The sequence below is a fragment of the Dipodomys spectabilis genome, unplaced genomic scaffold (assembly GCF_019054845.1).
Source record: "Dipodomys spectabilis isolate Male_0828 unplaced genomic scaffold, ASM1905484v1 ptg000343l, whole genome shotgun sequence".
NCBI classification, from domain to species: domain Eukaryota; kingdom Metazoa; phylum Chordata; class Mammalia; order Rodentia; family Heteromyidae; genus Dipodomys; species Dipodomys spectabilis.
In genome coordinates, this window is record NW_024871020.1 from 218,914 (window position 1) to 291,002 (window position 72,089).

The window sequence follows — 72,089 nt, forward strand, 5'->3', positions numbered from 1 at the left end:
ACCCCTATTTAAATGATTTGTTTTTCCCCTTCCCCTTCACAAAATATACCAACATCAAATACAGTGAAAGCAGGGGTTATACTGTGGGGGAGGGACATACATAGCAACAAAGAAATAATCTTATAAATGTGTTAGAAACAATCGCATGAAAGAAAAAAAAAACATCTAAATACATATCTTAGGGTTCTTTTCCCTAACATCACCTTATCTGACCTTTTCTGCTTGGCTCAGACATATAATAGATATTGCAAATAAGGGAAACCATGGGACCTATGTTTCTTTGGGCCTGGCTTACTTCACTTAATATAATTTTTTCCAAGTTTTTCCATTTCCTAACAAATGGGGCAATGTCATTCTTTCTGATGGAGGCATAGAATTCTATTGTGTATATATACCACATTTTCTTGATCCATTCATCTACTGAGGGGCATCTGGGTTGGTTCCATATCTTACCTATAGTAAATATTGCTGCAATAAACATAGTCGTGCTGGTAGCTTTACTGTGGTCTTGTTTGTAAACATTTGGATAAATGCCCAAAAGTGGAATTGCTGGGTGATAGAGGGGCTCTATGTGGAACCTTTTTTTTTTTGGGGGTCCGGTGGTGGGTCCTGAACTCTGGGCCTGGGCACTGTCCCTCAGCTCTTCAGCTCAAGGCTAGCACTCTACTGCTTGAGCCACAGCACCACTTTCGGCTTTTTTCTTTTTGGTTATGTGGTTCTGAGGAATCGAACCCAGGGGCTCATGCATGCAAGGCAAGCGCTACATCACTGAGCCACCTTCCCAGCCCTATATGGAGTCTTTTGAAGAACCTCCATACTGCTTTCCAAAGTGGTTGAACAAGTTTACACTCCCACCAACAATCCCACCACATCCCCTCCAGCATCTGTTGTTATTAGAGTTCTTGATTTTAGCCATTCTAACTAGAGTGAGGTGGTAACTCAATGTTGTTTTGATTTGCATTTCTTTTATGGCTAGGGAGGTTGAGCATTTCTTCATGTGTCTATTGGCCATCCTTCTTTCCTCTTCAGAGAAGTTTCTCTTTAAGTCTTCAGCCCACTTATTTTTTGGACAGTTGTTTCATTGAAGATTTGTTGTTGGGGGATTTAATTTTTTGAGTTCAAGGTATATTTTAGATATGAGACCCTTTTCCATTGTATGGCTAGTGAAGATCTTTTCCCAATCTGTGGGCTTTCTATTGATCTTACTAGCTATGTACTTTGCCATGCAGAAGTTCTGCAATTTCATGCAATCCCATTTGTCCAACCTTTCTTTGATTTGTTGTTTCTGGGTCTCTATTAAGAAAATTTCGGCCTGTGCCAAGGAGACCTAGGGTTTCTCCTATCCATCCTGTAATGTTTTCAGAGTGTCTGCTTTGACTCCGAGGTCTTTGATCCATTTGGAGTTGATTCTGGTGCAGGGTGATATATAAGGATCTAGCTTTAGTTTTCTACAAGTAGTTAACCAATTTTGCCAGCACCATTTACTGAAGAGGCTGTCTTTCTACCATTCTATTTTTTTTAGAGGGAGCTGATATTTGCATGTCCTTCTGCTATAGAATAAGCTCTGTAGTGCAAGTCTCAGGTAGGACAGTGCTCAGAGCAGATGAGTGTGCTAAGGGAGTCAAAAATAAATCAGTAAACGCAGGGATTTGGGGCATTTCACTATATTTACAAGCAGTGACTTTTGGGAAGGTTTAGCCCACTGTGAAAGCCTCAACAGTAGGATCAAGGGACCTATTATCATCACAGAGAAATCTGATGTTGGTTATAATTCCTACCTTACAATGCAAACATTGTGTTTAGCTTTATTCCATCATTCCCACAATTCTGGGTTGGTTCCCAAAACATGTTCATCTATGTGTCTTTCTGTTTGTGCTATCTTCATATATCTGTATATTTTAAACCATCTTACTGAGAAATCATTGGTATATAATGATAATTGGATAAATATTGAGATATGTATGTGAACACAAGTGAAATAACCAAGAAAATATTCCACAACCTGTGGAATCATTGCTCCTTGAGACCCAGGTCCTCTCAGGCATCACAGATTGGATGCAGGCTGCCATAGAAGTCAATGCAAATGGATCATTGGAAAATCTGATCTCTCCTCTAGAGAAGGCTATCTGCTTGTTCTTTTGAAATGTCATCCAGCAATGACGTTTCTCTTATGGGACAATATAATGTTTCTAACTGATGAACCGGATTCAAGACTTGTGTATATCCAAGTCTGTTGGCAATCTGCCACATGAACAGTGGCTAGATCTCACAGAATTTTCTAATCACCAAAATGTTCCTTAATGCTGCTTCCCCCCCCCCCCCCACTTTGGGTGCAAACAACTCCGCTTCCTGTTTTTCCATGGATAATTGGAGATAAGAGTATCAAAGATTTTCCTGCTATGCTGGTTTTGAACCTAAATCTTCAGATCTAATTTTCCTGAATAATTAAGATTACAAGTACAAGCCACTGGTGCCCAGCAGACCAGGGAAAGGAACATTCACCTTTCCCAGTCTGGCAGAGGAGTATGCACTCAGTAAGCATTAGTTTTACTTTTAATTTCTTAATTATTTCATAATTAATGGATTAGGTGGAGTTTACGTTTGATATCTTCCTTTAACTTACTTTTCATGTTTTCCTTTCATATATTCTGAACATTTCTCTTAGGTGCCTGTTCTCAGCCAATTTTTGGTTATTGATGCCTGTATGATGTAGGACAGGGGTTAGCAAACATTCTCTGTACAAGGTTAGAGTTTGTGGGGCATTGTCGTTGTAGCTATTACTCAGCTTTGCCCTAATAACACATAGGATGTACAGAAAGTATGTGAATGGATGAACGAATGTAATTGTCTGTGTTCCAATTAAATTTATTTACAAACAACAAGGTTGGAGTTGGCTTATAGTCCCATAATGTCTGTCTCTGATTTCATTTATTTCTATCTATTTATGTATGTATATATGTATGTATGTATGTATTTGGTGGTCCTGGGGCTTGAACTCAGGGCTTGGGTGCTATCCCTGAGCTTCTTTGTACTCACAATTAATGTTCTAGCACTTGAGCCACAGTGCTACTTCTGGCTTTTTCTGAGTAGTTTATTGGAGATAAGAGTCTCACAAACTTTTCTGTCCAGGCTGGCTTTGAACAATGATCCTCAGATCTCAGCCTCCTGAGTAGCTAGGATTACAGACATGAGCTGTAAAGACCAGGTTAACTGTCCATCATTGTATGTTAAGTAATAAGAACTTACAGGTTAGTTTCCCATGTCACCATTTTCTTTCCCTTTGATGAGAAGGATAGGTAGGTGGGTGAAGATTTGCTCCATTAGCAAATTAATAATATATCCTTTTACTATAAATGTTTAATTTTACTATGCTGATAAGTTTCTCTTTTTAGGCAGGAAACAGCATAACTTCTGGTTTACATGAAGTTTGGAAGTTAATGAATATATTATAAACTTTCAGAGACTGACAAATTCATTTCCTTTCCTGTCATTGGATCTGCTGAGTCTTGTAGGAGATTCTACAATGAGGAAAAAGACATAATTTTAAAACTATATAATAATTTAAATCTTAAGTTATACCATGAGTTATTATTAATGTGTTTTGAAATGTTCCAAAGGTCCTGTGACCAGAGCTTTGTCCATTGCATAGCAATGTTGTGGGGCAGAATCTTTGGAGAGATGAGGCTTGTGCAGGGCATTTGTGGCTCATGCTTGTAATCCTAGCTACTCAGGAGGCTTTGATAGTTAAAAGTCAGACAGGGCAGAAAAAGACATGTGACTTACCTTCAATTGACAACTGAAACAAAAGCTGGATGTGGAGTTGAAGTGGTAGTGTGCAAGGCTTGTGTGAAAAAGCTAAGGGACAGCACCTAAACTCTGAGTTCAAGGCCTAGTCATGTGCCCCTCATTGAATTATTTTTTTCAGCTAGGCCCCATCTCTCCAAGTTTCTAGAATCCTTGAAAATAGCACTGCCATCTGGAGAGCAAATATTCAACACATGAGCCTGTGGAGGACATTTCTTATTCAAAACGTAATGGTAGTGAATGTTAATGAACTAGGCACAATACAAAAATAAAGTTATTTCTCTCAAAAGGAGTGAAGAGTGTATAGCTTAATGGGAATAATTAAAACACATAAGTTGCTAGTGATTTGTACTATAGAAATCAAAAAGAAGCTGGGATCCCTTCTTTAGTGGAAGTCTTGAGGCTGTAGAGCGGGTTAGGGGTTAGGGTAGTCCATATATACAGAAAACAGTCAAAAGGACAGCTGAGAAAGTCATTACTCAGAGGTCACAGAAATCCACAAACCTCGCTTCTTATACCGAGGATCTAAATGGTGACAGTTAAGGAGGTGGTTCTAGGATATTGAAGGTTTCAAAGTAGAACTTTGGAAACAGTTCTGCATTCACATAATAGCTGTGGAAGAGGTCAAGAAAAAAAGAATGCTTAGTTGTGTTCTGGTACAACTCATCTGTAGAGAGCTGGAGAAAAGGATGGTGGTGAGGAAAAAAGGACATCCACAGTTACTAGAGCTGTTTTGGAAGAAAAATGGATATAGGTGGAGTAAGGGATTTAAGGACAGCCCAATAACAAACTGTGAGATGTGTTGACATCACACCAGGCCCACTGCTCTCACGCCACGCCCCTCCCTCCTCAAGTGCTACTTTCCTCACAGCACTGGCCCTTCACAGCTCGGCTCTCTCCCTTAGCCCCGCCCATCCCATACCCCCATCCCCTGCACACATGCCCCCATGTTCTCTGTCCCTCCCCAGCCCCACTCCTCACCTTGTGGCTCTTGCTGCCTCCTGGCTGCCCAGTGCCACCTGCATGTACCGCTCCTCACAGTGCTCACACATGCCACCCTGCCCCTCGCAAGCGCTCCCCTATCCTTGGCCTCCACGTGCTCCCACCTAGTCCTGACCCTTGCCCTTGTCCTTGACCCTGGGTCTCAGCAGTGAGGGGGGCCCTCTCCCCGTGCCCTAGTGGTGTCAGGTGAGGGTGGCTCCCACTCCTGTACCGGTATGTGAGTATGGCCTGCGCCCTGCTCCCCGTTTTCGGGCCTCTGTGCAGGGAGGCAAGGATGGCCCACGTCCTCTCCCCACTTTGGCCTGCTGTGCCAGCAAGTGAGGGCTGCCTGTGCCCAGCTCCAAGTCCCTGTGTCAGCAGGAAAGGTGGCCTGCGCCTCTCCCTCCCTGCTCAGGGCCACTGTGCCAGAAAGTGGGGGCAGTCTGCTCCCTGCTTCCGCTCTCCGAGGCCCTGTGGTGGTAGGAGAGGGTGGCAGAGGCCTGCGAGGCCTGCAGTGCCTTATCGGACCAAGACACTATGGAGAGAGAAAGCCAGCACTCCCCCATGGAGAAGGACTTGCAGTTCCGGGACCTGAGGCATCTCCAACTCTCTGTGGCACCACGCCTCCCCGAGAACAACCTGACCTATGGGAGACTATTCCATTCAGGTTTATCCACATAAACCTGATATCACTCCTGCATCCCAGTAGCAGCCTCTCTTAGGGGTCGGGCTTCTAAAGGACATGGGGAAAGGAGGCCAGGCGCTGGACAACGTGGGTAGGGGCTGCCAAGGTAGGTGGCCAGGGAGAACTTAGAGAGGTTTACATGAAGCAGGATAACTTATGGAAACTGAGGCCTTTTGTTGACAACTCTGAAATATGGCACCTAAAATCTTAGAAATGCTATCTTTGCTTCAAAGAGAGGCAACTGAATGCATTCTTTCCTGAGGGATGCATTTCTCACCCAAGAATTCACAACTGCCTGACAGGATGCCCCAAAATGCAGACAGCAGGGTGTCTCCTTGTTTCAAGGATAAGGATCTGCTATATGGCAGGATGCATTCTTTCCTGGAAACTCCGAGTATAACACCAGGTGTAGTAAAAGCAAAGACAAAGCACCCAGCTTTGCATAACTCAAAGCCAGACCCCCTGCCTTTCCCCTATAAATACTCAACAGCTCAAGGACCTGTGTGTCTTTCTGGGTGTCTCCTTGTGTGTGTGTCTCTGTGCTTTGTATCCCTATGAGACCACTCACACTTTGCTAGAGTGTGCCCCTACCCTTCTGTTTGCTTTTTTGTCTGTCTGTTTCCTTGTTGTTTACTTAACAAAGCTCTGCCAAGATTTTTGACTTGTCCAGAAATTCTGTGATCGAAGTCAAGAACCCTAAGTGAAGAGTTACTATATTTAAAGGGGAGCTTCACTAAACCTTACCTCTGTCTGGTGACATACACAGGAGTGAATTTCCCAGATGGCATCCTGTGCTGACAGAAAATTACAGGGGTTCAGGTGTGGACATGCATGAAAAGAAATGGAAGCAGAGTGTGCGAGAACCTGTGTAGGAGGGGAGAGAGAGAGATTGAGGAGACTCTCCCACCGATATAAGGAAATTTGTCAGAGTTGGTGAGATGTTAATTTTGTGCCTCTGGAATGAGGGGTACCTGTGGCTAGGACTCAGTCGTCTCAGGCATACCGAATCCAATCATTTGTAGAGACTAGAGAGTCACCTGCCTCTTGTGCTAGGACCCCTAAGTGCTTGTCCCTAGGAACTGGTGAGGAAGGGGAAGAAGTTTCGATGGTTGGGAAGGCCTAGGGATGAAGCTCATGGAAGCATGGCTTTCAAGGCCTTAAGAGGACATGTAAGGGCTATAATCTTCTGAAGAGGTTCCTAAAGATCCCCTTATGAAACTGTTTTGCTAGGATTGAGTAATTAGCAACCTAAATTATCAAATACCCGGTCATGGCCAAGAATAAGAGAAGATGCTTCTTAATGTAAACAAAAGGAAGGCCTTATATAGCATACTTTAAATTGGCATGAATTTTGCAGGAAGAATGAGAGAGAAGTAAACCAAGGTAGGTGACTGAAGGAGATATTTGTTCTATCTATGACTATGGCATCTATGACTGTGAAGCTAGTCCTGAAGCCATGCATGAACCCAACAGAGTTTGGACTTGAAAGGCGTGTGTGTGTGTGTGTGTGTGTGTGTGTGTGTGTGTGTGTAGTGTTTTTGCAAGGAAGGGAATCATAATAACCAGGCTGAGATGAGCATCTAACACAGGAGCCTGACACATTAGGTATCCCTAGAAGTGCTCATAAGGAGGGAAAGCCCTATGCAACAAAGCTATTTTCATTTCAGGATAAGCTGAGAAAAGGTAGCTCATTGTTCTGAAGGTGGCTAATAGTGGGCTTTATCTTTCTCCTCTGGGAGGCACCTGCAACAATTTCTTTATAGAGTTCTTCATCTTCCAGGGACAGGAAGGATACTGGTTTGGACAGAGCATCCCAGAGTCCTGAATCTTGACTGGCCCAAGAAGAGACCACAAGACCTAGACAGGTTGAGCCCACCCCCCCTTCCATGGACTGGAGAGAAAGCAGAAGACATTAGACACTGAACATGCAGGGCACTGCAACAATACTGCCTGCACACCTGGATACAGCTGAGCCTGAAGCTGCACCTTAGCTTCTCATTCTCAGGTAGAAGTACATTACCTTTTCTTTTGCTCAGTTTTGTGTTTTCTGCCATTTACAGTTGATATTGTTCTAATCAACACAAAGTGATTACTAATTCTCTGGGTTAGGGATTCTGAGATTTTAATGTGATGACCTAAACCACACAGTGAAGAACAAGAATTACAGTTGATGGTTTGGTAGTAGCCTGGGAAACACAGGGATTCCTCTGCTGGTCCTGCAGCTTTAGGTTTGGCTCTGACAGTCATTGCAGTAGTGATTCAACATCTTACCTGGCAGTTCTGCAATTCCCGGGCCTTCACAGCAGTGCCACCTTGTACTTGTAGGTGGTACCCTTGGTATCCAGGCTGCCCATGAAGACAAATGTGTCTGGAGGGTAGTAATGAATTGTTCTGGCAGGTGATATCCCCATAGGGTACTCTGTATTCAGGCAGGTGATGCCCCTCTAGGATGCTCTGTGTTCAGGCAGGTGATACCCCAATAGGGTACTCCCTGCCCTTGGAGGGATCCCAGAAGAAAGAATATCTGGGGTGATTTCTAAGGTGTAAAGATGAATGTGCATAGTAGCAAAATTTCATAAATTCAGCAAACACGTACCCAGTGTTAAGAAAAAGAGTCCACCTTGGTCTTCTAGCATACCCAATGTAGACACAGCCAGAGGCAGGCAATCTCTGGTCCCATGCTTGTCGTTCCTGAGGAGCAGAGAAGCTTCTCAGAGGAGGGACCTTTTGAATTGGGCATTTGATGTCAGAGTAGAAGCTGGTCTCATTTCCTTTTTCTCAGAAAAACTGAGGCTCAAGAGATGTAGGTGTCCAGCTTGATACACACAGCTAATTCAGGGCTGGGCTAGGAAGGGGTTGCAGAGCCTGGGAATGTGAGGAGAGATTTTTGTTTTTGGAAGAGGTCATAGCAAGGATGAAAGTAGAAGAGCTTCAATACAAGTTACTTCTAAATTATTCCTCTAAATTATTAATTGCACATATCAAGCATATAGGTCTTATACACATATGCACATTTCATTAGTCCTACTAAGTGATTTCATTTTGTTTTTAGTGAATACAACCCTGTGCCGAGTCTGGCCCTCCCTGGAGTCCAAACCTCCTTAGAGTCCGAGCCCAGGCCTTTTGTAGTCTGGGCCTGCTCTCAAATCTGCACCAGTTCTGGTTACAGGCATATTTCTAGCCTGGGCCTCCTTTAAGTCTGCAGCACATAGTCCAAGTCAAAGTCCGTTTCTTGTGCTTACTCTGAGTCCAGGTGTCCTTTGAGTCTGAGTCCAAGCCTGTTCCTAGTCTAGGCTCCTCAGACTCTGTGCCCACTCTGAGTCTATACTGGTTCCAATTCCAGACCTGTTCCTGGGCCTCCTTGTAGTCCAGCCTATGCCCATATATTTTCTTTTTTTTTCTTTTTTTTTGGGGGGGGGTCCAGTTGTGGGGCCTGAACTCTGGGCCTAGGCCCTGTCCCTCAGCTCTTCAGCTCAAGGCTAGCACTCTACTACTTGAGCCACAGCACAACTTCCCACTTTTTTCTTTTTGCTTATTTGGTGCTGAGGAATTGAACCCAGGGCTTCATGCGTGCAAGGTAAGCACTCTACCACTGAGCCACCTTCCCAGCTAGTATGTCCACATCTTTTCTATGCCTGCTCTGAGTCTGAGCTGCTCTGAGTCCTGGCTGCTTGGAGACCTGGTTGCTTTGAGTCTGGGTCTGCACCTGGCCTGCTTCAACTCTGGACCTTCTCAGGTCTGGGCCATGTTCATTGTCCAGGCCTGCTTCATGTTCTGGCCAATTCCTAGTCTGATTAACTCAGAATCTGCATCTATTATCAGCCTGTTCAGAGTGTTCATGTCCTTAGCAAAGCCTAGCGGTTGGGGAAATTGTATAAGACATTCATTTTCCAGTGTCTAGGTTTTATTCCCATTGTACTAGGCATATGAAAGTATTTTGTCTAGAGTTAAGAACATGAAAATGATACTGTGTTCCATGGCCTCCTTCAAGCTAGGTAGGCACCTTTACACTGAGTCATGTCCCTTACCATCACTGTGTCAGGCCTGACCTGAGATTTGTCTCATTAGAAGCTGGGCGGTGTATCAGAAGGTGAGAGCAGAAAGTGTGCTCTAGATGGCTTTTTCTTTTTGTTCTCAGCCATACTCCAGATCACTCTCAGCATAAAAGAGGCTCCAGGATGCTGAACCCTTGTTCTACAGAGACTTCCTTTGACTTCAGGTGCTGGGTGTTGAGAAAATGCAAAGGGTTCAGAAGCCTGGAATTATGAGTGTAGGATCTGGGTATAAGGCCTAATGTAGTATGGTTTGGCTGGACCTCACAAATCTTGCTTTGGAGAAGATAGTGAGTGAGGGCATAAGGGGATCTGTGGAAAACATTTCTGCCAGGTGCTAGTGGTTCATGTCTGCTTTCCTAGCTACTCAAGAGGCTGCTTTCCTAGCTACTCAAGAGGCGAAGCTCTGAAGATTGCAGTTTGAACCCAGTCCAGGTAGAAAAGTCCTTTTTCTTCAATATTCACCAACCATCCCCTTCCTTCCCCCCCTCCCCCCAAAAGGGAAACAAAACTTCCAGAAAAGCACCTAGGCTGAGTTCAAGCCCCAGGACCAACACAAAAAGATTTTTTGTTTTCATCATATAGGTTTGATACACATTTTATTAGGCATTCAAAATTATTTCTATTTCTTTTTGGTAAATTCCAGTGGTATTGTGTCCCATGACCTCTCATAAGCTAGGCAAGCACCTCAGCTCTTAGCCTGGCCATCAAGATTTTGATGCACGTTGTCTTCTTCTGACTGTAGGATAAAATGTGGAGAGTATGGAAGCTTGGTATCTTTAACAGAGCTTCATGGTATATGGCCCAATGTGGGATGGTCTAGAAAGACCCCATCAGAACTTGCTCTCGCAAACTCATATCTTGCCCAGGTCATTCGCCTTTCTCCAAGTCTGCATCAAATTTTCATCTATACTTTCATGTTCATTCTGCGGCCTGGAGAAGGAGGTGAAGGTGTATGTGAGAAAGGACATCCAGTCCCTTCCTGCTTGGTACGTTGGTGCCAACCAGAACAACTTTGGTGACTCTAGGTTCCTACCCAGGCCTATGAGTCTTCACTGCACTTTAAGCTTGCATTTTGGTCATATTATGTTCAGTACTTGTGGGGTTGGGAGCTCAGGATATGTGTGGAAAAATGTTACTTAATTAATTTGTCAGTTCTGGGGTTGGAATTCAGGGCCTGGGTGCTGTCCCTGAGCTCTTCAGCTCAAGGCACACACTCTACCATCTGAGCCACAGTGCCACATCCAGTTTTCTGGTGGCTAATTGGAGATAAATGTCCCCTAGACTTTCCTTCCCAGGCTGTCTTTGAACCACAATCCTCAGATTTCAGCATCTTGAGTAGCTAGGATTATAGGCGTGAGGCACTGGCACACGGCAGTACCAAGTTTTTTTTTTATTATTATTATTGTTTTTTGTTTTGCCAACCCTGGGGCTTGAATTCAGGGCCTGGGCACTGTTCCTGAGCCTATTTTTGCTCAAGGTTAGCATTCTACTACTTGAGCCACAGTGCAATTTCTAGCTTTCTTTTGTTTGTTTTGTTTATATGGTACTGGGGAATCGAACCCAGACTTTCATGCATGCTAGGCAAGCATTCTATCACTAAGCCATATTCCCAGCTGCACAGCACGTTTTTAAGTGTGCTTTCAGACATGTTCATCCCATAGCCTGGAGAAGGCAATGAACACATGTGTGAGGAAGGACAGCCTATGCATTCTTGCTTGGTAACGGTACCTGTCAGAGCAACTCTGGCCACACTAGGCCCATCCCAGGCCTATATCCTTAGCACCAAGTCTTTACTGAGCTTTCAGCTCTGTCCTGCATAGGATATGGGGACTAGGGGGTGAGGGGATGTGTGACACATGTTTATATTTTCATTATTTCTTACAGACATTTTATCAGGCATTCCGAGTATTTCAATTTGCTTTGGTGAATTCCAGTGGTATTATGTTCAGGGCTCTCCACAAGTTAGGGCAGCACCTCGACATTACCACTGTAGCCACGCTTCCAGTCCTTTTGCTTTTTCCCATTTTCTTTCACATTGGTTTGGCTGTGGACTGCTATTCTCCTTCTGTCCATAAATAGGTAAACAGGCATGCACCCCTATACTAACCCCTATTCCCATTTGCAGATTAAAAAAACCCTGAGGATTGAAGTTATGCAACTTGTCCACCATTACATAGCTAGGTTTCCATGCAAATATCATTTCAACTTAGGCAGTTATGTGGTCATCTTAGACCTTTCTAGTTTGAAACACGAAACAATGGAAGGTGTAGAAAGAACAGTGGCAACTCAATCCCTTCAACACTGATGAGTTTGTCTTGGAATAACTTGTATAATAGCATAAGTTTTGGGGAGAGGCAGATGGCCAGAATGCTAAAGACTCTTTTGTGTGGTGGTGGTAGTGGTAATGGTGGTAAGGGTAGTGGTGGTGTGTGTATTGAGAAGCAAGCTTGACCCTGCTGAATTTCATCCTCACATAGAATCAGCTCTTCCTGTAGTGTCTGGAACTGCCTTCACCCTAGTATTGCACAGAGACATTGCTGTCCAGGGGCCTGAGGTTAGGAGCCCATCTGGTGTGTTTACATTGGAACAGACCAATAAGAACCTCCCTGCATTTTGTGCTAAGGACTTCGTTTCCACCAAAGGACTCTGAACACCATTTACCCTTTTCTGACCCTTTACATCAGGGAAAACCATCTGTTTCTTTCTTTTATTTTGTCGGTCATGGGGCTTGAACTCTGGGCCTGGGCACTGTCCCTCAGCTCTTCAGCTCAAGGCGAGCGCTCTACCACTTGAGCCACAGCGCCACTTCTAGTTTTCTGGTGGCTTTTATTGGAGATAGGAGCCTCACTGTCTCTCCTGCCCGGGCTGGCTTTGAACCGCGATCCTCAGATCTCAGCCTCCTGAGTAGCTAGGATTACAGGCGTGAGCCACCAGTGCCCGGCATCCATCATTTTCTTAAAATAACTAAACAGATGTGGAGGAGATGGGGACAAACAAGTCGTTTAAGGATTCAGGTGGACCTGTTGCAACAATGAGAAGTACAAAACGTCATGTCAAAAGCAGCTTTACAATGTCGGAGGGGGGGGAGGGGGGGTATGATTGGGTGGGGGGGAGGGGGGAGGCTGGGAAGGGAGGTGAAGGGTAAACAAAGGAGGAGGCTGCAATGCTTGGTAAGAAATGTATGCATTATCCTGACCATGTAATTGTAACCCCTCTGTACAGTATGTTCTCAAATAAAATAAAATAAAATTTAAAAAAAAAAAAAATAACTAAACAGGTTGTGATGTGGTGAACACCATAGTCCTGGACTTAAGGAGTAAAGAAGATAAGGCAGGGGTTCATGGGACTGATACTTTATTTATTCATGCGTTCATTTTTGATGTGTTTTACCTTAGGTCTTGGTGTGTCAACCACATTTGCGTCATACTCCAATCCTCCTGCCAAAACCTTCTGAGTGAAAGGATTACAGTTGTGTGTCCATCTGTTTATCTCAATGAGATCTTTTATGTTGTGGGTTTTAGAACCTTGAATTGGTTATTCGAAGAAATCACCACGAATGCAGAATAGATAAAAATAAAGTTTTCTTTGGATGCCTGTGTATTTGAGCCAAAGTTGGCAGCTATGTAAAAAAAGCCTTGGGTCCTGAGAAGTTGGCATAGTTTTTATACCTTTTAGGCTGTGTGTGTGTGTGTGTGTGTGTGTGTGTGTGTGTGTCCTGAGGCTTGAACCAAGGGCTAAGGTCTTTCCCTGAACTTTCTGCTCAAGACTAGTGTTCCACCACTATGATATTGCATTAGGACATTACTTTTTTTCAAAAAACATACCAACAATATTATTGACAAATATAATAAACAAACTAGACCTCATTGAAAGAAAGCCTTTTGCCTTCTACCATTCACCCATGCCTATAAGCCTAGCTGGTTTTCTACTGAGAACTGGAGAATAATTGTTTGAAGCCACTCCTATCCTAAAAACAAGTCCACAGACTCCATCTGTAATAAACTAACCAAAAGACAGAATGGAGGCCTGGCTCAGTTGTTTGCCAGCCATGAGCAATCAAGCTAATCCTAAGGAATGTGAGTTCATGCCCTGAATTCAAGAACTGGCAAAATAGAAGACACTCAGGCAGTCATATAGGTAGAAGATAGATAGATAGACAAATAGATACATAGATAAATAAATATATATAGAGAGAGATACATACATACATCACATTTTTGTTTTGTAAGTGGTATATACAATATAAAATAGAGCTCATAATACTGGATAAAAATTTAAATTATGAATTTGATGTGAACTTATATCCACTGAATACAGACAATTCTTATGACTTATAAAATGCCTCTTTTCCCCTTCAAGTACTGGTTTTTGACATCAGAGCCTTGCTCTTTCTTACCTTGCTTTCTCAGCTGATCCAGCTATGATAGAAACACATAAGCAAGCTAGATTTTGCCTATTATTTTAAAGACTGTGTTTCCAATAATATTTTCTGTCTGGATTTGAAACTTGTTTCTGCAGAACTTCAGCCTCCTAAGTAGCTAGAATTGAGCCATTGCTGCTAGATTAAATAATTCAATTTTTATTACCAAACATTAGCCACAAAAGGATTTCACTGTCAAATTTCCACACATACATAAAATATATCCCAATCAACATCAGCTCCTCTATAATTCTTCTCCCATGAGATTCAATTCCCTACCTTTCCCACTTGTGCCCACCTTCACATCTGAGCCTGTTTTTCTTTCCTGGCATTTCTGTGTATGTATGAACTGCACCAAGGAGTTTCACTACGTTTTTTTTTTGTTGTTGTTTGTTTGTTTTTGTTTTTGTTTGGTTGTAGGGCTTGAACTCTGGGCCTGGGCACTGTCTGTCCCTATGCTCTTCAGCTCATGGCAAGTGCTCTACTGCTTAAGTCACAGTGCCACTTCAGGTTTTCTAGTCATTTATTGGAGATAAGAATCTGACGGATGTTCCTGCCTGGAAAAAACTATTTGAAGAAGTATTTGGGCTGGCTTTGAACCGTGATCCTCAGATCTGAGCCTCCTGAGTAGCTAGGATTACAGGCGTGAGCCACCTGCACCCAGCAAGGAGTTTCACTATAGTGATTCAGAAATACATATATTTCGATAGAAAAATCCTCTCTGCTGTTTTCTTTTCCTCTAAAGAGCCACAATCTACTATTGGTCAACTCTGTCATTGAGGTTCTTTATGTCCTGCTTATACATAGTTGTCCTGTACTTTGAAATTATTTGCCTTTGATTTTTCTGCCTACCATTCTGTCTACCATTATCTGAGCCTCCTCTACAGTCCCACCTTTTTAATATATATACACATTTATGAGAATTTTTTGTGGAAATATCACTTAAGCCACAGCACCACTTCTTTCTTTGTCTGAGTAGTTTGTGGAGTCACAAGGAACTTTTTCCTGGGCTGGCCTGGGATTAAAATCCTCATACTCTCAGCCTCCCATGTACCTGAGATGACAGATGTGTGCCACCACACATAGCAGGTGAATGAGAAGGAGCTTTGTGTAGGTATAACTATACTGGTCTTGAACTAATGTCAACTTGCCAAGTAGATAGCTTTACAGGCATATGTCTTCAAAACCTTGATGTGTTCTGCTTAAATTTGAAGTAGTGATTGTACATACTTAGGGTGTATAGTGATAATACAGTCCTTGAGTATATAATAATCAGTTCAATATAATTAGCACCTTCAGGGCTGGGAAAGTGGCTCAGTGGTAGAGTGCTTGCCTTGCATGCATGAGGCCTCGGGTTCAATTCTTCAGCACCTCATAAGCAGAAAAAAAGTTGGAAGTGGAGCCATGGCTCAAGTGGTATAGTGCTAGCCTTGAACTGAAGAACTGAGGGACAGGCCCAGATCAAGAGTTCAGGCTCCGTGACCACTACAACCACCAACAAAAAATAGTACTGCAGGGATAGCACTTTCATCTCTTAAAACTTTGATTACCAATGTAATTTGGTAACACCATGACTCTACTTGTTATTTTGGAATATACCATAAACATCCATAAATTGATAATGTTCACTAAAGGATTGGAAGTGGATAGGGATAGAGACATGTTAGATTACAGGTAGTAGATATATCTTTATTTATTGCTGCTTTGTAAAGCATTACCATATATCCACCATGACAATACCAGAAAATAATTTTCCTGCAGTATACAATTTTCCTTTTCTTATTCTGCCATCCACTATCCCCTATAAATACGAATGTTTTTCCTTTTTAATTATTTTCAGAATTAAATTATTATAAGATGGATTTTTTTGAAATTACCTCATTTTGCTTGGTTTTGTGATGGTAGATATTGAGACCAGGGCATCATGTAAGTTATGCTAGTATACTATACCCCTAATTTATCCTCATTCCATCATATTCCATCATGTAGGGATTTAGAGTTGCTGGATATAGTGTTTTGTGAAGCTGGACTGAAACTTGCAACCTTCGTGATCTCTCAGCAGATTCTGGTGGCTCTTACCTATAATCCCAGCTACACAGGACATTGAAACTGAAGATTCAGTTCCAATCCAGACTGGGAAAGAAACTCTGTGAGTCTCTCATCTCCAATTAATTACAATAAGATGGAAGTGGAGTTGTGGCTCACGTAGTAGAGCACTAGTTTTGAGCAGAAGATACTCAAGGTAACCGTGAGCACAAGCCTAAAACATTCATGTGTGTGTGAGCATGCACACACACACACACACACACACACACACACACACACATGCTCTCTTTCTCTCTCTCTCTAAAGCAACACTGTATCTTACATTGACATCCAGAGATTGGACAACAACTCGGCAATTTGTGAAATTCATTTTTGTATTTCTTGAAGGAAAAGGATAGATCATGGCACACAGAAGCCAAGACTTCAGAGGCAAGTACTGTATAAACAAATAGCTTGTAAAAAAAACCAAATAGCAGTTTTCTATCTAGCTTTATATATAACATTCCTTAAATGCTGTAGTATTCTTAAAATAATAGTCATCATAACAATAAAAACAAATGCAGCACCTTTTCCCTTCTCCACTTCCCTTGACAACAGAATAAAAAAAGTCTTTTATCTTACAAGAATGGACACCTGTAAAAATATCTATGTGTGTAATGTTTGTTTGCCAATACTTCTTTGATCTTCCCACCTCTAGGTACTTGCATATTTTGCTGATGACTGCCCTTAAGGGCAAACAGAAGATTAGGATACAGAAACAAAATAATGTCCTAAGATATAGATGTAAAAAAACATGTGCAGGAAGCACATAGAAGGCTGAGAGTGCCCTGAGAAGTAAAATGATTTGTGCCGGGTGATAGGAATAGTGACTAATAAGGCATGGATCTGACCTAGGAATGGATCCTTGAAGCTGAGACCATGCCAGTACCTAGGGGATTCGACAAACAAGATATGCTGTTTACTATGTCCATATGTGTAAATTGTGATGTGGAAGTGGTGATTTCAGACTCGTTTATTTTGGGGAAGGTCTTACGTGAGCAAGCAGCTTAGATTATTGGAACCTGAGAGGTGACCTTGCCTTCCTCACAGTGGATTAGAACATGGAACTGTGATAGCAAACTGTGAAAGTTTGCTCAAGTGAGCTCACTTGGCCTGTGGCTCTGGAACAAGAAAGATGTTCTTATTCTGTGTTCAAAAGTCAGGAGACTTGGGGCTGGGAAGGTGGCTCAGTGGAAGAGTGCTTGCCTTGCATGCGTGAGGCCCTGGGTTCAATTCTTCAGCACCACATAAGCAAAAAGAAAAAAGCTGTAAGTGGTGCTGTGGCTCAAATGGTAGAGCACTAGCCTTGAGCTGAAGAGCTGAGGGACAGCGCCCAGGCCCAGAGTTCAGGCCCTACGACAGCCTGCCCCTCCCCCCCAAAAACATCAGGAGACTCGGGTCTCAGGCAAGAGAGGTGTGAGTGCGTCACTCAAAGCTGCAGACATTGGATCAGTGCCAAGAACCCAAATCTAGTTTCTCAGGCCTTTGTCCAAGTAGAAACCAAGAGAAATACAGAGCAACTCAGGCGAGGTGTAATCATGATAGGAAACCTACTTGATTTCCTCCTACTCAGACTAGAATCATCTTCCTGTGTGCTTTTAAGTGTCTATATTGAAATAATTCTTTCTATGTAGTTTTCAATCCAGTCTATTACAGTTACTCAATTTGGTTTTTTTTTTTTTTTTTGGGTCCGGTCGTGGGGCCTGAACTCTGGGCCTGGGTGCTGTCCCTCAGCTCTTCAGCTCAAGGCTAGCGCTCTACCACTTGAGCCACAGCTCCACTTCCGGCTTTTTTCTTTTTGCTTATGTGGTGCTGAGGAATTGAACCCAGGGCCTCGAGCATGCAAGGCAAGCGCTCTACCACTGAGCCACCTTCCCAGCCCCCAGTTACTCAATTTGAAGTGTGCTCCCAATTCCATGTTTGAAAGATCCATTCTTTTTACCACCATAGTGTGAAAAGGAGTCGGCTCCAACCTAGGATATACCCTGTAAAGTATGGAGCTTGGAGGCAGGCCTGGAGATGCTTGTGATGAACCTAATCCCTCTCCACCAGAAAGGAGATCTCTTCTTTATTCAAAACTTCCTATACAACTATAGACTGTGGGAAAATGGAGCAAGTGCTGACTATTATGTTTAAAAAGTGAGTGCTCCTCTTTCAATCCAGGGCTGCTCAGCCAGCCCTCATGGATGAGTCTTGGGAGTACTGGCTCCAATCTGAGACTGTTTGTTTCACTGGGGTCTTCTCACAAGAGCTTGGCATAAGACAAAGAAGAACACACCATGGCTAATTTCTTAGGACTGGCCAGCCAGGACATTTCATTTCCCTCAGAAGCTACTGGAGCTTTAGAAATCTGTTTACTGACAAACCAGGATTACAGGCATGAGCCAGTAGCTCTCACCTAGCTGAGGCTCCAGGAAATCACATTTACCATTTGTAAATAAGTTTTCAGTAGGAATCCTGGAGGCCTGTGAAATAATGTAATCAGAGAAAGGGCTAGGGTGTTCCTAGGGTGCCAAGACTTTGTGAGTAGTGATCGAAACTAGGCCCCTAGGGATGGGCTTTTCAGGATGGTGTTTGGCCAGGAGCCCTTAGTACAACCCAGCTAGACAAATGTCCTTTTTATGGATATTCTCTGCCAGGTAATGCCTGTTCTTTTTTGAAAATATTCAGGCATCGGCTCTGATTAGAAACACCCTACCTTCTCACCACTGTTCAGTCCAAATTCAAGTTCAATAGCTTTCTTCATTAAAACCTCATGGCAGTTTAATTACACCTGAACTTATAGACAAGGATCCTTTACCTATTTTCATTCTCAGGTTTCGATCACCATAGAGCAGCTTTCCCTGAATTCGAAATAAAGAACCCTCAGTGACATCACCAATGGTGATGATAGAGATCTGGAGTCATCACTGGACTCCAGAAAGAATGTGAATGTAGAGCAGATAAGGCTATTTGCAGAAAAGACCAAGCAGATTTCGAGTCCTGTGGATGTCTCACTTGTTCTGAACCCTACACATGACGCAGATGAACCTGCAGATACTCCAGTGGAAGAAGATCCAGAATTTATTCACTTGACTTTCACAGTCTGCCTAGATCAGCTCCAGGTGAGTCAAATCAGGACATGTCTTGGCATGCAAGATAAACCAGCACTTGTGGGGTTTGAGGAAAATTTCCCCAGTCTGTGTTCAGAAGCACCAATAAGTGATGTCTGAAAGCTTAATTCAGTTGAGGAAAGGGAGTCTGTCCTCACAGAATATCTGCTGCAGGAAAACCAATCTCCAATGGAGAAATTAGAATATGTCCCTCCCTCAACTCAGGAAGACTACCTGACCTAGCATTTCTGCTTATAGGCAACTTATAGGAAGATCTAGTGTTATAGGTTCCTTCTTCCCTCCCTGGGAAAATATCTATTTTACTTTTTGTCATGATTGATGTAAAATGTTTATTTTATTTACTCTTCTAACTCTATTAAAATGTCAATATTTATGTTGTACAATTCTTGAATCCTATATACTGTGGATTTTTTTCTTCCTATAATCTGATGACCCAGGCACATGGGTCCTGAGTGGGTTGAAACACCTGTAGCTGTACAAGAGAATCTACTGAATATAGAGGCAACTATTAAATGCATAGGCAGTGGCAAAAGTCCAGGCCATGTCTCTATATGGTGATAGGGTCCCTACACTAGCTCTAGGACATAGCAGACCAGACATCCTAGAAAGGTGTTCCTCCTTGATCCTCAAGCTCATAATCTGTCAATTGGGACAAATGCCAGAGTAAATGTAGTGGTACATGGGACTCTCTTCCAACAGTGAATTCAAGTATCAATACACATCCATTGTGCTTCATGCAAACATCTAAGAAAATTTCACCCTAAAGAACATCAAAAACCTAGTTTGGGGAGAAAATATTTAACAAGATACATAGGATCCCACAATTCAATGAAAATGAATACACATCAAGAAACCTGTGGGACACAGCAAAAGCATTCCTGAGGGAGCAAATTTATTCCCCTCAGTGTCCACATCAAGAAAATAGAGATGGACTAAGTAAATAATCCCATGTTGTAAACTACTAGAAAAATATGAAAAAAGTGGAACCTAAAGTTACTAGATGGAACCAGATTACCAAATTAAGAGCTGAAATTAACGAGATAGAGATTAAGAAAATTATAAATAAAATTAATAAAACAAAAAGCTGTTTTTTTTGAAAAAAATACATAAAATTGATGGACCTTTGGCAAGATTAATTAAGAGAGGAAACCCAAATTAACAAGATCAGGGATGCCACGGGAAAAATCACAACAAATACCCAAGACATCCAAGCAATTCTAAAGAACTATATCCAGAATCCATACTCTCTAAAGAAAGAAAACCTATCAGCAATGGATGCATTTTTATGTGATATAGATAGATAGATAGATAGCTATAGATATAGATGGAATTCTATGTCTCCATCAGAAAGAATGACATCACCCCATTTGTTAGGAAATGCAAAGACTTGGAAAAACTTATATTAATTGAATTAAGCCAGGCCAAAGAAACATAGGTCCTATATTTTCCCTTATTTGCAATAACTAGTATATGTCTGGGACAAGCAGAAAAGGTCAAAAGCTATGTACATATGACCAGATAAGATGATTTAAGCGAGGGGTCGGGGGGTGGGGGGAGGATGGGAAGGGATGGGAAGGGGAAACAAAGGAGGAGGCTACAATGCTTGATAAGAAATGTACTCATTATCTTGCCCATGTAATTGTAACCCCTCTGTACAGTATTTTCACAATAAAAAATTTAAAAAAAAAGAAATGGATGCATTTTTAGAGAAATACAAGTTACCCAAACTGAGCAAAGAACCAATCAATTAAAAAAGCCAATATCTTACAATGAGATAAAGGAAGCAATCAGAAGTTTTCCAACAAGGAAAAGCCCAGGACAAGATGCATTCACTACGGAATTCTGTAAGACTTTTAAAGAGGAACTAAAACCCATACTCCTCAGCCTCTTCCATGAAATAGAAAAAGAGGGAGCTATCCAAAACTCATTCTACGATGCCAATATCACACTCATCCCTAACCCAAGCAAAGACCCAACAACAACAGCAACAACAAAAAGCTACAGACCAATCTTCTTGATGAACACAGACACAAAGATCATTAACAAAATTCTATCCAACAGAATCCAGAAACATATAAAAAAACATACATCATGGCCAAGTAGGCTTCATCTCAGAGATGCATGGATGGTTTAACCTACATAATTTAATAAATGTAATCCATTATACCAACAGACCCAAGGTCAAGAGCCACATGATTATCTCCATTGATGCAGAATAAAAGCTTCTGATAAGAGACAATATTCATGTTAAAAGCTCTGGGAAAAATAGGAATAGAAGGAACATTCCTTAAAACAATAAAAGCCATATACGACAGACCAACAGCCAATATTATACTTAATGGGAAAAACAACCAATTTTCCTAAAATCAGGAACAAGGCAAGGATTCCCACTTTCTCCACTCTTCTTCAATATACTTCTGGAAACCTTAACCAGAGCAATAAGTCAAGAAAAAGACATTAAAGGGATCCACATAGGGAAGGAAGAAGTTAAATTATCTCTTTGGGCAGATGACAGGATATTATACCTCAATGATCCCAAAAACTTCACACTCAAGGTCTTACAACTTATAAACAAATTCAGCAAAGTAGCAGGATACAAAATCAACCCACAAAAATCAGTTGCCTTTCTGTACACAAACAATGTAGAAGCAGGAAGGGAAATCAAGGAAACGGCCTCATTCACAATACTCCCCCCCCAAATAAAATATTTAGGAATTAGTCTAACCAAAGATGCAAAAGAACTATTTAATGAAAACTGTAAAAACTTAAAGAAAGAAATTATAGAGGACACCAGAAAGTGGAAAGACCTTCCATGTTCTTGGACAGGCAGACTTAATGTTGTGAAAATGCCAAAATTAATATACAAATTTAATGCAATTCCTATTAAAATCCCAATGATGTACATTGCTGAAATACAGAAAACAGTCCAAAAATTCATATGGAACATCAAAAGAACTAGAATAGCCAAAATAATTCTAGGCAAAAAAGACAACATGCGAGGGATCTCAATGCCAGACTTCAAACTGTACTATAGAGCCATAATGACAAAGACAGCATGGTACTTTCACAAAAACAGACCCCTGAGGGGCTGGGAAGGTGGCTCAGTGGTAGAGCACTTGCCTTGAATGCCTGAGGCCCTCAGTTCGATTCCTCAGCACCACATAAGCAAAAAGAAAAAAGCCAGAAGTGGTGCTATGGCTCAAGTGGTAGAGCGCTATCCTTGAGCTGGAGAGCTGAGGGACAGCATCCAGGCCCAGAGTTCAGGCACCACGACCAGACCCCCCCCCAAAAAAAACCAGACCCCCGAAGACCAAGGGAATAGAATAGAAGATCCAGAAATAAAACTACATGCCTATAGTCAGCTGATATTTGACAAAGGAGCCAAAGACATACAGTGGAAGAAGCACAGCCTCTACAACTACTGGTGCTGGTGCTGGGAAAACTGGGCGGCCACATGCAGAAAACTAAAAGTGGACTCCAGCCTGTCACCATGCACTAACATCAACTCAAAATGGATTAACATAAAACCTGAATCCCTGAAACTACTGCAGGACAGAGTAGGAGAGACACTTGAACTTATAGGCACAGGCAGGAACTTCCTGAACAGAGTTCCAGGGTCACAACAAATTGGGAAAGACTCAACAAATGGGACTACCTTAAAATAAAAAAGCTTCTGCACAGCTAAAGCTATAGCAACCAAACTAGAAAGAAAACAAACTAACGGGAAAAAATATTTAGCAGCAATATAACAGACAAGGAGATAATATCCAGTATGTACAGGGAACTCAAGAAACTAATCCCTCCCAAACCCAACAAATAAATTACTAAATGTACAAGGGAACTAAAGAGAGACTTCTCAGAAGTAGAGATAAAAATGGCAAAGAAACACATGAGGAAATGTTCACCATTCCTGGTTATAAAGGATATGCAAATAAAGACAACCTTGAGATACCACCTTACCCCAGTCAGAATGGCCCACATCCTAAAGTCAGCCAACGACAAATGCTGGAGGGGATGCAGAGAAGGAGGAACCCTATTGCACTGCTGGTGGGAATGTACACTTATAGAAACCACTTTGGAAGGCAGTTTGGAGGGTCTCAGAAAGCTAAATATTGACCTCTCCTATGAGCCAGCCATACTACTCCTAGGCATCTATCCTGAACAACAGGAACCATGATACAAGGACACGTGCACCTCCATGTTTATTGCAGCACTGTTCAAAATAGCCAGGATATGGAAACAACCCAGATGCTCTCACTACAGATGAATGGATCAAAAAATTGTATTTATATACAATGGAAAATTATGCTGCCATTAGAAAGAACAAAATAATGGCATTCACAGGGAAATGGATAGAACTAGAAGAAATCATGTTGAGTGAGGTAAACCAAGAAGAAAGAGACAAATGGCACATGGTCTCCCTGATAAGTGGATGTTAAATCCAGAACATAAGGTAATACAACAAAGTAAACAAGACGAGAAACAAAAGACTCCCACTCATCTAGTCCAATCATTACTAAATGACCCCATGCCGCTGACCACATATGTTATATATGTGCACATCAGAGGGAAACTAGGAGGAGGACACAGAACTAGAGGGAAACGGGAAAACATACAACAGTGAGACCCATCAGCTGCATTGGACATTGATCAAAACAAACCAAGCAACTTAAAGGCAGCGTTGGGAGGGAGGAAATGAGTGGGAAAGAGAGAACAGCTGACACTCTGCAAAAAGAAAGGAATGTAAATATCACTCGATATGGAAGAAATAACTGTATAGTCAAAGCCCATAGAACTCATAAACTTTATGGACCATGATAGGCAATTTGCCCCATGAGTGTTAGAATGTGTTTGTAACTTTAACTAAGCATCACTATCCCCAAATACTTTGAAATTTGTGAAATTATGCAATCAATCACAATAAAAATTTTGGAAAAAGTACATAAGAAATATGAACACTGACATAAAATACATCATAATTAGGAGAAAGAAGACTTGCATAAATGGAAAATGACTTGCCAGGTGTCACGGACCATCTCACTAACTCTAGCTTCTAAAGTGGCATATTCTAAAGATGGAGGTTCAAAGCAGCTCCTGCAGACAAATCTTAAAGACCCTTATTCAATGAATCAGTAAAAGTCAGGAACTAGAGGTGTAGCTAAAGTTCTATGTACAAGCGTTGAACAAAAAAATAAGCAAGAGAGCAAGGTCCTGAGTTCAAATTCCATTGGTGGCATGAAAGATAAATATATCAGAGAAACAAAATTTTGACAATGGCGGAAGTGGCGCTGTAGCTCAAGTGGTAGAGCGCTCGCCTTGAGCTGAAGAGCTGAGGGACAAGCGCCCAGGCCCAGAGTTCAAGCCCCACGACCGACAAAAAAAATAAAAATTAAAAAAAAAAATTAAAAAAAAATAAAAAAGTACAACTTTAAAAAAAAAAAAATTTGACAATGGCAATTTTAAACTAAGGAAAAACATATACAGGAAAAAAGAAAAGTACATGTCAATACTGTCCTTGAACAGTTTTTTCTCATGTCCATAGCTCCAATTTTGGATATTTGTTGTTGTTTTTTTTTTTTGGAAATAATTTTTGGAAAGGTTTTTCTTCCTCAGGTTGGTTTTGAATTACCATCCTCAGATCTCTTCTTTCTGAGTAGCAAAGATCACAGATGTGAGTCATCCTCCCCTACTTAACTTCCTCTTGTTTTTGCAGTATCCAATTAGTTTGTTTAGGATTTCTTATAGTCCCGTACACATTTTAGAATGAATTTTGCAATTAATTTAAACCTAGGTCACAATCTTGTAAGGGGGCATTTTGAATGCAAAGGCAATTTGAAAAGTACTGCTCTTTAAGAATTTTTTTTTTTTGGGTCCAGTCTTGGGGCCCGAACTCTGGGCCTGGGCGCTGTCCCTCAGCTCTTCAGCTCAAGGCTAGTGCGCTACCACTTGAGCCATAGCGCCACTTCCGGCTTTTTTCTTTTTGCTTATGTGGTGCTGAGGAATCGAACCCAGGGCCACAGGCATGCAAGGCAAGCGCTCTACCACTGAGCCAACTTCCCAGCCCTCTTTTAGAAATATTAAGTCCTAGCTGGGCACTGGTGACTCATAATTGTTATCCTAGCTTCTAGGAGTCTGAGATCTGAGGATCATAGTTCAAAGCCAGCCTGAGCAAGAAAGTCTGTGATATTCTTACTCTAATTAACCACCCCCTAAACCAGATGTATAGCTGTTGCTTAAAGAAGTAGAGTGCTAGTCTTGAGCAAAAAAGTTCTGGGACGTTGCCCAGGCCATGACTAAAGCTCCACAACGGATAAAAAGTAAAATAAAGTACAATATTGAGTCCTTTAGTTATAGGACAGGGTTATTTTTTTCCATTTCAGTGGATCTACTTGACTATAAAGGCCTTTTTCCATTTCCAAATCACTCATCTTTTTATTGTTGATGTTCTGTGGTGGTCTTGGTGCTTGAATTCAGGATAGGAGCTATCCTTGAGCTTCATTTAGCATGAAGCTAGTACTGTACCACTTGAGATACAGGTCACTTCCAGGATTTTTGGTGATTAATTGGATCTAGGATGTGGTGCAGGAGGAAGGGGAGTAGAAGGAATGGATTGGGGGTGTCCCTCCTTACCCTGGTGCTTTAGTCATATGAGATGGAAAGTTTGCTCAAAATGGGCAGGTCTCCTGAATTGTCCAAGATGAGGGAATCTGACCCAGCATGGCTCCTGCTGCACTGCACAGGTAGCCTTGACCCAAGAGAGAATCCTGAGGGGTGGCATGAGAATCAAACATGTGAGAGAACTCAGACATGGATCAGAATAGGAAGGTGGTGGGGTAGACATGAAAGGCAGCCCCATGAAAGAGGTAAAGAACAAATACCTGGCTCTAGAAGGTGAAGGGGTTATTGGTGCCATCAGGAAGGTTGGGTGAGCCCAGGAGGTCATCGGCAATCAGGATGGGTGTTGGGATGATGGACGTGGGGCTATCTAGCAATCCAGTGGTGGCAGCAGTCTCATTGGCACTGGAAAATCCAGCAAAGCTAAAGCTATGCTGGAGATAGGGAAGGTCTGCAGAAAGGTCCTGGCCAGGGCTCTGCGTTCCTTGGTTTTGTGGATGAAGTGGCAGCAGGGCTCATAGAGGCAAAGGTTGGTGACATGGAAGGTGCAACCCAGCTAGATCTTGCACTTGGGATGGCAGGCTAGACTGTGGAGCTTGTGGATGCTGTGCATGAAGTGACACTTGTCTCTATAGGTGTTTTCTTCAAATTGGAGGAACAGCTAGGTCTTATAGCCACTGGAGTTGACCTGCCTCTTTTGGTCTGCTTCTGATTGGGCAGCAGCTGCTCAGCACCTGTGAGAAAGAGCAGTCTCTGAAGCTGCTGTCCCTAGAGTACAAGACTGGGACTGGCTCACCCTTCAGGTTGCTGATGACCTAGCTCTGGTGGAACTTGATGCTGGGCAGGGTGTTGGCCAAGTGCCTCCAAGGGAAACACCTCAGCTCAGCAGCAGGAGAGACCACTGCCTTCCTGTCCAGCAAGCAGCCCCTTCTCTGGGAGCTCTGTCATTGAGCATCTTGTCAACCAAACCTTGCATAAAGCTTCTCTCAAGTTGAAAATGGTGGCAGATACGAGTGGGGTAGTCATTGTGGACACTGACAGAGGCCCAAAGGTGCAGATTTGGTGTCATGAAGGTCCTGATGTGGGGAAGGTGCTTACTCTCCCACTTAGGTCAGGAGTTCCACATGTCTAATCCCAGGGCCCCTCACCTTTCTCACTCTGCCCTCATAGAACTTTAAGTGGAATTTTTTGTTTTCTTTTTAGATTATAAAATGTCAGTGCATCAAATACAAGGGATTGCTGCATATTAACTGGGTTGCATGTAGTCAGGTTTTTTGTTTGCTTTTTGTCAGTCGTGGGGCTTGAACTCTGGACTTGGGCACTATCCCGTGCTCTTCACCTCAAGGCGAACATTCTACTGCTTGAGCCACAGCACCACTTCCGGTTTTCTAGTGGTTAATTTGAGATAAGAGTCTCACTGACTTTTCTGCCGGGCTGGCTTTGAACTGTGATCCTTAGATCTCAGCCTCCTGAGTAGCTAGGATTAGAGGCGTGAGCCACTAGCACCCGGCAAGTAGTCAGTTTTTCATCAGAACAAATACCTGAGAAACGTATCTTCTGAAGTGAGATTATGTGTGTGGAAGGTAGGGAAAAAAATGAGAAAAACTGGAAATGTTGGCAGATGCTGTAATTTGGGCTCTTGGGGAACAGTGCAAGGATATTATACATTCAATGGCACTTTGAATCAAGGTAGTAAGACCCTCTCAAAAATATTAAATAAAAAAGGGATAGAGGCACAGTTCAAATGTTAGAGCATTGCCTATTGTGTGTCTGGCCTGGAGTTCACTCCCTAGCCCCAGAGATTTGACTTGGAAGGGGCTAATCTGAGTGTTACATGTAATCAATAGCAGGTTCTCTAGCACTGATCTTTTGATTAAATTGAATTAATGTGTGTGTGTGTGTGTGTGTGTGTGTGTGTGTGTGTGTGTAGGTGGTATGGCGTAAGAGATAGCAACTGAGTTTCAATCTTCTCAAGGTGAATATCTAGTTTTCCCAGCACCATTTTCAGAGCCATTTTTTTCTCTGGTAAAAATGAAACAGTATTGATTCAGTTCACTCTAGAAAGATAGAAGGTAGACAGGGACACAAAAGAAATGTTTTGGTCCAGTATTCTGTTTAAATACAGGGCTCAAGCTTTTGTTTTAGCTTTTAGTTTTGTGGCGGGCACTCTGCCACTTGAGCAACACTTTCACTCCCAGCTTTTTCCTGGTGAATTGATGAGAAGTGTCTCTTGAGTAAGTAGTATTATAGTCCTGAGCTTCTGGTACTGAGCTACAAAAGAAAACAAATTTAAATTTTCTAATAGGTTTATTTTTACAGCATAGTTATGGTATAATACAGGTATATCCATATATCTCATACATATTGTGGATTGTTTTCTTTTGCTTTTGTTTTGTTCCAAGGGCTTGAACTCAGGGTCTAGGTGCTCTCCCTGAGCTTTTTTGGTCAAGACTGTTGCTCTACCACACTTTGATCCACACTTTGGATCCACACTTTGTGTTCACACATGGATCAAAGAGAAGGGTTACAGAAATATCTTCTTGTCTTTCTGGCATCTTCTTGAAGGTTTTGGAGAAGAGAAGACCTTTCACAAATGGGGCTATTGGGTATTTGACTTATTGTGAGATGTCTGCTTATCAAATTAAGACATTGTTCAAAGAGCACATTTGAACCAGTCTGTGTTTACATATACAGCATCCAGAAATAATGAAAAACAAAACCAATCAAAAAAGAGAATAATCACTCATTTTCCTGAGTATGAAAACCCAGGAAAATGTTTCTATGCCCTATGAACTTTGACCCCACATGCTATAGCAGGATTATTTTGGTATAGAATTTCTGGCCCCCTTCATCACACATAGCAGGAGGAGTGCAGGAGGAGCAGCTTATCAGGAAAGCAGCTAGGCAGTGTTGAGATGCAATGCAGGCCCCTTATGGACCCTCTTGATCTAGGTTCTGAAGAGGATGTTTCAAGGTAGAGGCAGTGGGAGTCAACCCCAGAATGGTCAAGCTGAAATCCTGAAAGCCTGTGAACAGCTTTCTATGCCCTGGATTGAGTGAGTTTGCTTATTCTTACATTCATATTCTTCACCCAATAAACAAACATGGCACCTCAAAGAAGAGTCCTGGGCCTGCCCTAGTCCTTGTGAGTGAAAGGTGCTGGAAGCATAGGAAGCACAGTGATCTAGCAGGCAAATCTGGAAGCCTGAAACGCCATGGAAACGGCAGCCCTGGTTACTCAGAACCAACAGATATCCCTTGCATTGGCCCTGAATTCCAGGAGACTTGGCAGTTACCTCTCAATTCTGTGACAAGATGGCTAAAGGCTAAAGGCAATTCTGTCTGAGGAGTGGTGACAAGATGCCTAGAATTACCAACTCAGACCCTAGGAAAGGCTGGAGTTCCAACTCCAATCTCCACTAATCATAAACCAAGGCCAACCAGCTGTATCAATAAAGCCATGTGTCTCCTTGGATAGTAGTTGGAGCTGGCAACAAGTGTCTCACACCTATAATTCTAAATACTCAGAAGGCTCAGATCTAGGGTTTGCAGAAAAATCTGGGCAGAATAGTTCCAAGACTCATATTTCCAGTTAACTAACAAAAAAAAAAAAACAAGTCAGTGAAACTTTGGCCTAAGAAGTATAGCACCAAGTGCTATACTTGAGTGAAAAAGCCAAGTGAGAGTGTGAGACTCTGAGTTTAAATCCCAATACTGCTGTTCACACAGGTGTGTACTTCCACACACACATGCACATATCTCTGTGCATCACCTCCTTCTGGGATGCAATAATAGATGCTGAGAGTTAGCTCTAGTATCAATATTAACTCATTTCCAGTTTGATGACTGTATTCTACACACAGCAGTAGTGTGAAAGCTTCTCAGAAATGAGTCCCACCACGCTTACAGTGATTGAGGATGGGAATAGGTGCATGCCTTCTGCTAGCTTTTGAGGGACCTCACTGTGCATCTGTGGACATTGTCTGTTCAGAAAAAAAGCCTCTTCCCACAGTCACCAACAGCCACCAGAATGTGGGGAGAACTGGTCTGAGTAATGATCACAGGATCTTTATTTCATCTTTGTTAGATCTTTTTGCCTCATGTGGAGTCAGGATGTATGGCAAAGATGATTTTAATAGTTTGATGCACAAAGAGATCATTGAAAAATTACTGATATTTACCATGTAAGCACAGGGTACCAACAACAACAGTGATTGCATATTCTATTGATGATCTTTCATTTCTGTTGTTGTTGTTCATGGGAATTGAACTTGAGGCCTGGGTACTGTCCCTTGAGATTTTTTTCACTGAAGCCTGGTGTTCAATCACTTGAGCCACATTTGGCATTTTTGTGGTTATTTGGAGATAAGAGTCACTTGGAAGCCTGGAGCTGGAGGTTCACCCCTGTAACCTTAATTACTTAGAAGTCTGAGATCTGAGGGTCAAGATTCAAACGGCCTGGGCCAGAAAGTCCATGAGAGTTTTACCTCAAGTTAACATCCCCCAAAAGTCAATTGGGATCATCATGTCTCAGCTTCCTGACTATCTTGAATTGCAAGTGTGAGCCATCAGCAGTTTATTTGTAACAAATAAGCAAATAATAAAAATAAATAATAATTGTAAAATAAATAATAAATACTATCTCTTTAAATAGTTTTAAAGAGATTTTCATTTTATTTCATGTGGACAATGCATGTTGATCAGTGTTACCCTTTCCATTATTGTCTACCCTCCTTTTGTTTGAACACAGTGTCTCTGTATATTCCATGTGATCTTCTTGTTTCAGTTTCTTGAGTGCTGAGATTATAGGCATGCACCACAATATTTAGCTTTGTAAGTCTTATTCTCAAACCAAACCAGAATGCCAAGCAATATTTTCCTAGTTTCTGCTGCACTACATTACAGATATGCATTAAGAATGTCAGACATTTCACACCCTGCAAATGTGGTCCACTGACATCACACTGCATACAATATGCATGGTACATGGGGAAGTTAGCCAAGTGGTCTAGGCTCACTTGACACTGAGTCCCATGTAAACCCAGGTGTATTCTGATGCTGCTGAGTGAAATATTCGGTAGATGTCTGTTAAATCTGGTTGAGCTATGCAGTTGTTCAGATCTGCAGTTTCTCTATTGAGTTTTTGCGGAGTTGATCTATCTAGTGGAGAGAGTGGTGTGTTAAAGTCCCCAACAATTAATGTCTTTGGATCTATGTGGGATTTGAGTTAAAGTAGTGTTTCTTGGATAAATTTGTGTGCTCTGTTGTTTGGCTATGGAGATTTAGAATTGTAATATCCTCCTGAAGGAGAGATCCCTTAATTAGTATGTAGCGACCTTCTTTATTTCTTCTCACTAATTTTAATTTGCAGTCTATTTTATCTGATATTAGTATTGCAACTCCCGTCTGTTTATGGGGGCCATTTGCTTGGTAGATTTTGTTCCAGCCTTTCACATTGAAAATGTGTTTGCTTTTATGGGCAAGATGTGACTGCTGAAGGCAGCAGATAGAAGGATCTTGCTTTTTAATCCAACTAGACAGTCTATGTCGCTTAATTGGACAATTAAGTCCGTTAATGTTGAGAGACAGGACTGAGAGGTATTTGGGAGTTCCTGCCATTTTATCCACCTTCTTGGGGGCTGCAGCAACTAGGTTCTTCCTATGGTTCTTGGATTCTCAGTTTGGGTGAGGTTTCTTGGCCTTTATTGTGGTCTTCTATGTATAGGACATGTTTAAAAAACTTTTGTAGGGCTGGTTTGGTGGAGATGTATTGTTTCAGTTTTTCTTTGCTATGGAAGGTTTTTTTTTTGGGGGGGGGGTCCGGTCGTGGGGCCTGAACTCTGGGCCTGGGTGCTGTCCCTCAGCTCTTCAGCTCAAAGCTAGCACTCTACCACTTGAGCCACAGCACCACTTCCGGCTTTTTTTTTTTTGCTTATGTGGTGCTGAGGAATCGAACCCAGGGCCTCATGCATGCAAGCCAAGCGCTCTACCACTGAGCCACCTTCCCAGCCCGCTATGGAAGGTTTTTATTTGACCTGAGGTTATGAAGGAGAGTTTAGCTGGATACAGTATTCTTGGTTGATAGTTGTTTGTCTTTAGGGCATGACATACATCATTCCAGGATCTTGCTTTGATTGTCTCTGCTGAGAAATCTGAGGTGATTCTAATTAGTTTCCCTTTATAGGTGATTGATCTTTTCTCCTTGACAGCTTTAAGGATCTTTTCCTTGGTCTGAATTGATCCTGTGCAGATTATAACGTGATGGTGGGATGTCCTGTTTTGGTCTGGTCTATTTGGAGTTCTAAAAGCTTCTTGTGTCTGAATAGGCCTATCTTTTTGCATGTTTGGGAAGTTCTCTGCTAAGATTCTATTAAACAAATTTCTTAGACCATTAACTTCTGTCTCTAGGTGCTACTCTACAACCATTATCCTCAGATTAGGCCTTCTGATGGTGTCTTCAAAATGTTGAATAGATCTACCATATTTCTTGGATTTGTCTTGGATGGTTGAATGTTCTTTCTCTATAATATCTAGGCTGTTCTTTCTCTATAATATCTAGGCTGTCTTCAATCCACGAGATTCGATCTTCTGCATGGTCTTTCTACTTTGTTTTTCATTTCTTTTCCTTATAAGTGTTTGGCTTTGATGGCTTCAATTTCTTTGTTGGGGCTTTGTTTTAGATCTTGTATGAACTTCTTTACTTCCTTAATTTGTGTTCAGTGTTTATTCTCAAATCACTTAGTTGAGTGGTTACGGTTTCCCTGGACTCCCATTCCTGGAAGGTGATTTCTGAGGATTGCAGTTCAAAGCCAGGCCAGGCAGGAGCATCTGTGAGACTCTGATCTCCAATTAACCACCAGAAAACCTGAAAGTTGTGCTGTGGCTCAAGTGATAAAGTGCACACCTTGAGCTAAAGAACTCAGGGATCGTGCCCATGCCTAGAGCTCAGGGATCATGCCCAGGCCCAGAGATCAAGCCCCACGACCAACAAAAAGAAAAAAAAAGGAATGGGTTAAATGTTAAATAAATCTGAACTTATTTTAGGTTCTAGGAATTCAGGAAATGTTACAATAGTGGAAATACATTCTATTTCATAATATCAGGATTTGAGATCAAAAGGGTATTATGATTCCTGTTATGGAACAAGATAGATTCAGAGTTAAGAGTGAGAAATCTGTAGGGTTTAGGAAAACCTGCAATTTATTTCAAGAATTACAAGTCAATTTCAGTTAGGATGACACAAAATGAGGGATTTTCATAAATTTTATAATTGGGATACCATTAGGGTCAAGTTTATGGTTAGGATTACAGCCATGATTAGGGTTAGAGTGAAGGAGAAAAAGAATGAGGCTCAAATTGAAGGTAAATTTTAGAATAAGCCTGGTAAAAGTTAGAATGAATGTGAACTAGAGCATTGCTATATTAGAATCTACTTACAATTAGGCTTATAGTTATTCTCAATGTTCCAGTTAAGGTTAAGTTTAGGGTTAGAAAATGACTAAGATATTGGGAAAAAATTGTAACCTATGTTTGGAAGGCTTATTTGAATCAAGTCAGGATGAGTGAAAATTAGTTTACTTGTGTTAGTGTTAGTATTGACATATAATTTATATTAAGATTAGGGTCAGTATTTTGTTCTGATTATGATTAGTGTTATGAATAGGAATATTTTTAGTATGAAATTGAGATTTCACTAACAAGTGGAAGCAAAAAATGTGAGATTGAATAGTAACTAGAGCATTATCATTATATTTATTTCGCAGTGATCATTCTTGTAATGATTAATGAGAGTTTTCCAGCTAGGTTTCAGTTGAGAGTTAGTGTTAAGTAATGGACTAGATGATGAGTAAATCTGAAACTGTTTTAGGGTCCAGGGGTTCATGAACAGGTAAGATCAAGGGAAACTACCATATTTTTCCTGATGTGAGAATTTGAGGACACATAATATAATGATTCATGTTAGGGAACAAGATAACTTCAGATGTAGAGTCAGGAAATTTGTGGGAATTAGGGCAAATTGAAATTCATTTCCATAGTGCAAACTGGAGCATTCACTAGAGTGAATAAAAACTAGAATATTTTTCTTAAACATTAGAATTGGATGAAATTAGGGTGAAAGTTAGGTTTCTGTTCTCGATGGGCTTAATGTTAGCATTAGGGAAATGGAAAATTTAGGGTAAAATTGAAAGCAAATTTTTGAAAAACAAGTAAAGTTACAATTAGGATGAATGTGAAATAGGAAACTGTTCATAATAGAAGGATTAGGGTATGATTAGTGTGAGGGTTAGCCTGAATGTTCCAGTTAGGGTTTGGGTTAGAAAAATGGCAGGATATTTAAGTAAAACTAAAAACTATTTTGAGAAAGATGAGTTGAATCAAAGATAGGATAAGTAAAAACTAATATATTTGTGTGGCTTTTAGAATCCAAAGGCAATTGGTTCTAGGGTTATGGTTACTTTTCTAATTTGTGAACTAATGAATTAAAGGCACAATTCTTTCATTTTTACAAACCAAGACAGTCACAATTTGGGGAACAAACTCAATTTTCTACATAAAAATGTGTCTTAAAATATTTTCAAACCAGGAGTAAATAATAGTGAACAAGGTGTCATTTATTAAAATTAGGTAAGTTGATGATACAGCTTTCAAAAATATACAAACACATGGGACAGAAACTCAGACATCTCATCAGAAAAACAGATATTCTACTTGCTCTAGTTGGGAAAGTGTGTGTGTGTGTGTGTGTGTGTGTGTGTGTGTGTGTGTGTGTGTGTGTGTGTGTGCGTGCACCCACCACAGGTCTTCAACTCAGGCCTGGGTCCTGTCATCATCTTATTCAGTGCAAGGATGGCACTAAACCACTTAGCCACAGGTCTTCTTCTGGCTTTTTAGCAGTTAATTAGAGATACATATCACATGGATTTTCCTGTCTGGACTTAATCTTCTGATCCCCAGCAATCCTTGGATTAGTGTTACTGTGGGTGCTACCACAAAGTGACAGTTCATTAATCTGGGAACAATATAGAAGTACTTGTGCAAGATACAAAGTAACCATTTCATTAATTTGGGAGTAACATAGGATCACATTAGATTGCCTTCAAACACATTGTTTCTGATGAATTTATCTGAACCCCAAGGCATAATCAAAACCTATTAGCCACAATGTATTAAGTAGCACATATTTATGGCACAGAATATGTACAATAAATTAAATCCTGAATCAAAAGTCTTTGTTGGTTTGCTATTTAAAAACAAATCAGAAATAGATGGTCATTGAGATGAAGTCTAGACTGGAGGCCTGTAGTGAGCAGCAGAGCATCTGCATAGTGAGCACAAGGCACTGAGCCCAACCCCCAGGATCATAAAGAAGAAGTAGAAGAAAGTGAAAGTGTAGGAGAAAGAGGAAAGGAAAGGAGGAGAAAGGTGTAAGAGAGGAGGAAGGGCATAGCAGGAGGAAGAAGAGGATGGGACAGGGAGAAAGTTGAAAGGAAAAGGGATGTAAGAGGGAAACAGGACCCTGTGGAAAAGAAGCAGGAGAGGAGACAGAAGGAGAAAGATAAATGTAATATAACTACAAGAATTGTTGGAAAAAACTTTGCATAAGTGATCTGCATGTGCATGACAGGATTATTTTTAATCAGAGAGAGAGCTAGCACGGTGACAATATGGGTGATACCTGTTGTTCGGTCATCTTATTCTCTTTCTTCAGTGAGGCGTTCAGAAGAAATCATGAGTTTGGTGTTTGACAGATATACTTCAGGATTTCTTTTTCATGAATTAAACATGGGAAGGAACTAAATGCAACCTCCCTTAATTAAAAAAAGAATAAAAGCTATATTTATTAGTATTACTGTGCATGAGGAAATCCTGGAGATTTTTGGTTAATTCAGAGGGCTCCATGCAAAAATATACAAGAGGGAATTAAAACTGTTTTTAAAGTATAATACATTATCATTGATGAGAAGTTTTAGTGGATGTTTTTCTTTTTCTTTTTCTTTTTGCCAGTTGTTCAGTGCAGCAGCAAGGCTGTACCCTGGAGCCCTTTCCAAGTCACCACATGAACCTCAATTTCTGTAGTCCCTGTAGGTGTGGGTGCCTCCTCAGGTCACCCGTTGAGAAGTGGGGCCCCCTTCCTTGTGGTGGATGTGCAGTGAGAGGATGTGTGTGCATGCTCCCCAGCATTGCCAGATGAGCCCCGCCCATCCTTCCCACCTCCCTTCCCAGTCTCAGTCGCTCCATTTCACCCAGGAGCTGGCAGTTGTGAGGCTGGAGTTGAATCCACTGCTGCCTTCTCCTCCTCCAGCTGTGCTGGTACTGGTCTGCAGTGGTCTTAGGTGAGAGTGCCATCCCAGGGAGACTCCGTTCCGAGCTCACTTCCTGCCCTCATGGGTGTGGGGTGGGGGGACATCATGTTTGTACACTGTACAGTCCATGGGAGAAGGAAGGCTGGGCGGGCAGTCCAACCCTTTGAGGCCAAGCAGCCCAGCTGTGGTTCACCTTATCAGTCATTTATTTATTTATTTATTGTGAAAACACCATACAGAGGGGTTACAATTACATGGGCAATGAGTACATTTCTTATCAAGCCCTTTCCCATCCTCCTCCCCCCACCACCAAAGTTGTAAAGTTCATTTTTTGACATAACGACTTGTACTTCTCATTGTTGCAATTAGTCCACCTGTATCCTTATTTAAACGATTTGTTTTTGCCCTTCCCCTCCACAATTATACCAACAGCAAATACAGAGAGAGCAGGGGTATTCAAATGTTTTTCTTTCACTCGATTATTTCTAACATATTTATAAGATGATTTCTTTGTTGCTTTGTATGTCCCTCCTGCACGGTATAACCCCTGCTTTCACCTCATCAGTCTTTAAGGTGGTCTGGAGAATGGAGTTGTGTGCTGGCCCCTCTGCCAGCAGGCTTGTGACAGCTGCTCAGCTCAACACCCTGGAGCCCCTTCAGCATCCCCACAGACTTCCATTTTCTGGTCCCTGTGGACTCGGGTATGGGCCCATCCCTGCATATGCCCATCAGTGTCAGAGGAGTCTGGACTTTCAATGCACCAGGGGCCTGAAGCCCTTTGGGTTTGCTGTGTAGCCTCCTCCTTCATCCTTTTGGTCCGCATGTGCCCAGATCTGGGTGCCATTCTGGGGATGCTCCTTTTGGAGGCTCACTCCCTACCCTTGTTGTGCTCCAAAGCAGAGAAATGGGTCTGGCCTTGGCAGTGTAGTCCACACAGATGGAAGGCAGGACTTGGGGTCTGCCTTGCCTTCCCTCCTGGCTTTGGCCCCTGAGGCTGGTTTGCTTGATCTGGTCACTGATGGAGCCTTGTTGGCCGCAGCCCACTACAACAAGTGCTGCACCTGCTGCAGCAGCAATGTGATGTCCTGGGCCCCCTCAGGGTCACCACAGGGACCTCTGATGGGTCTACATGGGCTGGGTGTGGGTGTCATCCCAGGACTCCCATTATTAAGTGCCACTCCCCTTTGTGGTACTGGAAGCAAGAGGTGCCACATATAATTTCTACTTTCTAACATTTTCCTTCACTGAGATAAACAGAACTGGGAAATTTAAATAACTTTTATAAAAACCAAATATTTAACCTATATCACTTCAACCTGTTAAACCATTGTAATATTTTTTTATCTACTAGTAATTCTTTCTGTAATTACTTATTTTACTTTTGAATGTAACTAATAAATATTTTGTGTGTGTTTTACTATTCTAGTATAACTTCATTTGCACTACTTACATACAATTTTTTTCAAATTCTGAGATTTAATCATGTGTTATGGATAAGAGTTTTGTTGTGTTTTTATTTCAGTTAGCCAAAATGGCCTTATAAATACAAACAATAAAATCCATTTTTGTTAGTATCAAGTTCAATGATTTTGGACTAGAGACTCAAGGATATAGCATTATATATCATACAGTAATATGTATCACTTTGTTTAAAACTGCTCCATAAAATAAGTAGTAATTCAGGTGGCAGCCACTTCATCTGGCATGCTGATCCCTCTGGTGAAGTAGGATCCTAGTGGCAGTCTGTCCAAATCGGACCCTTGTGGGCACCTCGCCTGGGACTGTGGGAGAAGATCAGGGTACACCTGCTGTTGGGCTAGGGCAGCAACCCAGTAGCTTCTGTGTGAATGACTCACATCTAGCACCTGCCTGCCCCGTGGGCATGGGCTATGAGGATCAGCCCCTGGGAGCACACACACACCGTGGGGCAGGGACCGCCCACCTAGGAAGGAGTGCAGACTAAATAGAAGCCACTCTGTGGATCAGCTTGTACAGTATTTATCCTTCATGGAGCAAGGGACGATTCTGCTCCGCTGTGGGGAGAAGTCAAGAAAGACAGGCCCAGGAGGGGTGATGCCAACTGTTGTATTCAGACTGGCAAGGAAACTTTTCTCCACGCACTCTCCAGCAGGCTTAGGAAGCCCTTCCATGCTCCTGGTTGATGGAGTAGTAGCCAGGAACACTAACGTCTGATACTCCTGGCTGCTCTTTTGGGTTTGTTTGTTAATTTATTCAGAGAGCCTCTCCTTCAGACAGCAAAGTTATATTCTGGGTTTTGTAAAACGTTCTGCATCTGAGCATTCTCAGTGTTTGGTTTTTGTGTTGTTTCTTGTAAATGGGTTGTGAAATTTGTGTTTTAGGTTTTGAGGTGCAGGAGGAGGAGCCAGATTATGAACATAGTTTCCTACAAGCCTTTCATCTAAAAATGAAAACAGATTCTCTCTAAAACTGCCTTTCAGGAAATAAATTTGAGAGGGGAAAAGGCTCTTTTATCATGAGATCAAAATGTGCTATTTTTATATGCATGTTTTATACGTTCAAAATACAATTAAGTAATTCACTATCTAGGAACAATTTTTCAGACCTAAGAGGAGCTAGAGGCAGGGTTATTGTGAGCTTTATCCAAAGGGAGGGAAGGAAGTTAAAATCCATAGATGACTTTGTAGAATCAAAGTGGTAATACAAAATGAGAATCACAAAAAACCCTCTGTGCTATTCGGGGTCTTTTATTCTTCCATAATAATTTTTGGATTGCTTCTTCTATTTCATTCAAGAGTGAGATTGGGATATTGATAGGTATCACATTGAATTTGGATATAGCTTTTGGCAGTATTGCCATTTTCATGATGTTAATCCTCCCAATTCATGAGCATGGGAGGTTTCCCACTTCCCTAGTTTTGCTTTCATTTTCTTTTTCAGGTTTTTAAAGTTTCCATCACAGAGGTCCTTCACCTCTTAAGTTAACTCCTAGGTATTTTATTTTTTTGTGCGGCTATTAAAAAGGGGTTGCTTTCCTAATTTCAGTCACACTCTTATTGTTATTGGAATACAGGAAAGTCATTGATTTCCGAGGGTTAATTTTATACTCTGCTAGTTTGCCAAAATTTCTGATCAGCTCAAGTAACTTGGGAGTGGAGTCATGGAGTTCTTTAAATACAAGATCATGTCATCTGCAAAGAGGGAGAGTTTTACTTCATCTTTCTCTATTTGGATCCCCTTTAAGTTTGCATCCTGTCTTATTGCCCCAGCTAGCATTCTAATACTAAGTTGAAGAGGAGTGGAGAGAGTAGATATTTTTAATCTCACTCCTGTATTTATAAGAAATGGCTGTAACTTTTCACCATTAAGTATAATACTGACTGTAGGTTTGACAATCCTTAACAGAAAGAACAGTACTGTAACAATATCAGTTCCAAATTTCAAACTATACTAAAAAGCCATAGTAAAAGAACAGCTTGGTACTGACACAAGAACGGACCTGAGGACCAATGGAATAGGACTGAAGACTCAGAAATGAGTCCACTGACCTATAGCCACTTACTCTTTCACAAGGGAGCTAAAAAAACAGAATGGAAGAGAGACAGCCTTTTGAGTAAATGGTGTGGGAAAAATTGGTTAAACACCTGTAGAAAACTAAAGCTAGATTCTGTATATATCACCCTGCACGAGAATCAACTCCGAATGGATCAAAGACCTCAAAATAAAAGAAGACACCATGAAAACATTACATGAAGGATAGGAATAACTCTAGGGCTTTTTTTAAGCACAGACTGAAATTTTCTTAATAGAGAACCAGAAACAAAAGAAATCAAAGAAAGTTTGGACAAATGGGATTGCATGAAACATCAGATCTTCTGCAAGGCAAAGGTCATAGGTAGCAAGATCAATAGAAAGCTCACATACTGGGAGAAGATCTTCATGACAAAAGGTCTTATATCTAAAATATACTTAGGACTCAAAAAAAATAAATCCCCCAACAATAAATCTTCAAAGAAACAACTGCTTGATAACTAAGTGGGCTAAAGACTTAAAGAGAGACTTCTCTGAAGAGAAAATAAAAATGGCCATTAGACACATAAAGAAATGCTCAAGTTCTCTGGCCATAAAAGAAATGCAAATCAAGACAACATTGAGATTGCACCTCACTCTAGTTAGAATGGCAATAATCAAGAAATGTAATAACAACAGATGTTGGAGGGGATGTGGTTAAAAGGGAACCCTACTGCATTGTTGCTGGGATTGTAAACTTGTTTAACCACTTTGGAAAGCAGTATGGAAGTTGTTCAAAAGACTCCACATAGAGCTCTCCTATGATCCAGCAATCTCACTTTAGGGCATTTACCCAAATGATCACAAACAAGGTCATACCAAAGCTGCCAGTGCAACCATGTTTATTGCAGAATTAGTCACCATACCTATGATATGGAATCAACTCTGATGCTCCTCAGTAGATGAATGGATCAAGAAAATGTGATATATATCTATATATATATGTATATATATATATATATATATATATATATATACAGACCTACACACACTATGGAATTCTATGCCTCCATTAGAAAGAATGACATTGCCCCATTTGTTAGGAAATAGAAAGACTTGGTAAAAATTAAATTAAGTGAAGTAAGCCAAGCCCAAAGAAACATAGGTCCATGGTTTCCCTTGTTTTCAAGGACTAGTACATGTCTAGGACAAGCAGAGAAGATCAAAGGCTGTGTACATATGACCATATAAAATGATGTTAAGCGAAATGTACCCCAAGTCAGAGACACAGTGGTTTTTTTCTTTCTTGCTTTTGTTTTTAATATACTTATAATGTATTATGTGATTCTTTTGTAGGTTCATCCCCCCCCCCATGGTATAATCCCTGTTTTCACTGTATTTGATTCAAATGTTCTGCATTTTGCATATACATTTTTGTAATTTGGGGAGTGGAAGGGATATAGCAGAATGCTTAAATGGGGATGCAGGTTGACCCATTGTGATGATGAGATGTAGAGGACACTGTGTCAAAAATGAATTTACAGTGTCGGGCAGGGGTCAAGGAGGGAGGAGTTGGAGAGGTGGGGAGGGAAAGGCTAGGGGAAAAACAAAGGAGGAGGTAACAGTGCTCGATAGGAAATGTACTCATTACCCTACTCATGTAACTGTAAACCCTCTGTGCAGTATTTTTACAATAAAAAATATAAAAAAATCTCTGCCTGGTGTAGATTTCCAATGCTGCCCTCGGCATTGCATTTTTTGCCTTTTTTGGCTGTGGTTAGGTCTGCCTGTCCAGTGGATCAGTAGTCTTCAAGGCATCTTGGTCCTGAAGTGGACTTGGATTATCCATTGGTTGTTGGAACCAGGCCAAGGACAGGACAAAACCACTTCCAGGGCCTGGCTTCTTCAGTCCCCATGCAACTAGGATTACAAACAGTATTTCTCTGAATTTGTCCCCAGAAAAATCACTGAACCAAAAGGCAAAGTCACCAAACACGTCCCCTCTTCCCCCATCCCCTCATTTCTCCCTCCTTGGGAAAATACAAAATAATTTTGCAGGTTTTAGAAAACACACAAATTGCCCACCACCTCCCCTGGTAAACTAGGTTTTAAGTCACTAAGTCATGTAAACGGATAATGCCCCATTCATTATTCTGGACATCTTCAGGTTGTTGGATGCTTTAAATTTTTGTTGTTGTTGGTGGTAGTAGGGGGGCCTGAACTCTGAGTCTGGGTGCTGTTCCTGAGCTGTTCAGCTCAAGGCTAGTGCTCTATCACTTGAGCCATAGTGCAATTTCCACTTTTTTCTGCTTGTTTGGTGCTGAGGAATTGAACCTAGGACCTCATGCATGCAAGACAAACACTCTACCACTGAGTCTCCTTCCCAGGCCTAATGCTTTAATTCTTTAAAATTTCTTCTCGTCAGTCATGGGGTTTGAACTCAGGACCTGGGTGTCAACATATCCCTAAGTTCTTCAGATCAAGGAGAGCCCTTACCACTTGAGTCACAGTGTCACTTCCTGTTTCTAGACAAGCATCTCTCAGATTTTCCTGCCAGGGTTTGCTTTGAACAGTGAATTTTTAAATTATATTTCTTCTATGTGTTTATTGGAACATTACAGTTTTTCTGAAATTTAAAGTTTTCTATAAACCTTTGTCTTCAAGTAATCCAACAGTATTAAATATTACATTTAGAAGCTATCCTATAACACATCATTTTTGACATTATTATGGTAAGATCAAAATCTTATTCTTTGTAGAAAAATCCCATTAAAGTCCAAATAGGAAATATGCTAATTTCAGCAGTCTTGAATCTCCTTCCTCTTTTTTTTTCCCTCCAGTATCTTTTCTTGTTTTGGAACAAGTGTCATGGACTGTCCAACCATTCAAAAGGAAGCTTAGTCCATTAATTTAATAGAAAAGGAATGCAGCCTGCCTGCATCTGAAGGCAACTTTGAGTATAATGTTAATCTGATAATTCACATCATTGAATTTTCAAAGTTGTTTTGATAATTTTTTGTTAAACCATTCATTAAAGAGGTTCCAAATAGCAACAATAAAAACCAATGTTTTGCTTTCTAAGAAGGTTTTAAAAGCTATTAATTCAACAAACACATTCTATCCTTCCAAGATTCCATGATGAAGAATTTCTCTTTTATAATAGCCCTTACCACTGATTCCCTTCCTTCAAACTTGCAGCTTTATTCAGTTTTATTGTTACAGCTTTCATTTTGGTACTAGCATCCATAATCTCCTTGTAGTATTTGACAATGAGATTTCATTTGTTGTTAGAGATCTCAATTTATATTGCCAAAGGCAGCCTCATGAGCATATCATAGAGCATAAAATCTTGAATATCATTAACGTGATCCTATACAACTATTCCAAAAATTAATATAAGTACCACATAAATGTGCATTTTCGTATAATTTTTAAAATGCAAAGTAGTTACATATCTATGTCAAAAAATAATTCAGACCACTAGTAGAAGAGACTAAGCTAAACCTTTTGCATCATCATCAATATTCTTTGTAAAATTTTCTTTTCTCATAAACTTTCACCTTAGGGCCTTCTTTTCCTAGCAAGAAGTTATAAGTGATGTCCTTGTATTTCAGTCACCTCTGAGTAACCTCTTTACTTTCCACCACCAGTTAGTCCCTCGTGTTAAATACTTGAGGAATAACTTGGCCCAATGTGCCTGCAAGAGGAGTACCCAAGTCTACTGTCTGTGCCCAATCTACCCTTTCTTTGGGAATGGGGTATCAGAGAGAGGGTTGTCAGGGATCAGGTAGCTGGAACCATGGTGTTATGAATTATGGGTAACAGAAAAGAGTAGTAGAGACTAGGATACCAGGGAAAGGGTAACTGTGACTGTAATTGCTGAGTTGCAGTGTCAGGAAATTGGGTAGCAGCAACAGCTTTGCAGGGGTTGGGGTAGCTAATACAGGCATCCAGAAGTGTTTAGCAGGGACAAGGAAGCATAGACAAAGTGAAAGAGCAAAAGTTGTGAGGGATTGTGGGGCACAATCAGGGTAAAAAGGTCATGAGTGTGCAAACTGGGTAGCCAGTACTATGGTAGAAGCAATTTTCATGGTGGACTGATGTGGTGCAGAGCTCTGGGTTTGCCTCTCCAGTTTTGTCTGTTAGATCTTTAGGGAAACTACCTCTAGCAGCTAATTATCAGCTTGTTGTGTTCAGGCACGTGCCATCTATAAATGTCTACTCCAAGTAGACTGCATTCTTTGACACCAGTTATAGGATCTTTGCCCTAAACATCCTGAGAGACCACACTCCACAATGCTGCAGAACAGGCTCCATATAGTGAGCTGCAATCACCTCATACAACTCTTGCTGCTCCTCTTCGATGTCAATTATGATAGCAAGGGATCTGAGATGTGCTCAGCAACAGTGCTCTGGGAAGCTACCAATTCTTACTCTGGCATTCTGGGAGCTCCCTAGCAATGGGAAAGAGCACTTGCTACTGCTCTTCCAACTTCTCTCTGTGGCTCTGGACAGCCAGACTCTTGTACCTCAGATGGGTTACTTTGATGTCCAGGTGGCCTCAAACTTGCTCTATCTTCTCTCTCTAGATGCTCTTCAGCATCAGCTTCAGCTGCCTCTCCTTTTCCCTCCAGGTAGCTCACTTCATCCCCATATCCTTTGAATTCTGCTTCATATCACACCAAGGCCTTCCACTTTCTCATTTACCTCTGTAGCTGTGAATCTGGCACAGCAAGCTATATGTAACTTCTATATCTGTTTATCAAGATTTGAGCTGGAGTCCAAGGTGGTACTAGCTCACTGAGAACATGGGAAGCATCTTAACTACTCCCATGCCATTCACTTCTCATTGAGAAAGATGCAAATGTGTTGTGGTCAGTCACTCCTCCATTTCTGGCTCAGCAGAATAAAGTGAAGTCACAGTGGAGCTACCAGACAGCTGCTATGTAAGAAAGTGACCCAACCAAAGATAATTTTGTGAGGGGATACTTATCAAATGTAGTAGGATGAATGCACATATTTGTAGGACACTACTAAGGGCTTGCATCTGACTAGTTATGTTATGTCCAAAATGGCAGACCAATCTTAGGCTCTAGCCTAGATCTTCCTGTTCTGAAGGCCCTGAGGACTCCTACGTACAACTCAGACTTAATGACGTGGGTAAATAAAACAGTAGGTGAGTATGGATTAGTATTCGGAAGGCATGCTAAGGTGTTGTCTTATCATGACTATCATGAAATCAATGTCCTTTCTCTGACCTTCACCATAGTTCTTTATTTGGCATAATTGGCAAGTTTCTTAGTGTGTCATTTTCTCCTGTTAGTTCAGTGCACAGGTTAAAACATTAAGCATGCCAAACCATGGGTTTCCATTGTCCCAGTAGAAGTTTTGCATTCTAGGATCTTCCTTCTAAGTAAGTCTACTCTTGGGCCCTTATATGCATATGCTCACAGAAGTGAATGTCTCACAAACATGGAACATAGTTGGCCAATGATGATTAGCTCACACAGAGACTCAAGCGGTTTGTGTCTGTAGCCTTTCTGAGAGGCCTTGGACTAGGTACTGTGGGCAACATTGACAGTAATTCCTCAGAGCAATACCACTAGCAGCAAGTGAGCCCTGACTACTACTTAGCCCTTACTAGTTCTACCTCGGGTATGAACACATGAACAAACCCAGTTTAGCTTATTGCACAGTGTCCTCATCAATGAAATCATTTTGAGCCTAGGAGAAACTCTCCATTTGAAAAGCAGTACACATAAGAAGCAGATGATGCCCCACACTCAAATGCTCCAGGAGAACAGAGTGTAAGGGTGTCTACACAGTTGGAAAATAGGATTCTGAGGGGTGGGAAGGGATGATTTTAGATAGCAAACTTAGAAGTAATTATACAAATTCCTAACCTAACTTTCTTCTGCCCCTCAGATTCAATTCAGGAAGTGGTGCAATGTTTATAATCACAAAATGGAGTTTTTAATCCCAGGCCCTAATTTTAGGTGTTCTTGTTATGTCTTCCCACCTGCCACTGATGTAAACAGTCAGAAGGGCAAAGGGGAAGGGAGCCCCTGCACAGGAATATAAATGGAGCATACAAGCCACTGCAATCTCTGACTTTCTATGTTGAAGGTAAGATAAAAGGCAGTTTGAGTTTCTAAGAACTCAGTTTCTAAGCTATATGGCTCCTTCAGAACTTCTTTCCCTCCTGTGTTTTGAAAGCAACAGTTAGTACAGTACTTCTGTCTCTTAGGGGCAATCTTTCTCTTCACACAATGAATGCTTAAAGTAGACAATAGGTGGAAGCTAACATTAAATCAAAAAAGTATGAAATCAGGCTGGGAAGGTGGCTCAGTGGTAGAGCGCTTGCCTTGCATGCATGAGGCCCTGGGCTCGATTCCTCAGCACCACATAAGCAAAAAGAAAAAAAAAGCCGGAAGTGGCGCTGTGGCTCAAGTGGTAGAGTGCGAGCCTTGAGCTGAAGACAGTGCCCAGGCCCAGAGTTCAGGCCCCACGACTGGATCACCCCTCCCCCCGACAAAAAAGTATGAAATAGCACACAGTGCTTCCCCTGGATTCCTGGACCTAACAAGTTCCCATTTCTGAAGAAAAAATTATTATGGGTGAGTAATAACAACCTCCACTGCATGGTGAGCTTAGAACACTTTTCCCAAGGCAGGTTCTGTGCAGGTATTAGGATGGCTGAGATCTACTGGATCAATGAACTTACAGACAATGCAAGACAGAAAAGTCTAAGACTGAGTCCCAAAAGAAGAAACTGGACCAAGAAGAGAAAACTTATTGCTGGAAATGGAGAAATTCAGAGAATGTTTCTCTGAATACAGACATGGTAAAATTATAACAAAGTTCTAAGTTGTGGCTCATCAGTAGAAACTATCAAGTCAAACCTCATTAAAGCTAAAAATAAAACTTATAAAAATTAAAAAAAACCTATTTGGATTTTAGTACTAACATCTATTTTAAGATGTGTGTGTGTGGGGGGGGGCGGGGTCTGAGATTATGTATGGGACAGCATTGGTTCTTAAAAATCACAATATTGATGCTGTGATTTCCAATTCAAGTCTGGTGGTGTTCTAGCTCTACCAGTTGAAACACACAATTCTCAATTTCTTCTGATTAACTAGAGATAAACATGTAATGGATATGTCAACCTGGATTGGATTCAGACTATGATCTTCAGATCTTACTCTCTGGAGTAGGTAAGGTTTAAGAGTGAGCCACTAGCCGGGCACTGGTGGCTCACGCCTTAATCCTAGCTACTCAGGAGGATGAGATCTGAGGATCACAGTTCAAAGCCAGCCCGGGCAGGAAAGACCGTGAGACTCCTATCTCCAATAAACCACCAGAAAACCGGAAGTGGCGCTGTAGCTCAAGTGGTAGAGCGTTCGCCTTGAGCTGAAGAGCTGAGGGACAGCACTCAGGCCCAGAGTTCAAGCCCCACAACCGACAAAAAAAAAAAAAAAAAGAGTGAGCCACTATGCTCAGCCCAGTATTTCCAGTAAGTTACTTAATCTTTCTGAATCTCAGCTTCTTCATTTGTGGAAAGTGAAGAGAATTACTTTGTGGACCTTAGGATCTGGTGGAAGTTATGACTGAGTGCAGGAAGTATAAGTGTTCAGGATGTATGTACAGAGCCTGACACTCTCATAACACTACTGATGTTTATATTGAAATGAATTCCAGGAATTGGAAACAAGAGGGATTTTTCTGTTCTAGTTTACCCATTTATGGGCATTGAGGGAGCTAGAGATATTCAAGGAGAACAGGGAAACAAATGCAGCAGTTGTACTCTGTAGATATTATGTTCACAATGAGCTATACCACTGTGGACAGGGACAGGAGGGAAAATCAGAGACAGAGAGCAAAGGAAGAGATGAGATTGTCAAACCAGAAATGAACTCATTACCTGACTTACAAAATTAAAAATCTGGGTTGATGATTCTCTCCTCCAGTTTTTGTAGGTGCCCTTAAGACTCAGGCCCATTGATGGAGTTTTTGAAGGTTAACTTATATGATAATTGATATAGAGCCAGAATCTCTTAAGAAATTTTATGAAAAGCATTTCATTCTTAGTAAAGGTTTCTCTTTGAGTGGTGATTCTATATGTTGTTGGCAGAGCTAATTTTTTTCCTTCTTGTCTTTAGTACTTGTCAGGTGTTGAGATCCTTCTTAAAGCTTTGCAACAGAGGTCTGCTATATCTTGGCACCTTGCCCCTAACCAAAATGGTAATCAACCTTTGAAATTAATGTACTTGATATGAGTTTTATTTATTTATTTAATTTGTTTTTGGTGGTGAACTCTGGGCCTGGTCGCTGTCCTTCAGCCCTCCAGCTCAAGACTACTGCTCTACCACTTGAGCCACAGTACCACTTCTAGCTTTCCTGCTTAGGTGGTGCTGCGGAATCAAACGCAAGGTCTCGTGCATTCAAGATAAGCTGTCTACCATCGATCCACCTTCTCAGCCTTTAGGAGTGGTATTTTTGTGCACGGATCTATCAAGCAAATCTATTTACCAAATGTATTCATTTGCCACTAGCCATATTCAAAATTATGAATTATCTGATATTTTAATGAATAAAACTGTTATCATTGTTACCAGGAATTGTTTGTCTCCTCATGCTGTAAACATGGAGGGGGCATTTTAAACTAAAACTACAAAAGAAATTTTAAGATCTTGGTGTTAACAAATGTGTCCAAGTGTTGTTACATTAAACAGAATTCAAAATGGTTTTTCTTCATGAGTACAGAGATCAAAGTTCTTATAATACTTATTTCAAAATGCAAATTAAAGGGAAAATCAGTCAGGAGGTAAAATTTATATTGAATGTAAATTTTTAAAGAGGAAAAGAAGATCCTAGATGGCAGACTAAAGACAAAGCAAAATCAGAGCCCTATATGCTCAATACTAAATAAGAAACTTTAATTGAAAAATTCAGCTGGACTGTGCACATCAGGCAAAGGCAAGCAATCAGAGCCTACCACCAACAAAGGAACACCATAATGTATATCTCAGAAAAAGAAAACAAGTTCAGACCAGGGCTCAACATCCTTATCCTTGATTTCAATGATACACATGCACCCCCCCACACACACACAGAAACACACACACACACACACACACACACACACACACACACAAGAATGTATGCAACAGCTCAACATACTCACATCCATTCAACATGAATCAAAGATCTTCTTGTAATATTTGAAACTTTAAAAGTTTCAAGTCTTGTAAATAATTGATAACAGATGCATAAGCAATTATTTTCTGAATAGCACTCTGCTATGAAAATGAGAGTTCATGATGCTTATAACTACTTAAACATCTCTGAATCCCAAAAGAATTAAACTAGAGACAATCCGAATTTGGGGACTATATTTCTACCAGCTATTCTGCAAAGGCTTAATAAGAAGTTATGAAATCTAAACTTAAATACAAAATCAATACAATTAATAATTGTGTAAGTGAAGTGAAAGACACTGATCAGAGACCTATGTTGCCTCCAGTTCTCAGCCAGCTGCACACTGTGGCATCTTTGATTCTGCTGGGCCTGGCCCACAGTTGTATCCCCAGATCAGTGATCCTGCTGGCGTTGGGGCTGGGAGATTTGTGGAGCGGAGGGGAGGCCATGGGGGAGGCCAAGTTGGGATTGGGGGTGGGGGTGGTAGGGAGAGGATGGGAGGCCCTGGCAGAGGCTGGTGAAGGGAGGAAGGAGGGAGTAGCCCAGTGGCTCAAGAAGCAGCTGCTGCAAAGGCAACGGGATTCTGGGGAGTGTCTGTGAGGCACGGAGTTTGGCTCCTGGGATCTGGTGGCAGGATGAAGAGAGGAAGGAGTCTCAAATCCCACCTAAACAGACAATGAGAAATGAGACAACCAGTGGCTGAAGAATTTCAAGAAGAAAGGCAGGGACTTGTAGGTAAACTCTGGGGGCGGGGAGGGCAGCAGTGTTGGACAGGTGGTAGTCATGCCTCTCTGGAGACCCTTGGAAGTGAGTGAGGGCCAGCTCTGCTGTGAGCTTGGCCTCACTCTCGCCTTGAAGCAGGCACCGTATAATTCTGCCTGGAATCTTTAATAGCAGCTTAGTTTAACCTTAAAGTCTACTTTGTTTGCTTTGCTTTGTTTTGTTTTGTTTTGTTTTTTGCTTAAAGTAATAGAAGAATTGGTAGGACAATCTGAAAGGATCTCTGGCTTCTTATTTTCTCATCACCTTGAGCTACAACTTATGTGCTACCAGCTTAGATGATGGGACTTTGAAATTCTGGAAAGCAGATGCACATCATAAGGCCCCATGGCTTTGGGATTTCTCACATTCTTTTTTAAATGTAATTGTTACTAAGGTGTGTACAATGAGTTTACCATTTCACAATTCATGTAATGTGTGCATTTGTCTTGTAGACAATGCCATTCTTTCCTGAGCTTTTTCCCAGTTTGTTTTTTTTTGTTGTTGTTGATTGTTTTTGTTTTTGTTCCTGACCTTCAGCTTGAACTCTGGATTGGGTGCTGCCCCTGAGTTTTTTGTAATCAAGGCTACTCTACCTCTGGAGCCCCAGCTCCCTTTATGGTTTTTTGGTTGTTAATTGGAGAGAAGAGTCTCACAGATTTTCTCACTCCATCCGGCTTTGAACTAAGATCATCAGCCTCCTGAGTAGCTAGGATTCTAGGCCTGAGTCCCCAGTGTCCAGCTACTAAAGTGTTGGTTTCATGCTTCCCTGGTTGTGTTACAACTTTCCTTAACTCTTGGCACTAATACTACATATTGCTTGGCTCAAATCTGAATTGGTGGAACATGCTGTATTTTGAGGAAGGCAGGAATAGGAAACTATAGGCCATAGGGACATATAAGCTAAACAAATCATTGGGAACATGGCATAAATACAAATAAGTTTATTGCCAGTTGACTGTGTCATGTCTTTACTGTTAATTCTGCATGGCATGTGGATGATGTTATACATATCCAAATGGTCATTGGCAGAAATAAGGTTTCTCATCCTGTTCTATAAACAAAACAAAAACCAACCAAAAAATACTATGTATGAGTCCAGCAATTTCCTCTAATTAGAGATCAGTATGCCCTAATTAATGAAAAAATATCCATTATTCAAGTGCTGCTACTTTTTCTAACCACAAATACAATGAAATATGTAGTTGTCTGTAGAATTGTGTACGAACGCCATCATTTTAATTCACAAAAAATTTAGACATTTAAATGTTTATTTTTTTTGTCAGTTGTGGGGCTTGAACTCAGGACCTGGGCACTGTCTGTGAGACTCTGTGCTCAATATAGTTAGCACTCTACCAATTGAGCCACAGAGACACTTCTTACTTCTGAGTTGTTAATTGGAGGTAAGAGTCTTATGGGGTTTTTTTCTTCCTGAACTGTGATCCTCAGATCTCAGCATCCTGAGTAGCTGGGATTACAGGAATGAGCCACTGGCACCTGGCTTCAAATAGTCATTTTTAAAACGATGAAATGCTTGATGCCTCTGGCTCACATATATAATCCTAGCTATAGTTAGGATTATAGGTATGAGAAACAAACACTAGGTGTGTGTTGTTCATGATGGTTTGCATTGGCATGTTTTGATATTGTTTGTTTCTTATACTACATTGCTCTTATTTTTATTTTCACCTAGGTGGGGGTGATAGGTGCTAGCCAGTGTTGAACCTTCTTTGGTTGAGATGGAGCCATGTGGAAGTTCTTGCCTATGGCATGAAATTGAAATCCTCCAGCTCTCAGCTCCCAATGGACCTGGGATGATAGATGTATTCCATCACGCAGAGCCAGTGGTTGGGGAGCATTGCAGGTAAAACTACACTGGTCTTGAACTGATGTCCCAAATAGGTAGCTTTACAGGCATTTGCCTTCAAAACCTTGTTGTATTCAATTTCACTTTGAAGTAGTGTTTGTACATACTTCGAGAGTACAATGATAACACACTACATGTTTAACATATAGAAGTCAATACAATTAGCAGGTTTATCTCCTAAAACATTGAAGCTAATGTATTTTGGTAACCTCCTGACTGTGCTAGTTATTTTAGAATATACCATAAACATGAATACATTGATAATGTGTACTAGAAGATTGAAAGTTTATAGAGATTGAGACAAGCTAGACTATGTGTAGTAAATATATATTTATCCATTGCTGCTCTGAAGAACATTATCATATATTCACTGTGACAATACCACCATATATTCACCATGACAATAATTTTCTTGCGGTGTAGAATTTTCCATTTCATAATCTGCCATATTTTATCTTTTTTATATTCTCCTTATAAGTATGAATGCTTTCTTTTTCTTATAATGTTTTGAAATTATTTTAAGATGGAATTAAAATTCGTAGAGTCTACTGTAATTATCTCATTTTGTTTGGTTTTGTGATGCTAAATCATTAAGACCAAGGTTTCCTGAAAGTGATGCCAGCAGACTATATCACTAAATTTTATTCTAATTACTTCTTATTATTGTATTTTGATATATGGTTTTATTGTTGCTGTTTAATAATATAGAGTGTGGTGAAGGTGGACTGAAACTTGCAACCCCACTGCCTCCAATAACAATGCTTTCTTACTAGGATCTGGAAGCTCATAATTATCACTCTAGCTAACAGGAGGTAGAGACCTGAGATTTAGTTCAGACAGCCTGAACAGGGAATTTTATGAGTCTCTCTTCTCCAGTTCAGTACAGAAAACTTGCAGTGAAACGGTAGCACAATTTGGTAGAGCACTACACTCAAGGGAAAGACACTTGGGATTGTCATATTGCCCCTGCGTTCAAGCCCTAAAACACACATATGCACAGACACACATTCACCCACATACACACACACTCTTACACACACGTACACGAACAAAATTGCAGGCAATGTTGTACCTTAAATTCTTACCCAGGGGTTGGACAACAGTCCACTTATTTGTGAAGGGTTTTCCTTGATTATTTTGAAGGAGGAGGATAGTTCATGGGACACAGATGACAAGACTTTAGTGAGGAATGCTTTATAAACAACTAGCTTATAAAAAGAACAGGAGCACAGCATTTATTTTTAAATAGTACATTCCTTCAACTATACTATTCTTAAATAATAATCATTGAATTATGAGAAGACAATGCAGCACCTCTTCCCTTCTCCCCTTCCCCTCTGTCATAAAATATGACAAAATTATCAAAAATAGTCTTTTATCTTACAAGAATGAACACTTGTAAAAATGTCTGACTATATGTGTAATGTTTGTTTTTCAATACTTGTTTGATTTTCCCACCTCTAAGTACTTGCCTTTTTTCCAGATGACAGCACACAGGGGCATCAAGAGCAAACAGAAGATTAGGAAACAAAAACCTTACAATGTCCTAGGAAGTAGATATCAAAAATAGATGCAAGAAGCGCATGGCAGGCTGAGAGGGCCCTGAGAGGCAAAATGATTTGTGCATTATGAGAGAAATAGTGCCAAATAAGGCCTGGATCTGACCTAGGAAGGGCTCCTTGAGGCTGAGACCATGCCAGTACCTAGGCCTAGCTGAGGATGTTGGGAATTCACAATATCCACATGTGGATATAGTGATAGAGAGGGGAGATTTCAATCTCCAGTTTGTCTTTTGGATGGCCTTATGTGACCAAACAGCTTAGATCATTGGGCTCTGAGAAATGACACTACATCCCTCACAATGGAATAGAATATGGAACTCTGAGAGACAAGCAACTGTAACTGACATTCAGCTCAAGCCAGCTCACTTGGCCTGTGGTGCAGAATCAAGAAAGATGTTCCTGTGTTGTTTTCAAAGTTCAAGAGACTCAGCTCTCAAGCATGAGAAGTATGAGTGCCTCACTCGATGCTGCAGACTTTGGATCAGTGCCAAACCATGAATCCAATGTCTCAGGCCTTTTTATAAGAAGAAACCAAGGGAATCACAAGGCAACTCAGGCAAGGTATAACTATGACAGGAAATCTATCTAATCTCATCCAGCCTACATTAGAGCCTTCTTCTTGTGTGCTTTTATATGTGTATACTGAGAAAATATTTACTGTGTACTTTTCAATCCACTCTATTACAATTACTCAATTTGAAGGGTACTCCCACTTCCATGTTTCAAAGATCCATTCTTTTTACCACCACAGTGTGACAATGAATCAGCCCAAACCCTGAATGTGCCTTATAACATATGGATCCTGGACTCAGGCTTGCTGGAAATGCTGATAATGGACCTGGTCCCTGACTACCAGAAAGGTGATCCCTTCTTTGTTGGAAACTTCCTCTACCACTATAGAGAGTGAGGGATAATGGAGCAGTTGCTGGATATTTTGTTTAAAAAGTGAATGTTCCTAAGCCAGGTGCCAGTGGCTCACACCTATAATTCTAGCTACTCAGGAGGCTGAGATCTGAGGATCATAGTTCAAAGCCAGCCTGGACAGGAAAGTCCATGAGACTCATGTCCAATAAACCACTAGAAAACCGGAAGTGGCGCGGTGGCTCAAGTGGGTGAGTGATAGCCTTTAACTGAAGAGCTAAGGGATATCACCCAAGCCCAGAGTTCAAGCCCCACGACCGACAAAAAAAAGTGAGTGTTCCTCTTTCAAACTCAGGGTTGATGAGACCCCCTGGCAGAGTATTGGAATACTTGGCACCTCTCTGAGACTGTTTCACTGAAGTCTGATCAAGGAGCTTGGCTTGAGACAAAGAAGTACACTTTCTGGCTAATTCCTTAGGACTGGGTTGCCAGAACATTTCATTTGCCTCAGAAGCTCGTGGAGCCTTAGCAATTTGTTTGCTGAGAGACCAGGATTAAAGGAATGAGCCAGTGGCATCCAACGTCCACCCTCACCTAGAAAATCACTATCTTGGAGGCCTTTGAAGGAATATAGACAGAAGAAAGGATGCAACTTAAACTTGAATTGGGGGCTTGAGTGCTGTCCCATTTGTAACACTCTACCAATTGAGCCCCAGGTCCAGTTCTGGCCTTTGGCTGGTTAATTGAAGATTAGTGTCTTTGGAATTTTACAAACTAGACTGCATTCAAACTGTGATTAGTCGGATTAGAGGCATGAGTCATTGTGCATTTATTTGGACAGATGCATATAAGCATCCTCACAGAATTTGCATGAAATTGTATAAACATATTTCCACTTTTTTTCTGTCATGTTTACATTACCATGTGGGTCTTAGCCAGTCCCATGTGTGTCCTGTTAGTTCAGAAAAGGAGAAGCATTGAGTTAACTTCCTTCTCTCCTCCCATTGGTACAGATCCTACTACGATAACTGGAAGATGAACAAGCGAAGAAGTAAGTGGATGTTGGCACAAAGAGAAGTTCTGTCCTTGAAAACTGGGTATCTTTGAGGTTTCTGAATCAAAGCCAACTTTCTTCTTTGCACAGAAGTTGTGATTTTCACCAGGGGGCTGAGTCTTGGCACTTCAGTGCATAGCAGATTACACAGTTGTGGATGTGGTTGTGGTTTTGGACTCTCATGGAAGACAGGGAGGGCTGTGTATAGCAAATCAGGTTCAGCGGGGAAACAACTTTCTTTTCCTATCACAGGAAGAATTTTAGAGGATTATATTTAAGAAATTTCTAGAAGTGTGTTTTGAGGAGCATCCTGCTTGCAGAAGTCTCTTCCCATTTCCCAACCTGCAAGTCCTGCAGAAAGAAGCTCTAGTCCAAGGCTCAGGATGGGGAGGGTCGACTGTCATTTTCCTTGTCACCAATCTGCCCACAGCATCGTTTATTCCATCCTCCTTATGTGGATGGACTTCTACCCTGATGACTTCTATGAACCCAAGAACCATGACACCCTAAAAGAACTTACACAGTATGTCAAGCTCAACATGCCCTCTTCAGACCTGTTCTTCCGCTTACATATTCTTCTGGACCATCTGGAGGAGCACATGACCCATGAGACCCAGAAAAAGAGGAAGAAGTCCTTGTTTCAATGCTTCAGAGCTTGTGAGTAGGGATGGAACCTGGGTCTCTAGAGATGGGCCTGATTGGCCAACAGCCCTTAGTACTCTCCAGCTTGGCAAAATGTCCTTTTATGGATATTTTTTTGTGGGTAATATGTTCTCTTTTTGAAAGAACTTGGAAGTATCCACTCAGAAACACCCTACCTTCCCATCAGTGCTCAGTCCAAACTCAAGTTCTACAACTTCCCCCATTAGATCCTCATGGAAGTTTAGTCACACCTTAACTTCTAGAGTCTACTCTAAGAATCCTGTACCTATTTCCATTCTCAGGTTTGCATCAGCGTAGAGCAGCTCCTGCAGAACTACAGATAAATAACCCTTCAGTGATGTAGTCTATGGGGACTGATGGAGATCAGAAGCCATCACTGATCTCCAGAAAGCATGTGAACATAGAGTTTTTTTTTTCAATTTGTAGAAAGGCCCAAGCAGGTTTTGAGTCCTGTGAACATCCCACTGGTTCTGAATTCCACATGTGATGCAGGTGTACCTGCACATACCACCAAGGAAGAAGACGATCCAGAATGTCTTCCATTGATGTTCACAATCCAGCTAGATCAGCTCCAAACCAGCCAAAAAAACACGTCTTGGTGTGCAGGGTAAATGTGTGATAATGGAAAATGACCCCAGTCTATGTTCAGTAAAACCAATAAGTGAGGTCCAAAATCTAGATTTAGTTGAGGAAAAGTAATCTTTCCTCAAAGAATACCCAGACCAATCTGTCCTCCTGCAAGGGATCCAATTTCCAATTGAGAAATTAGAATCTGTCCCTCCCTGGACTCAGGAAGAAAATTCTGTCTTTAATGAGGAAGTAGATCACTTTGAGGACTCTGAGGCAGAATTTCTGCCTGAAGGCAACTTAGAGGCCAATCTAGATTTAGAGATTCCTTTCCCCCTTCCTGGGAAAATCTTTATTTTTCTCTTTGTCCTGATTGTTGTTAAAGGTTCATTCTATTTATTTTTCTAACTTTATTAAAATGTCAATTTTTTTTTGTTTTTTTGTTTTTGTCGGTCATGGGGCTTGAACTCTGGGCCTGGGCCCTGTCCCTCAGCTCTTCAGCTCAAGGCGAGTGCTCTACCACTTGAGCTACAGTGCCACTTCCGGTTTTCTGGTGGTTTATTGGAGATAGGAGTCTCACGGTCTCTCCTGCCCGGGCTGGCTTTGAACCACGATCCTCAGATCTCAGCCTCCTGAGTAGCTAGGATTACAGGTGTGAGCCACCAGCGCCCAGCTTAAAATGTCAATATTTTTGATATATTCTAAAATTCATGAATCCTAAATATGTTTCTTTTTAAACCTACAATCTGAAACATCATGCATATATGTTCTGTGGGGGGGAAACACAGAGTGACAGGGGGCTGTACAAGAGAGCCTACTGTATATAATGGGAACTGTTAAATGCACGGGGAGTGGCAAGGAAGCAGGTCATGACTGCATGGGGTGATAAGGTGGCTACAAAAGGTCTAGGACAGCAGATCAGATGTCCGAGAAATCTGTCAATTGGGACAAATGCCACAATACTTATAGTGGTATGTGGGACGCTCTTCCAACAGTGAGTTCAAATCTGTATACATCTTCATTGTGCTTTGGGTAAATATGGAAGAAAAATTTGACTCCAGTAATATAAAAAACCTACTTAGGGCTGAAAATATTTGAAAAATATATAGAAAATATGTATACTGGAAAGTAAAAGCCATCATCAGTAGAAGAAAAAAAGTTGGGTTTTTTTTGGGTCCTGTTGTGGAGCCTGAACTCTGGGCCTGGGCACTGTCCCTCAGCTCTTCAGCTCAAAGCTAGTGCTTCACCACTTGAGCCACAGCACCACTTCTGGCTTTATTCTTTTTGCTTATGTGGTGCTGAGGAATCGAACCCAGGGCCTCAGGCATGCAAGGCAAGCTCTCTACCACTGAGCCACCTTCCCAGGCCCAGAAAGAAAGTTTACATAGATGAAAAAACAGAAAATCAGGAAGAAAAAAAACACAATTAAATTAGTTATATGTTAATATGTGTTATATTCGTTATGTTATATATAGTATATTATATAATATATAAGAGTGAATATGATTTTTCAAACTACAAAGGCATTTAAATTTTTAGTCTAGTATTTTTTTCACAAAACATTAATGTAAAATATTATTGGGGAAAGTAGGAATATAATTTGATTATAATTATATGAATATATATTTGTGTGTTTCTAGATATAACACTGATTATAAATAGATGAATAATTATATACATATATTTGTATATATCTGTCTGTGAGGTGAATATAATGAAACTGACTACAGTATGTATAAAAAAGCAGCTATGAGTTGAGTCCATGAGACTCAATCCTGTAATCCCAGTGATGTGGGAAGCTGGGTTCTGACTTTTAATCTGTCTTCCCCCCTTGGCCTTAGATTTTCTGAGGAGGCCTGGGCCCTTCAGTGTAGCAAAGAGACACATATGCAGTGGGATCACACTCCCTGACCAGAGGAAAGTCAGTAGAAATCAGGACAAGCCTCTTATCTTATGACAGTCTACTCAGTTCCTGTACCAAGATGGCCATCTGTAGAACATCAGATGGAAAGTTGGCATTCCCTCAAAAAGCGTCTAAAAAGAGCCTTCTGAACTATAGTTTCTGACTATACTGAATTAAACCATATTTCCCTTCCCAAGCTGCAAACACATAGAAATATAGCAAGGGCTCAAGAGAGATGGGCAAATATTTACAAATACATAAAATTATATACTCTGTTTTAGTAATTCAATGAAAATCATCAAAGGCATTCTTTAATTTTTCTTTTTCTTTTTTTTTTTAAAGGAAATGGAAACATACTCTGAGTGTATCAGGAACTGGGTGACAGTTTGGTTGCTGAATTTTTGAAGGCACTCCTGAGCAAAGGAGACACATATATTGGGGAAATTGTGTGGGGTTGGGTGTCCTCACACAGCTTTACAAAACAATAGCCATAACTTCTATGATGTCACAGTCACCTTTGCCATAGCAGCAAATAAGTGTCAAACACTGATTTTTCCCTGAAGTAGACTCAACACCACCAAAAGGCACAAAGAATAAGAGGGAATGATTACTAGCCATCAGACTTCAGCTTGAGAAGGTGTCCTGACCAGAAGCTAGGATAAATTGAGCTGGAGAAGGATAATCTCCATGTAAGGCTCCTGAGCACTAAGGACTAGGCACTATTACAGGTATTGGAGAAACAGAAGTGAATGTGGCTCTCTCCTCACCAATTTCATGCTGAAAAGAAAACCAGAAATCATAATGATACTTTCTATAAATCAGAGACATGAAATTGGTGGTTTTGTGGCAACAACTTCACATTGGGGATGGGGAGAGACATCCCTAAAGAGGGGATAGTTGATATGAGAGCCATCATCCAGGCAATAATCTAGGAGCAGGTTTTCTTTCTTTCTTTTTTTGGGTCCGGTCATGGGGCCTGAACTCTGGGCCTGGGCTCTGTCCCTCAGCTCTTCAGCTCAAGGCTTTACCACTTGAGCCACAGTGCCACTTCCAGCTTTTTTCTTTTTGCTCATGTGGTGCTGAGGAATCGAACCCAGGGCCTCATGCATGCAAGGCAAGCGCTCTACCACTTAGCCATCTTCCCAGCCCTAGGAGCAGGTTTTCCAGGCAGTAAGAACAGTAAGTACATCCCCCATTGATGGGAATGGACCTGACTTGCTTCAGAAAAGGAAAACAGCACTGACATGCTTGCTTGTGAAATAAGAATGGAAGGGTACAATGAAGAAAAGAGAGATCAGAAATGAAGATAGGAATAAATTAGATATATATTGGATGCTGCGGGTTACAAGAAGAAAAGTTATGATTTTAGTTTAAATCTGACGTGACCCACTGGAACCAAAGTGCTAAAACAGTAGTCAAACATATGGGTCTCTGGTGTCTCATAACTGGAATCCTAGTTACTCAGGAGGCTGATATCTGAGATATTTGGGCTGTACTGAAGCAAGCCCAAAGGAAATTTGGTAAGACTGATCTCCAATTAACCACCAAAAATATGGACATGAAGCTGTGATTCAACTGGTAGAGCACTGGCCTTGAGGAAAAAACTAAGGGACAGCACCCAGGCCCCAGGTCCAAATCCAAGGACTTCACAAAACAAAGAAGCCAACAAATAAATTTTGGTGCTGTCATTCATCATTTAGCATTCTAGTTCAATATATTTGGTATGAACCTTGGAATTATATCCTTAGCAAATGTTCTCCTGGATATTTTGCTTCATTACCAGCTTTCAAAGTCCTGGCATCACCACTGTCTCCTCCCAGTTAACATAGCAGTCTACCACTGGAAATTTGAAGATTTATTTTATTAATCACAAGAATTCTTATCATCTATCCACATACATGAAATGAATAGTAGCCACATTCCACTACTCTGAATATTTTTAATCCCCCTTTGAGTTAATTACCATTAAGGCTTAAAAACTCTAGAGTGGTTATCAAATTAATTCAACAGTCATCATTCTTCCACCCAATCTTGTAACATAAGTTTATAAAACTAGAGAGTATATGAAAGTGTACACATGATACCTTCTAACTATAATACTCTCAAGAAGTAGGGTTTTACAGAAACATCCTGATTGCATTGCCAAAGCAAAGGGTAAGAGATTTAATTAAGCTACCTAACATCTCAGAAGGACAATGCTATTGACTTTAGAACAAATTCATTAGCCTGTAACTGAGGAAATGAGTTTCAGAAATGTCAGAGGCAAAGGGTATTATTCAAATCACCTTATCATGAGGCACAAGCAGCCTGTCTAGATCAAACTTCCAGGAAAAAAAGGGATGAATGAAAAGCAATGCTTGTAAAACAAGCCAGTTGGTGGTGGTTCATGCTTTTTATCCTAGATACTTAGAAATCTAAAATGAACGGATCTCAATTCAAAGACTGGCCAGGAAGAAAACCTTCCTCTCTGCAACCAGCAGACAGGAAGCATCAGCTCTGGGCCTGAAGCCCAGCTGGATGGCCTCTGCCCACAGACATCCAGACACACAAGACCACCTGCATCTAAAATATTATCAAATACATTCAAATAATATCTTCTGTTTGGGAGATAACATTTAAAAGATGCATCAAAAACATTTCACTGAGTTCCAGTTAAAAAAGGCAGAGTGAAAGTGGAAATACGTACTCACTCACTGAAAGCTAAGTCACTGACTAGAATGATGTTAATAGGGCTAGAGGCCTATTTGGTAACTTATTCATTCAACCATCTTTCCTCACAACTTGTCAGTCAGCCTGAACAGTGAGATTTTTGGTTTTTTGTTTTTATTTTTAGTGAACATACTGTACAGAGGGGTTACAATTACATGGGCAAGATAATGAGTACATTTCTTATCAAGCATTGTAGCCTCCTCCTTTGTTTACCCTTCACATACCTTCCCAGTCTTCCCCCGCCCCCCCCATCCCCCCCCCCCACACCAAAGTTGTAAAGTTCATTTTCGACATGACAATTGGTACTTCTCATTGTAGCAACAGGCCCACCTGTATTCTTAAACGACTTGTTTATCCCCATCTCCTCCAAAAATTATACCGACATCAAATATAGTGAAAGCAGGGGTTAAACAGTGAGATTTTTGAATGAAATGTGTGTGAGCATGTAGCTTGTGAAAGTAGTAATGAAAAGCTAGGCACTGGAAGCTCAGGCCTGTAAAACTAGCTACTCAGAACGCTGAGATATGAAGAACTCAGTTCAAAGACAACTGAGCAAAAAAGACTCTTACCTCCTGTAAGATTAAATTAAAAGAAAACTGAGCTGTGGTTCAAATGGTAGAGTGCTAGTATCACATACAAAAGCTAAGGGACAGTATGTAGGTCCTGAATTCAAGCCCCAGTACTGGCTCTCATACACAAAATAATCATGTCAACACCACAGTATATGCACATGTTAGCAAGGGATGTAGATGAATGGGATGATGACATCATTTACCTCACCTTTACTCTCAAGCATTCTGTGCAGCATAGCTCAGTGTGTGAAAAGCCCTAGGTGAAATCTTTTCTCAAAACCAGCAGCTACACCCTCATTTCCCTCTGCACATTTATATTGAGTGTATATTTATATTATGTGTGTGTATACACACACACACACACACACACATAAAGGGCTACATTTTTCTAATTAATTTTGAAATACATAACCATACACACATGCTTCAGAATGATGTGCCCTTGTTTAGTTTTCATAGGGAGCACAATATATCCAGGCTTATTCTTGTAATCTTAGCTGCTCACGAGGGTGGGATCTGAGGATCACAGTTTGATGCCAACCCAACATTCTTATCTTCAATTAAGTAGCAAAAAGCCAGAAGTGTCACAGTGGCCGCATTGAATAAAATAACATAAGCAAGAGCTCCAGTCCCTCAGTTCAAGCCTGAGTAATGGCCCACTAACACTCCAAAAGCCCAAAACATCAAACCAAAAATATGTCAAAATATTTTGTAACTTTTGAGGCAAAATCCAATGAGGCAACATAGTTTCTAGTCTCTTGAAGAGTTGGTGCGGAGCCCCAAATTCAACATGTGTTAAAACGAACAAGCAACCAAATAAAATTTCCCAGTAAAGAATCTTCCATAGTATTCACTGGGACCCCTGACAAAGGTTTTTTTCTATGCTTTTTGAAATTCAGTTTTTTTTTCAGTAAGGGAAATAGTATAAGCCTTTAGTGTAAGTTATAGGAGTCATTGGAAGCTCCAAGTGAACTGAATGTACAATAAAAAGCACACAATATTACAAGTTTCTCTGCCTCTGTTGAGACACTAGAAACCTGTAATAGTGTGGCCTCTCGGAAAGAGAAGGGGGATGCTCAGCATCACTGGTAATAAAAGAAATGCAAATCAAAAGCAAAATCACATTTAGATTCCACTCACCCCAGTTAGAATGGCTATTATCAAGAGAACAAGTAATAATAGATGCTAGGGTAGATGTGGCTAAATAGGAACAATACTACATTGATGGTAGGAATGTAAGCTGGTTCAACCACTCTGGAAGGCAGTATGGAGGTTCTTCAAAAGACTAAACATAGAACTCCCCTAAGATCCAACAATCTCTCTCCTCAGCATTTACCCAAATGATCTCAAACTAGGGCACAATAAGTTACCAGCATAGCTATGTTCATTGCATCATGGTTTATCATAGCCAAGATATAGATCCAACCCAGTTATCCCTCAATAGATGAATGGATCAAGAAAATGTGGTATATTTACACAATGGAATTTTATGCTTCTATCGGAAAAAATATCATCCCTTTTGTAAGCAAGAAAGACTTGGAAAAAAATCATATTAAGTGAAGCAAGCCAGACCCAAAGAAACATGAGCTCTATGATTTCCCTCATTTGCAATGATTAGTACTAGACTGTTACTCCTGAAAGTGGATCATAATAGCTGAGGAGTTATGGGCATATATATGACCATACAACATGGTATTAATTGAAATTACGCCAAGACATAGAAACAGCAGGTCTTCTTTTGTTTAGCTGTCAATCTTGATGTAGCCAACGTACTGCAGCTAGTTCTTTCTTCTTTATGTCATTTTTCTTTTCCTATTGGTTTTATCCATGGAAATTCCTGTCTTTGATTCTGGTACCCTGCATCCTGTATATGCCTTTATCTGATTGGGAGAAGGGAAGGGAAATTAAAAAATGCTGAAAGAAGTACAAAAGGTGACACATTGCAACAATGATACTCACAAGACACTATGGCAGAAATTAACTTTACAATGTAAGGGGGGGGAGTGGAGGGAAGGGACAGAGGGTGAAAATCACTGGAGTAGGTAACAATGTTCAATGAGAAATGTAACTTAATCATGTAAATGTAAACCCCTCTGTACAGCATCTTTATAATTAGATTTTTAGAAATATAAAAATTAAAAAAGTTTTCTTCATAAAATCTCAAGCTGATAGCAACAGAACTTGAGTTCATGTCAAGTGTTTTTTTTAGGACTTAACCACAATTAAGTGATAATGAGAAAAGTAGCCCTTTTTATTGTATTATATGAATAAAGAAAAATTTCTTTTCATTTCTGTTTATGTAGAATTCATGTTTGTGATCTGCGTTGTTCCCAAGTCAGACAAATCTCTTGTCCTTAGCTTTCTTTGGTATGTATAGCCTGGACATGTAATCTGAGGTAGAAGAATTATTCTTTGTTCAATTTGGAGGCCTAGCATAAAGGCCCTCCTCCCTGGGCAAGAAGTTAGACTGGAGGACCCCTGACACTCACTGTGGTTTCTCTCTCACAGCTCACTGAGGAACTTAGGAGTTTGAGAAAGTGACTGCTAATTAAGAATCTCTTACTAATTATTGGTAGAATTTGAAAACATATTTTGGTAATAAATAGACCAGAAAAAAATGTTAAGTTTGCTATTTTTTATCACTACATTTCTTTTTGTCTAAGTATAAAAGCCAGACTTATCCTAACGGCCTAGAATAAACAAAATGGCTTATAGAGCTCAGATGATTTCTTTCCACAGAAGATGACAAAAGCAGAAGAAACTGTAACAGGTCCACAAATGGCACAAGGAAGAGAGAGTGTGATGTCTCCTTAAATTTAAGATTGAATACTCAATGAGGAACCCTCGGGACTGATAACAGCTTAAGAACCTAACATTTCCTGTGTCGTTTCATCATAGGAAACAGTCACCAGTCTCTCATCACACCGTAGGTGCCATGCCTGACATGACCTTGGCTGTGTCCTGAGAGGGCCCAGCAGGGCTCTGTCATGGTCACCGGAGAGTCATACAAGAAGGTGGTAACAAAGCCCGAGTCAGGATTTTGTCAGATCTAGATGATTTGTAACAGGCACTACTGACTTCTGGCTAAGAATGTGGATATATTATTGGGGTCCTGCACACAAATTTATCACGTGTTAGTTTGCACCATTTCCTTATGAAAGCCAACAAAAGGTCATTAATGCCCTCTGGACATATTCTTATCAATATTTAGTAGGTAAAAAGCTATATAAAATGAAGTTCATCATGAGGAAAAATCCCAGATGAAAACCAAATTTCAGGAGCATTTACAAACATGTTTTTCTGCACATATCTAATGTGAAAAAATATTAAAAATTAATGAAGCTTGGGAAGTTAGATTGATTTCTTTTTTTTACTACGGTTGCAACTTTCTTTTACATTTCAATTACTTAACAAAAAGAAGGTAAGCCAAGCACCACCAGTGGCTCACATCTGTATCTCTAGCTATTTAGAAATCTGAGATCTGAGGAAAGTGAACTGAAGCTAGACCAGGTAGGAAAAACCTGTGAAACTTTGATCTTCACTTAACCATTCAAAATGAAGAAGTGGAAGTTTGGTTCAAGTCGTAGACTGTTACCCTTGAGTAAAAAAGCTAAAGGTCAGCTCCCTGAGTTCAAGCCCCAGTATTCAAAAACACACACACACACACACACACACACACACACACACACACACACACACACACACACACAAACCCATTCTATCTCAAAACAACCAGTGAACAGGAAAAAGAAACAAGATGATATTTTTTTTTATTTTCTTTCATTTTTATTTTTAGAATTTATTTCTCGTTGAGAAGCTAAAGGGATTCTAGAAAAGGAGGGACAAAGGTTGAACATGTGCAACAGTGGTATTCAATTGGTACCATATTTAAAATGACCTGTGCAACTTGTTTGTGGGGAAGGACTGGAAAACTGGAAGAGGTGAAGGGAAAGGGTGACATTGTCCAAAAAGAAATGCACTCAGGGAAGTAGAGCTGTGGCTCAATATGAGTGCAATTCTTCAGCAAAATCGCTCAGAGACAGTGTCCAGGCACTGGGTTCAAGCTTCATTACTGAGTAAAATAAAAACAAAGACAAAAGAAATGTAGTCATTACCACACAAATGTAACTAACTCCTCTACAGCACAACAACAATTAATAGTAATAATAATAATAACAATAAAAAAGAAGGAGGAGGAGAAGGAGGAGGAGGAGGAGGAGGACGAGGAGGACGAGGAGGACGAGGAGGACGAGGAGGACGAGGAGGACGAGGAGGACGAGGAAGTTAATAAAACCAAACCAGTGAGAGAGAAAAATTAAAAGAGAAAGGGAAGGAGTGACATTTCAAAAAAGAAATGTATCCTGACCTGACTTATATGACTGTAACCTCTGTGTAACTCACCTTGATAATAATAATACAAAAGAAAAAACAGAAATATAGTGCTGGAGGCATAACCCAAATGGAAGATCAGACTAATATGTATGTGATACCAAGTTCAAACCCCATCATCAATTTCCCCTTCAAAAAATGGCTCTTCTCATCACTTGTGCTTTCCCTAGCTTATGAAAGGGGGTGCAAACAGTTAAAGAGAGAGAAAGGTAATATGTCAGGAACAGAACTGTACTTGCAATGAGCAGTACTTGCTAGAACACATGTTGGCTAGAACACATGTTGTCTAAAACACATGATAACTCTATGTTTTCTGAAATAAACAGACCTAGTTGGGCTTGAATACAGGCTCCACTGTATACTAGCTGGGGACTCAAAATTAACTAAACTCTCTGGATCTCAAATTCTTCACAGGTAAAGTGAGCATAACAATACTTATCTCACGGGACTATGAGATCTGAGTGTCATCAAACATGGAGAGGGTTTTATTTTACGTGTGTGTTCAACACTCAAACACTGCTGGAAGGAGTATAAACTGGCATGATGTTCACTATATTACTTAACAGTAATACAACAACTACTACAGACTCACTCCTGTAATCTTACTTACAAAAGGTTCTAAGTCTGGACAGGAAATTGGAGCAGACTCATCTCCAATGAGCTCTAAAAAAGCTTGAGGTGGAGTTTGGTTCAAGTGGTAGAGTGATAGACTTGAGCATAAACCTCAGGAACAGTGCCCAGACCCTTAGTTCAAGCCCTAGGACCAACACAAGCACACACACACACACACACACACACACACACACACACACACACACACACACACACACACACTAAATTTTGTATGTTCCTATCATCCCACTTAATAATACTTTCCCTCTTTCAAGTTCACCAGTTGTTGTTGTTTTTTTGTTTTAAAAGGGATTTGCTGTGTAGCTCAGGCTGCTATTAAACATACAATCCTCCTGGGTGCTGAGATTACAGGCATGCCTACCATAATTGGCTTCACTCAGTATCTTTATTTATTATATTTTCTGCAAGAAATTCATTCATACTTATGAAGATATATGGCTTAAAGCTGTTCACAGTAATATTCTACTGGACAAAATATAAATAATATAGCTGGGCATGGTACTATGCAACCACATAGTAATGCCAGCCAATACTCAGGAGAATAAGGAGTTGAGGAAAGCTTGGTCTACACTGCAGAACCTGGTCTCCAAATGAAAGAAATTCTATAAATATTAATCTACTATGAAGCACACAATATGTTAAATTTATGTAATGGAACAAATAGATCATTGTTAATGGAAATAAAATCTTGGCAGAAATTATAAATACATACGTATGTATATATATTTAAATTTGGAGAAATAAAATTTCAAGTGGTATTATCTGCATCTTTCAGTCTACTTGTCACCTACCTATTTACCAAAACATTGATTTCTGTTTAGTCTTCACAAAACACTGTTATCTCACATTAGTACAAAAAATTGTAAAACAAAAAGTACAAAAAATACATTATCATAAATACAAAAGTAGTTTAATCCCTACCATAAGAATTTGGAGAAAACTTGCATTCAGTTAATGGCATTGAATACTGCTCAAGAAGGGGAGTCTAGGAGAATGTTGACTGTGTGTGTGTGTGTGTGTGTGTGTGTGTGTGTGTGTGTTCCATGAGTAAATAATAGAGTTAGAAGTCGACCTATTATTCTTGCTTAGTCTTTTTGCTCAAAGCTGATACTCTACCACTTGAGCCACATCTCCACTTCTCGATTTTGGTTTCTTTTTTTTTTTTTTGGGTCCGGTTGTGGGGTCTGAACTAAGGGCCTGGGCGCTGTCCCTCAGCTCTTCAGCTCAAGGCTAGCGCTCTACCACTTGAGCCACAGTGCCACTTCTGGCTTTTTTCTTTTTGCTTATGTGGTGCTGAGGAATCGAACCCAGTGCCTCAGGCATGCAAAGCAAGCGCTCTACCACTGAGCCACCTTCCCAGCCCCTCAATTTTGTTTTCTTAATTGGAGAAATATCTCAGATTTTTCTGCATGGGATGATTTAAACCTGAATCCTCACTTTTTGACCTCTAAAGTAGCTAGGTTTTAAAACATGAGCCACTGGTGGATAGCAAACTACATTAACATTTTTGCATGTTTGAATGAACTTTAAAGTAAAACATATATGTTACTTTTGAGAATGGCAGGAAATAGTAATAAATGTTTAACAGAATTTAAAACATACAAAGCTGAGAATGGCAAGTAGCTGAGAATAGAATGGAATAAATCAATATTTCCTATAACAGTTTTCAGTCTGTGTACAGAAATGATTGCATTGTTGGAGGCCAAGGCCATCAGATAGCTGAGTTCCAGCTGGCTGCTATGCTCATGAGGCCAGCTAGTGCTATTCACAAGAATGTGATGTTGTTGGATGGCAAAGATCAGCTTCAAGTTCGGAACCTGGAATGTTTCTATTAATCTAGAAGGGGAAATATACCAGGACCCAATGACCGGGAATGTGGTTAGTGGTAGAATGCTGGCCTAGCATGCATGATGCACTTGATTTGATTCCTCAGTATGATGTAAGCAGAAAAACTGAAAGTGGTGCTGTGGCTCAATTGGTAGTGTGCTAGCCTAGAGCAAGAGAAGTTTAGGGAGAGTGCCGAGGCCCTGATTTCAAGCCCCCAGTGCTGGCAAAATTAAAAACAAAAACAAACCAACCAAGCGCAAAATGCTGTTTGTTGAAATAAATATGTTGAAGAATTCTTTATACTCACTAGAAAATTGTGCTGTTGGGCATTCATAATGAACTTTGTTATGAAAAATTTAAGTAAATTAATGGAATATTATCTGGCATTGGACAGGACATTGTGAGATCTAAAAATGATTGCTGCCTACTTGACATAACAACATTAGAGATACACTTGCCAGATTGTGATTTTTTAAAGTATACAATTGTGGGATTTTTTCTTTTTCAAAATAACTTTACTGCCGGGTGCCAGTGGCTCACACCTGTAATCCTAACTACTAAGGAGGCTGAGAATTGAGGTTCTCTGTTCAAAGCCAGCCCGGGCAGGAAAGTCTGTGAGACCCTTATCTCCAACTAAAGGTTCAGAAAATATGAAGTGGCACTGTTGCTCAAGTAGTAGAGTGGTAGCCTTGAGCTGCAGAGCTGAGGGACAGTGCCCAGACCCAGAGTTCAAGCCCTACAGCCGTCAAAAAATAATAATAGTAATAATATTAATTTTATTGTTACTATTAAGGTTTTATATATAAAGGCTACCACTTCATAAGTTTGTTTCTTTGATAAAAGAAACGCATATCCATCTTCATTGCCAACATTTGCTATATGTTTATTCAAATACACACATACACACATACAAACACGTGTAGTATAAAGACCCAGTCAGTCTGCAAGGAAATATTTTAATAGGAATTCCATAAAATATTGTCTGCTGAGATCTGACTTGAATTTATAGTAATGTCTAGTTGCTTCCACCCATGGACAAGTCATCATCATTGGTGAAGATGTTGCCATTTGAATTTAGAATGCCCCAGAAAGACCTGTGTTAAAGAAAAATGATTTACTATTTCCTGAGAATACCTGAATATTTCCTCTGGAGATTAAGTTCTTCAGAGTGAAACCCATGAGAACATAGACTCTCATCTTCTTTCTTCTTTTATCTTTAATCATTCTAAATCAAAAACTTTTCTCTTTGACATATTCTCCACCTTCACATTGTCTTGTCAAAGGCCACCAAAGCAATAAAACCAACTGAACATACCCTGAAACCCTCGAACTTGTAAATCTGAGTAAGCTGCATAATAAATGGACAATATCACTTATTATGGTAGGTTATAAAGCTAACACAGAAGTCTAGTCTTTCTAACAATGTAGAATATATTAAAATGTGCTTCATTATAAAATATCTAACTCCATATTGTATTTTGTGTTTTTGTTTTTGTTAGTCCTAGGGCTTAAACTCAGGACCTGGATGGTGCTTTTGTGTTCTAGGCCAGAGCTCGACATACAATCTGAACTGAACTCCATTTCCCCTGGTGGTTAGTTGGAGATGAGAATCTAATGAAGTTTCCTACTCAGGCTGGCTTTGAACTGTGATCTTCAGATCTCAATCTCTTAACTAGCTAAGATTACATCCTTGAACTACCAGTGCCTAACCATGTTGCATATTTTGTGTAATTCCAATTTCCAGCATTGTGTAGATGCTCTTACTACAATATATAAAAAAGTAACCCTGTTTCCATTGTATTTGATGATGGTATAATTTGTGTGTGTGGGGGGGGGGGAAGGGAACAAACAAATTGTTTAAATAGGGATACAGATGGACCTATTGCAACAATGAGATGTACAAGATGTTATGTAGAAAAACGAACTTTACAACTTTGGCACGGGAGTGGGGAGCGGGGTAGGGGAGATAGGTAGGGATGGTAAGGGGAAACAAAGGAGGAGGCAACAATGTTTGATAAGAAATATACTCATTACCTTGCCCATGTAATTGTAACCCCTCTTTATGGTATTTTCACAGAAAAAAAAACTTAAAACATAATAAGGATATTTGTAAAGTTTATAATAAAGAAAGAATGTTTAGCCTTTACAAAATGTATGCAAAATCTATGCTAAACTATTGATATTTACTGTACCTTTCCTGCAATCAGTTTGATATAGTTTAATATTTGTCATGCCAAGTTTCTTTATATTCTACTGGAGATTTACTTTTTCATGTATGTATGTATATGTATATGTATATATCTATCTATCTATCTACTTATCTATCTATATCTATACATTCTGTATAGATTCTATATTCTCTCTCTCTAGATATATCCCAATGTGGATAATTAGACTTGAAACTTTGCTTTGTTATTCTGTTCGGAAGCTGAAACTGGTCAGCTCATTCTGTGACAATATCTGTGCTCATTCTCATCATTCCTTTATTTACCACACAATCTGCCTTCTAAAATCAGCTTCATTTCCTAGGTAAGGTTACCAATCAGTCCAACCAATATTCACCCAGAGGCTTTTAATAAAGCAAGCTTTAAGGAAGGAAAATAGCATGAAGTGACAACTACAGAATTTCTACAGAGACATGACATTGTTCACATTTCTGCCTTCCTTCTCTTCTCATACTTCAGAAAGCATTGACTAACCCTGTAAATATACTGCATTTATAACTTAAGGATCAGTGTTTTATTTTCCAACCCGAAACCTTCCTTTCCATGATTTTTAACATAAACTTTTAGGACTTTTTTTCATTGTGATAGGATTCCATTGAAAACGAAGCCAAGTATATCAAGAAAGCCAATGTTTTCAACTCAGAGTACTAAACAAAAGAGGGAGAAAATGGTTAGCTAAATATGTTAAGCACAAATAGAGGCAATATCAAGATATTTTGAAATTGTATATTTTTACTGGATAAAGTGGCTCAAACCTGTAATATTATCTGCTTGGAAAACATAGATTAGAGAATTCCAGTTCCAGGCAAGCCCAGACAAAAAAAGAAGTTTCAGAAACTCTAACCATTTGCTGGGTGCAATGTGTTTTGCTTGTTCAAGCAGGCCCAGGCATGGTGATACTACCTCAAAATAAGCAATCAAATTACATTCTGCAGTTATGGCAGTAGTAGAGGTGCTGTTTCACAAGTATAGAGTTTTGGGTTCAATCTTCCAGTACTGCTAGGCATTTAAGTGTGTGACAGGGCAAGAATTTGGCATGTCTAAGGTCAAGATTTCACACTCTTTTTACAAGCTCTAATAAAACCTTTACCTCTTTTGGTATTTTTTAAAAAATATACCATAACTTCCATGCCCAAACCAAATAATTTCCTATCAGAGCTTTTCTCCTATCCATTAACTAATATGTTATGTGTTGGATACTGTCCCACTGAAATCACACTAAAGATAAAAAATCCATTGCCTTAGAAAGTGACTGCATTTGGAAACAGAATCTCAAAGGTAGCATTTAAGTTGAAGTCTCCTCCAAGAGAAGCAGAAGGCCTTGAATATTCCAAGGAAAGAGGACTCCGAAGAAGCCAACTCTGATCTTGGAGTTTTAGTTCCACCAACTCAGATGCAATATATTTACAGTGTTAATGCTACCCAATCTGTGGTAGTGTATTATTACAATTAATAACAAATGTGGAATCTATAAGACATGAAAAGTCATTGACTCTTGGGGTCCATGACTCATCTCTACAATCCTAGTTATTAAGAAGGATGAGACATGGGGGATAATGCTTTTCAGGCTAGTAGGAAAATTCATGAGTTACTATCCAGTTAACCATAAAAATTTCTGGGCTGGAGACATGGTTCAAATGGTAGACTGATTATTGTTAACAAACAAACTGAGAACATGAGGTATGTTCAAGCCCAAATTGGGAGAAAGAAAAAGTCCTTAGAATACTATGAGAAACAGAGCTATGAATA

General features: G+C 40.5%; 1 pseudogene; it reads right to left on the reverse strand.

Moving 5' to 3' along the window:
• Nucleotides 1–25,782: 25,782 nt before the first annotated feature.
• On the reverse strand, nt 25,783–26,784 carry LOC122095308 (annotated as a pseudogene).
• Nucleotides 26,785–72,089: the final 45,305 nt, after the last annotated feature.